This window comes from Fundulus heteroclitus, chromosome 9 (genome assembly GCF_011125445.2).
Source record: "Fundulus heteroclitus isolate FHET01 chromosome 9, MU-UCD_Fhet_4.1, whole genome shotgun sequence".
NCBI lineage: Eukaryota > Metazoa > Chordata > Actinopteri > Cyprinodontiformes > Fundulidae > Fundulus > Fundulus heteroclitus.
In genome coordinates, this window is record NC_046369.1 from 28,625,461 (window position 1) to 28,694,060 (window position 68,600).

Here is a 68,600-nt window from a genome sequence, read left to right on the forward strand (position 1 = left end):
AAATACTAGGTTGAAATGACTATTTTAAATAGGGTTCTTAGTTAGGAGCCTCATGCAAGGGTACATCTGTAAGTGTTGCTCCTAAATGCACAATATCAGGAAACTTGACCATAACGTAACTATTTATATTGTAAATGCTATTAATTTGTAAATATAGCTGCTGTTTTATCTTCCTTTTTACAATAGCACATAGAGAAATACTAAGACAGTAAAACAAGTTACTTATTGCTAAGTGGTCTTCTTGGACATGGAGGTAGTTTGCAATATTCCCATCTTGGAGCTGAAAGACAGTGTTAGTCGTTGTTTTGAAGACTTCAGAAACATTTTCCTCCTGAAATGTGATCTTTGTTTCAACAAAGAATTTTACAAGCATTTTTTGGCTCTTGATTTTGAGAGAGTTATTAATGGCTGCAAACCATTCAAAAGAAAAACAACTTAATTTTCTTCCAAAAACATAATATTTTTGTAAAATTGAAGCATTCTTCGACTGACTTGTACAATCACTTTCCCTCCGGCTTTAGAAGTAAAGTGCAATAGGTTGCATGTTCTACAAGACATCAAATATTTTACTGAAGGCTGTTGCACAACCTGAAAAGTTAAGCAAAGGACTGGTTGGAGGGTATTCTGGTTTTATGTTTTTATGAAACTTCTTTGAAATTGAAAATGACACTCAGGTATTTGCCTCTACAAATGACCTTCTGTTTAAGATTCTGCTGCATCCAATACGTTATTATCTAGAGGAAAACATCAAAACAATTAGACCGTTACATAAAGCATCATAGGTAATTATTCTGCAGGGTAACATCCTGGCTGTAAGAACCCTTCACACGGGACTAGAATCGCTTCATAACATTCAAAGCCCACCTGAACGTGGAACGTCTCTGTGAAGCCTTGAAAAGGGTTCTTAGCCCCTGACTGTTTTTAGTGTGTACAAAACTTCCATGGTGAGCTTGTGGGGCTTGATTGTAATGGTGGCAGCATATCTGGGTCCCTGTTTACACGAGGCTCTGCAGCTGCTTCAACTAATATTAAAATAATCTCACCAACAAGCTGAATCGAAGAATTCACTGTTTCCAAAAATGTTTTTTTTTTTTTTTTTTTAAAAGTAAGAAAACCTGGAATGCTCAGACACTGGTGATTGTATACGTTGGACTTCTAGTGGATATGGCTCCCAGTTGGCAGGGGGTGCAAAACCTGCAAATGATGCGTTGGATTGTTGGAAGACCAGGAGAAGTTGACACCTCCACGGTCTTGTTGTCAAAGAGAAGTCACTTCCTTCTTTTAAGCTTTGAGAATTAAGACGTAAAAGGTGTGAACAGTGGATTTCTTGCAGGCTCCAAAAGCTCAGCTAAGAGTAATGAGTAGAAACACAGACTTTCTTATTTGTTCGCATGATTCAATCTGACCAACAGCGGCACAAGGTTAAAAATACGCCCCGAAATGGCATGCTAGGATGTGTGCTGAATTTGTATAAGACTTGTCATCACAAAGACACTACACTGATTTCTACCAAAGGGATAGGGGAGGTGAGTTTGTTTGTGTTTGCTTGGTTCTGTTTTCTTCAGCTTTGAGAGCAGCACGCACTCATCTATTTGTTGTCTGATAGAACAAAGTCAGAGATTCTGGTTTTGCTTCACACAAATTGTATGTGTACATCCTGAACTTCTTCTGCGGTGGAACTGAAACTCCCACCAGAATTTCACACTGGGGGCTGCTTTGCATGATCAACAACGCTGACATACAAGGTGGGTGTATGAGTAATGCCTTTCTGTCTCCGTTTGTAAGGACGTAGCTGTATGACCTTTTAATGTCAGCAGCCCCTCACTGATCAATCTAGGAATTGCGTGGGAAATGTGTGGGATGCATCTACTGTCAGTCGTTTACACACCACAGGCACTTGGATTTTGTCACATGGGTGCAGAGCGAGTCCAGACTGACAGATGATGTGGAAGTATCTGATCCATGAGATACAAAGCATGCAGATCCCTTATCTGAATGTGGTCCACATGGGAAACAACGACACACGTCTTCAAAAACTTTTGGAATATTTTCAAACTTTATTTACATTGCCTTGCAGGAGTAAGGTCCAACTCCAAGTTTGCATGCTCTCCCTGCTCAGGCGTGGGTTCTCTCCAGGTACTCTGACTTCCTCTCAAAGTTAAAAAACATGACTTAGTCATTGTGAATTGTCAATTGGTCATTCTAAATTACCCTTTGATGTGTGCACAAGTATGATTGTTTGTCCTGTGTATCTAGGCTCCAGCTCTCTGCATTACCTCCAGTTTACCCAGAATCTAGCTGGTTGGCTTTTGATCCGATCCTCCCTTGTTATCACATCCTTGGTGATATGTTAGTTTAGGCCCCCTTTGAGGTAAGTAAAAAAAAATTACTCACTTCTTGATTTAGTTACTTGTATTTATTTCTTTTCAGTGTGGCTACATCAACAGAAGAAGCAAACTGAATCCTTTCCAAATGAGGAAAAAATGTGTTAGCAAATGCAGAGATTGTTGAAGTATGGGAAGGAAAGCAGATTCTGCAAACTGAGTGCACCACCATCATGTAATTGCTATGTGAACTAGAGTTCTGTGATCTTATCATTTACTTAATACCCCCAACAAACGCAGAGGCATTTCATGGAGTGATGAATGCTGAATATTTTGTGTTAAATGAGCTTGTAGCTACCATAAAATCCTTTAAAACAGATCTGAGGAAAGTTAATGACCAATATTGACCAATCTCCACTCTCCCATCTGGTTTGCCCAAATTACTCTGCCATCTTGTGGTTGTAATGAGTAATGCAGATTCTACTGTGGTACATAAACAAGCACTTTAGATGTGCAGCGATTGGCTAGATACTGTAATGGGCTAATTTAGCTTTGTTCGGCTGTGATCTGTGATCACTGGGTCAAAATCTGAAAGCAAAGCTTCAGTGCATAAATGGGAATAATCTTGCAATTCCTCCATTTTCCTAAGGATTCACACTGGCAGACTGCCTCGATCAAATAATCTCAAATAATGTTTTTTCTTTAATGTGTTATGGTCCTTAAAACAAAAAGTCAAAACCAGATTCAGCATTTTCAAAACAAACCAGATAACAGTACCAGCTAGGAAAAGGCCAAATGGTATATCATTTCCAATAACTTGATAGAGATAGAGAATCTCAAAAACTATTCCTTTTGTATAAATTAAAGATTGCTCCCCCTATTCATACCTTATTAATACGGATCAATGATCCAAATCAGACTATTAAAAAACTGTAGAAACACTAGAAGATTGAACCAAAAGTGTTTCCAAAACTTTTAAACAAAAGTAAGTCAAACTGAAAAGCTAATCTGCAGGGGTGAAGGCATTGTCTGATGGGATTTAGAGATTTGAACATCTTCATAAATAAGATGCAACTCAGGTCAGGTACAATTAATGTCAGCTACATTAGCATTAACTTTGTAAGAAAACACAGAAAATCCAAACATGACCCCAGTGGGTCATGACCAAAGCTATGTGCTGGTGGCAGCTTTGTCTCTTCCTGGAAGAGTACAACCACAAATCTATTCAGGTCGGCTTAAACTGTATTTTGCTCTAAGAGGATACTGATTGGGTGTGTGGTCATGTGTCAAAAATGTACATCTCAAAACTAGTTTTGAAGCAGCCTCGCCATTAAATTGCTACTTGCCATGCTTTAGCTCTCTATTCATTTTCTCCAACAGGTGGCGCCTCAGTACCATATAAAACCAAAGAAATGTAATGAGAACCATTATCTCAATTAGGGACGAGGGTAATTGTCTCATTTCAGTTGAAGCCTTTCTACCACATGGCCATATCTTATTATGTCTATATCAGCTTTAATTTGGCTACTATGGTTTGACATCCATCTTTTGCTTCCAGGCATTGTGTAGTACAGTTTTTCAGTCTGGACCTGCATCCATACATTTTGGATATTTTGTGATAATCCCAAATTAGATGACAACCACTTTAGGTGCAGTTGCTCGGCCTTGTTGAAGAGAAAGTACATCCCAAATGAACATTATATAATTGGTGTTATTTTTCTCTTATCCTGCTGATCTGCTAATAGGGTTGAATCTCAGGGACACATCTCAAACGTGAGCCTCTTTATTTTTAAACTACCAAAATTAACCAAAAAACAATGTAGCTTTATTGCTTCATGAACATTGTGAATAAATGTGCAGAGAGAAGCCATGTGTGCTGGAGAACAGTTGGAGGATGTATAGGATGGGATAGTCTATTTTCCATTGAAAGTCATTTGCTTAAAATGTCACAGGAAGATATTTTCCAAAATAGTATTTTTTTTAAATGTGTTTGAGCACCAAATTTAAAATTATTCAGATACCAAAACTAGACAAAGTTAGCTCCTTCTTAGTTACTGTGTTCTGCTCCAACTTGTAAAAGAATGACCAATTCAGAAAAGATATTGCAAAACTAAACGTATACGTCAGCACACAAAAATATCCTAAAGCCCTAAAATCTGTGAATCCAGGAATCCAACATCACAAATGCAGTTTAAATCAAAAGAAACATAATTTCTGTAATTCTAACCCTCCCCCCCACTCGCCCACAAAAAAAAAAAAAAAATTATAACAGCTATATCTATTTATAAGTACATAATTTTAATTTGCTGTATGCAGGCAGAGTTTTAACGAGATACGGCACAGAGGCGATAAGGTTTGGGACAGTGAGTAACTCCCAGTTTGTACTCCAGACTAGGCTGCTCTCCTGGAGGAGGGGAGAACTTAAACCTCTGAAGGAGGGAGGTGAAGAAGAGGAATAACTCCATCCTGGCCAGCTGCTCCCCAAGACACACACGTTTACCTGAGAAAACAGTAACAAAGTTGTAATCAGATATTTTATTATTAGGTGTTAACTTTGATGCTGAATGATTTACTGCATCTTCTAAATAAATGGATATAAAAGAAAAGCACAACCAAAGTTTACTGAATATAATTCTATAATGGAATGCTGAAAAGTTGCTTCAAAGCAGAAATAGGTGAAATTTCATTATTTTAGGTGGAACTAAAAAAGTAGTGATATGAAGAACTAAAGGTAATATTTCAGATGGACTATAGTTTGATGTCCCACGTACAGCTCTGTATGTTTCTCCAGTCTCTTCTTTACATAGACGGGCCGGCTGCGCATGCATGTACGTGCATGTGAACAGCTGCCACTCAGGGCTTAGCCCCTCCCTGCACTAAAATACCACCGAAAGAGCAGAGAAGCGTTGGAGCAACATGGCGGAGAGTGCCCCAGCAGATCAAATTGTTCTCTTGCTAACAGCATTATAAATTTATGAGTTACTTCACATATGATGGGCGATGCTTTTTTGTTGTGTTTTTATCGTTTTCAAATAGGAGCATAGCAGGCGACGAGTGAGAAGGTAAAGGAGGGGCCATCTTGAGAGGTGCAGCATGTCACACATCTTGTTTGCTACGAACAATGCTCAAGCACCACCTAGTGATGAAATATCGCTCATTGCTCCTGTAAGGGCATCAGGGGCTTTAAGTCAATCCATCCATCCATCCATTTTCTAACACGTCTATCCCTTGTGTGAGGGGTGCTGGTGACTATCTCTAGCTGTCAATGGGCGAGAGGCGGGGTACACCCTGGACAGGTCGCCAGTCTATCCAGGGGGGGCTTTAAGACTTTCTTCCTTTTTAACCATGATTACCTCCGAGGTAACACTTGCTGTTCTCATCACTTTGCTTCAACACGACTTCCTGGGTAAAGAGGTGTCTGCTCGTAAGACTGCATCCAAGTTAATCCTTTTATTTGGTCCTGGAGGGTCAGTTTGGTGGAAGGTGGTGATGATTCAATTTAAAGGAGCAATAAGTAACGATGACACCATGTATTTCAAATCACTACAACAGCCTGCCACTGACAACAGTATGATATGTCTCTTAACGGTCTGTTGCTACTGTGTAACTCAACAGATTTTTTTCATACACAGGAAAGGGATATGATGTTGAATTCTGTTCTACTTTTGGTCTGCTACTCTTACTGGCCTCCGTGTTTGCAGGCTGCTCTCATTTACCAAGATACAATATTAAATGCAGCGCTCTGTTTTGGGAACTCTGGGAGCTATCATATGATTGGCTCAGGAAACAGGAAGTAAGCACACTGCACCGAAGTACTCACTGAGCTATATAATACACTGGAGTGCTGATTTTGCCGAAAAACTGAAGTCACTGGCCGCCATCTTGCTCCTCCCTACGCTCACAGAATCCCATAGGATTTGGTTGCAACAACAAGCAGTTTTCTGGCTGAGTGAAAACGTTTCACAGGTAACTTTACAGTCAGTGGATGTACTAACACTATCAACTACTAGAAAATTAGGTGCTGAAATATTTTACATGTTATTCATATTAGATATATATATGTATATATAAGTATGTGTATATGTATATATGTATATATATGTATACACATATGTAAATATATGTTTTTGTATATTGTTATTTATATATTTATAAATGTTAAACATATATATTTAAATGAATAAAATGCAAAATATTTCAGCACATGACTTTCTCAGTACTTGATATTTTTAGAACATAACATAAAACTATATGGCATTTGACATTTTAAAAGTTTTAAGCTCCCCCTGAACATGAGAAAATCCTCGTTATTCGATGCTGTAGCGTACATATTCCTTAGTTACTGGGGGGAAATAGGGAGTACCAATATGGCGGCTGGTGGCTTCAAAGTGACTCGTTCAAACAGACGGTGATTAGCACTCCAGTGTATTATATAGCTCAGTGGAAGTACTGCACCGAAGTAGTTCCAGACCGTACCTCTGGGTTTGAAATAAGAAAAACATCACCAAGACATTGTTGATGGAGAGGATCGATTGTTTACACGGAATGTTACTTTAATTCTGGGTGACAAATGAGAATGATTTTGATAAATTTGACAGAAAATGTCCTATTTATTGGTCATTTAAAGCCTTAGTTTTACATCTGCTTAAAGTTTGCCTTAAATTGGTCTTTGGAGAATCGTTTACTTGCTCTTTACGTTTCCAAAATAGCATCACAGCACTGCCTGATAAAACAGTCTAGGATCCCAACTATGCGCTTGAAAACAAGTAAAACTGGGGTTATAAGACATATTCATTACAGACAAAGGGATGTATTTACAGTGTTTATTTATGTTAAGGGTTACAGCTTTCATCAAGAACTAAACTAAAATATTTTTTCAGTAAATAAGAATATTAAATCAAACTAATTAAAGTCTGCTTTCATCCTGTTTGCAGGTGCATCATTTTCTGACCCACGGTTTCCTTCCATTCAACTTTCTATTGATAAGCTTTAATGCAGCATTCTGGGAATAGCCAGTTTCTTTAACAATGACATTTTTTTAATTACAAACTTCCCAGTGATTGTGTAGGCCATAACAATATTTCTGATGAAAATCCTTCTTATTGGTCTTTTGTAAGATCCTCATCTTCTAAACTTACATAATGCATGAGTTTCACAATTTGAATCAAAGGTTAAGCCCTTTAACAAAATGGTTCTTGGGGTTTGCTTTAGGCTCACCTGGCTGAGGTCTTTTACGTTTTCTCAGACATAAAGGCTTTTTTTTTTAAAAAGCTGACTCTAAAACTAGTTCAACAACAATGTTTAGCAGAATTTGCACAAACAGCTGACCTGCAGAGAAGGGAAGAAAGGCCTCTCTCTTCCTGAATGTGCCGTCCTTTTCCAAAAAGTGCTCCGGATTGAAGGTGTTTGGAGTTTCCCACATGGACTCATCGTGTAGAACTGAGTCCAGTGTAGCAAGAATCATGGTACCCTGAAAAAAAGTTTTTTAACTGTCAGACATATGGCAACAACTACCTTATTTTACTGCTGACAGACAACAAGCTACACTATTATATGTTAATTAAATATGTATTAATTACTGCATTGATTCCAACTGTTAACTTTTTTAACTGTAGTGCCTGGGCTCAGTTAAAATGTGCACATATCTAAAATAAGGTTGCATGTCTTAGTTAACACAGTGCAGTCTGAAAACGTCCTCTCACCCCTCATGCTATTTGATCAAATGTTAGTTTTGGAGCTGGTCATTCAAAAGTGTTTTTTTTTTAAAGCAGCCAGAGAAATGTATTCAAAGTTTGAAATCCAAAAATAAGGGAAAACACTGAAATGGAACAACAAAGCGGCGTGTGGGAATCGGACCTTTGGGATGGTGTATTGATCCACTGTGGTGTCTTTGTTAGCCATGCGAGCCAGGTTGAGGGGGATGATGTTACCCATCCTCTGTATCTCATGGATGACTGCATCAGTGTAGGGCATGTTTTCTCTGTCAACCACAGAGGGCGGCCTGGATGGACCAATCACGGCATCTATTTCAGCCTGGACACGCTCTGCACACAGAGAAAACAGGACATCCTTTGAGTCTTGAGCTGCACTGATGAATGTACATACTGTATATTGTTAAAAAGATGGCTTAGAAATGTTGTGTACTTTTGAGAAGAACAGTGGGGATTTGCTTGTCAGGTGTATTGCTCACACAAACCTTGTATCTGTGGGTTGCAGATCATGTACAGCAGTCCCCAGTGTAAAGTAGTGGTGGTGGTTTCGGTTCCAGCAACAAAAAGGTCCAGAACGCAAAAACACAAATTGTCGAGATCAAATCCAGAATCTTTGTCTTCCTTCTGATCGAGACACATGAGACGGATTAGAACTTTTTTTTTTTGTACTTCACTGGAGACGTAGAAAGCTTCAACACTGCAGGGAGCTCTCACCTCTCCCATCTCTATAAGGAAGGAGTCAATGTAGTCTCTCGGTGATGACGGGTCAAGGTGCTCTTTGTGTTCGTTGATCCTTACTTTAACAAAACTACGTAACTCATTTGTTATGGTAAATATTCTCTGATGAGGTCCAGGCAGCCATCTCATCAGCCAGGGCATTGTGTTGTACATCTAAAAAGAAAGGAGGAGTAACATCAAAACGTGGTCTCTGATACTTCAATCTTCTACTGCATATTCAAGCACCTAATGTGAAGCCCTCTTCTCCTTGCGGTTTTCTTTTTGTTTTGTTTTTTACTGTCCATGAATTGCTTGGACTTGACAATAAACTAGTAAATACAACCTAATTTACTAAAGTACTAAATTTGGAGGCATCGGAAATTGTAACAATGAAAATCCAGATATTTTAGGATAACCATATAAAACCTTACAGCTTGTTATACATGTTCTTTTGATACAAGGCAGGATGGATACATCCTTCATGTTGTTTTAGCTGCTCTTGGCTTTCTGTCATTTCAGCCCAATCTGCCCATTCTTCTCTGAATGCTGACATCTATAGAGCATTATTATCCAGACAACTAGGTATTTTATCTTTTTTCACACCAGTCTTTATAAACCCCATCTGATACCAACAATCAAGCCACATTCCCAGCAATACCAGATGACTGTCTCCTTGCTGCTCAAATGAATCAACTCAACAAGTCTATTGTTTAGTGACCATCAATGTTTGGGAGACGACTACTAACATTTCTGTAGTTGTGCAGTAGCGGTAGATTTCCAAATAACAATTAGGAGATAGGTAAAGACTAACTTTTCCATGTGCCAGACATTATCTTTTATATATATATAAACATTGGTGTGGACTTTATGGGAAACTGACATGTCAGAAATTTATTTCAGGATATTTGTTAAGATGTTTGTTACCCTCCAAAAGAATTAATTTCATCCATACCACAAAAAGAGACCCCTGTTAGACTTTACTGGCCAACATTATTTGAACCAAAGCATTGATTTAAACGACTCTATCCATGTATTCATCCATCCGTCCATCCGTCCTTCCATTCACACAGGGATCCATATTCATGGTACAAAAATTACTTTATATCCATATTTATTTTAACCTATTTTTTTAAAAGAAATTATGCTGTATGAAGTTGCTCATTGACTAACAAGAGATTATCTCTTCATTCAAGCATCCAACATACTGTCCCAGCACCAATGATACAAGTTCACACTAAATACATTTTTTCCTCGCTTGGAAATTGTTCTTTTGTCCTCACCTGTGCCCAAACAGTCCCTTCTAAGTAAAGTGTCTCGTTCAACAGTTGCAGGATGGTCTGGAACTGCTCGTCACTGTATTCAAATCGGTTCCCAAAGACCAAACAGCAGATGATGTTGGATACAGCGTTGTTGATCAGTTCCTGGGCATTAAAGGGCTGACCTGAAACAAAAACCAGCAAACCTATTCTACAACAGATGTACTGTTTATTGTCGTTTAGCAATGTGTTGGTACAGCATTTTGTTTTGCTGTTAAAATTTGTAAGTGTAAATTTTCGTCCACGTATTCCTGTAGAAATGCTAGAGTCTAGAGTTTAGTCAACAAGGCAATCCCATCTGAGTTGTACATAATAATTAGAACATCTTAAAACTTTGTATCATGCAACATAAAAATTTAACTTTTTTTAACTACTTGTATTTCTTAAAAGGTGTGTCTGGGATAGATTGTGTTTCACGAATAATTTTACATATATTAAAAGTCAAAATATATAGTATCTAAAGTGGGAGTCTGTGCAGGCGTAACCGGTGATAGTATCATCAAAAAGTAAGCGGTTCAACCTTATTTGTCTCGGAAAATGTAATCAGTGCAATTTCTTGTGGGTTAATCTTAAACACAGATAACAGTAATGATTCAGTCATTATCTCTGGATGAAATGGGGCATCCATGTGAATCCTGCTGGTGTTCTTTAGCACGAGACTCAAATGGCTAATTTTACTTCCTAATCCTCTATGTTGTGAACACAATAGACACTTATCAGCCATTTTATTAGGAATATCTGGTACCCAAATATCATCAAAGTGAAGACGAATCGTTGAGGTTCAACCCAAGCATTAGAATAGTGAAGAAAAGGGGATTTATTTACTTTGAATGTAACATAATGGTTGAATGACTGGGCTGGGTATTTCAGAAAACTAACTGTCTTCTGGGATTTAGACACACAAACACCTCTCAGTTTTAGAGAAAAATATCCATAGAGTGGCAGTTGACTGGACATAAATAAAATGTTAATGTCAGAGATCAAAGGAGACTGGGTAGACTGAACATAGAAAGAAAACAGTAGCTTGGTGCAATACAGAATATAGTAAGGTAAACTATATTCTAAGGTCTAAGGTATACAGAATACCATCTGTGAACAATCAACACATCGAACCTGGAAGCAGACTGGCTACTGTCACTCCTGACAGGTAGGAGCAGAAAACTAAGGCTACAAACGAACACGTTCACCAAACATTGACAATAGTAGATTGGAAAAAGTGTTGCCTGGTTTGATGAGTCTTGAGCTCAGCTGCAAAATTCAGATGGAAAGATCATAAAATCATGGATTTAGGTTGTGGTATTATTGTGATGGACATTTGGCACATTTTGAGACTCTGATTATCAATTTAGCAATATTTAGACACAACAACATCCCTGAGTATTGTGGCTGACTGTGTCAATCACTTGACAATCACATACTCTTATTGCTAAGTCAGCAGTATAATGCACCCTGACGCAAAGCTTAAATGAGTAGTACTTCAATGACCTCCAAAGTCTCCAGATCTCTAATAGAGCATCTTTGGGATGTGGTGGAGCAGAATATTCACAAGCCAACAGATTTGCAGCAAGTGTGCTATAAAATTATCGACATACCAACCCAAATCTCTGACGAATGTTTCAAACACACCAATTTACACCATAAAGAATTAATATAAACTATTTTAAGCAAAGCTGGTCTTAAACACAAAATAAGTTTTATTTCTTTTGTTACCTTGTTGATCAGCAAAAGCCTCTGTGAGATACTGACACTCCTGCTGGATGGATTGCTCCAAGGTTTTCTTTCCCAGACCAAAGTTTCTGAGTGTGTGAAGAGCAAATCTCCTCTGGTGCTTCCATGGATAACCACTGGAACCTACAAGACCTTTTTAGAAACCAAAAGACAAGGTTATTTATGTTGACAGTTCAGGGAAATTAATGTAACTACCAAAACTATCAGGCTAATATTCCTCATATTTTACACTTGATTGAAAATTCCAGCTTCTGATGCAAAGACAGGCACCTCTATTCCCAAATACGTCTTCAAACAGTGGGATGCTGGGACGATCTGTGAAGTCCTCTCCTCTTTGGACCAGAGCCTCTCTCATGAACTTGTAGCTGTTAATGATGACAATCCTTCCCCCAAACAAACGAAGACTGAAAACGTTCCCATATTTGCCTGCAAACTGAACACAGAGCAGGTTTTTCCTGTCATTCAAAACATGGGAAATAGTAATTTTCTCTTCTTTGGGGAAAAATCAAAACAATAACTTTCTCTTCATGGGCCTTCAACACTGTCGTAGGGCTCAAATATAAAATAGGATGTTTGCTCTCATGCATTTCCTAACGTTTCATATTGTAATAATGTGTACTTGGAAATGTTTTAATACATTAGTTTTTCATCTAAAATCAAGTAACTTATCAGTCCCTACGGCAGTCACAAGAGACCGCTGCATCCTTGTCATGGTCCATGTGTTTTTTTCAGTTTGTACAGTTCCTTGCAAAATTATTCATGCCCCTTGGCTTTTGACTTACTTTTTGACATTTCAATCTGTACATAAAAAGTTTTTAATCTTATTTTATGTGATCAATCTTCACAAAATAGTCCAAACTGGTGAGGTGAAAAGAGAAAAATGTGTATAAATAACCACACCCCCTTTGTTATGCCACTTTGAAGCACAGTGAAACATGGTGGTGGCAGCATCATGCTGTAGGGATGAGTGTCAGCAGCAGGGACTCTGAGGAATAGACAAAACTCCATGTAGCAAGATGTGGCAAGCTCATAGAGACTTAAATGTGAAGCTACTAGCAGGCGTAATGGCTGCAAATAGTGGCTCCACGAAGTGCTGACTTTATGGGAGTGAACAGTGAAGAGAATTCACATACTTGGAGGTTTTTATGTCACTATTTTTCTGACCTTTCAGATTTTTAAAAAACTCTATAAAATTTCTTGTAATTATATTTGCACATACTCATGAAAATAAATACCCATTGAGGAAATCACTAATCTCAGAGAGACTTATTATGCTTTGTAATATTTAATTACTATACTACTCTTCCTGCAAAATTTAGAATATCAACATTGTCATCATATCATCGAATGCAGTGTGTATTGAGGAGTACAGTTTTTTATTAGTGTCTTTCCCAAATAATTTTTTTTAAACAAATGTAAGTATAGTAAAGGTTGAGAAAGGGTCAAGGAAGAAAATATGATGATTTACAGCAAAAAGTATAAAGAATGTTGGAGTGTATTGTTCAATTGTTCCTCTGCTGCTATTGTGAGCATGACTCAATAGCAAAAAGGAACAATAATCTGGGGGTTAATGATAAGCTTTTAGGCAAATGGTCCTCTTTTGCATATGGGCAACCAGTTTTAATTTGAATGGTTAAAGGTGTCGATTCAGTATGTGAGGGCACTGCTTATAAAGCTGGGTTTACCTTTAACTCCTCTGACTGACGAAGTCTCTTGGAGAAGTGACGAAACGTTTCAACACAGAGGAACCTGTCTAGAGAACCAACTTTTTTTTCTACCTGTATTATTGAGATACATCAAGATGTGTAGACATAAAAATTGTTGACTTAATACGGAGCACGTGCCGCTACTGGAGAAAAAGGGGTAGAGTCCATTTTACTCACCTTATCTGCTCTCAAGTTAATCATTTTTTTGTTCCACAAAAACAGTTTCTCTGAACTCTGTTTTTGACTGTTTTTTTAAACATATTTTTACTCAGATTTATTCATTAATATTCTGAACATAAAAAGACAGTAGAAACGGGGCATTTCGGAAGAAAATCGGTCAAACATTGGGCTTATTATCCTGCCCTGTGAACCCGGCATTATTATACAACAGCATTGACTGCATTTTTATCGTTTTCTGTGGTTTCCTACCTCTTTAAACTGCAGGTGAATTTTTGACGGTTTAATGCGAGGAAGGTCTCCAAGTAGAGGAAAAGACCACGGTCCCGGCGGAAAGTTTCTAGGCACTCTGTTCTTCAAAACATCTGCCAGTAGCAGAAAAACACACAGGAATATAAAAATGCTCCTGCTGTCTATCCACCCCAAGCCAAGAACATTCAGGATTGTCTCCATGTCTTCTCCTAGAACTGAAGTTTGGTAAATGAAACAAGTGTCTTACCACCAAATAAAAAAGGAAAGTAGATAAAACACGAGTCAAAGTTCCACCAGTAAACAGTTAGGTGTCAACATAAAACCACTCCCCTTGGTTTAAGCAATGTCCAACCACACACACATTCCCCCCACCTTGAAACATTTCTACAAAAACTACAAAAATACTGTTGAGTGCACAAAGGGAATGGATGGATCAACAGAGCTGTGACTCTGAGTAAGTTTGGCAACTGTACTAAAGAGAAATCTAGGATTATTTTTATTCTCCTCAATTAATGATGAGGAGAATAAATATGCTGCTCTAACTCTGCGAAGGGTCTTTTTATACAACAATAAACTGTCTTTCCAGATTAGGTATGATTCTTCTTGGTGTTTAGAGCGCCATTTTCTTTTCAATATCCTAACATTGTGCTTCAAGGAACACAGTTCTGAATTAAATCAGGGAGCCAGCTTCCTGTGAATAATCACCTTCTTTTTCATGGGAGCTACATTGTCTAATACAGAACAATGAGGAAGTCACACAGTTAACAAAGACATTTATTTGTGAATGGGAAGAAAAAACATTGCTGCCATCTGCAGGGTGTTTCTGCAATACTGATGATATTAAGAGGGGGACAGACTGTTTAAAGTTTGATGCAGCATTATCCGATAAAAATCTACCATAATGGAACCCTCTTATGGGGGTGGAGAACTGAGTTAGATTAAACTCTAATGTTATTAAAAAATTATTAGATAGGACAGGGTTGTAAGGAAGTACTGTTAATTCTTTACAATCAATGCCATATGTCAGCACAAGGTCTAAAGTATGGAGCCAAGAGTGTGTTGGTTTATGCACATTTTGAGCAAAACTAATTTAATCTAGGATAGTTTTAAAGGCTACACTAAAGTTAACACATTCTGTGTCAGCATGAATGTTGAAATCCCCCAATTCAATTCAATTTTATTTATACAGCGCCAATTCATGAAACATGTCATCTCGAGGCACTTTACAAAGTCAAAATCAGTCAGATTATACAGATTGGTCAAAAATGTCCTATATAAGGGAACCAGTTGATTGCTTCAAAGTCCCGACAAGCAGCATTCACTCCTGAAGAAGCGTAGAGCAACAGGAAGAGTCATCTGCATTGTCCATGGCTTTGCAGCAATCTCTCATACTGAGCAAGCATGAAGCGACAGTGGAAAGAAAAACCACCCATTAGCGGGAAGGAAAAACCTCCAGCAGAACCGGGCTCAGTATGAACGGTCATCTGCCTCGACCGACTGGGGTTACAGAAGACAGAGCAGAGACACAACAAGAGAGACAAAAAAGCACAGAAGCACACATTGATCTAGTAATCTGTTCTACATTAGATGGTAATAGTGAGTGAGCCGTCTTCTCTGGATGATGTCACAGTTTAACAGAATGTCAGACCAGGTGTGCCTACTATGAAGAAAAAGAGAGAGAGCAAAAAGTTAAAAGCTGAAATGACGACAGTCATTTCAATGTAATACAATGCAAAACTGGAGAACAGTAGACTGAAGAACAGTAGAAATCAGCAGAGTGAAAAATAGAAATAGGCCCTGATGTCCTCCAGTAGCCTATGCCTATCACAGCACAACTATAGAGGTAGCTCAGGGTAACATGAGCCACTCTAACTATAAGCTTTGTCAAAAAGGAAAGTTTTAATATTAGTCTTAAAAATAGATAGGGTGTCTGCCTCACAGACCAAAACTGGGAGTTGGTTCCACAGTAGAGGAGCCTGACAGCTAAAGGATCTGCCTCCCATTCTACTTTTAGAGACTCTAGGAACCACCAGCAGACCTGCAGTCTGAGAGCGAAGTGCTCTGTTAGGAATATACGGGGTAATCAGAGCTCTGATATATGATGGAGCTTGATTATTAAAGGGGAAGTCCGGTCAACAAGGAAAAATCAGGGTATCATTAGCTATAACTAAAACTAATACGTCTGTGGTTATTTAATGAACTTATCTTTAATCAATAAGAAAATAAAAACATAAATTGTCGTCTGAATCACTGTGTATGGGGGCTGACATTACTGCCCATATTTGGGCAGTAAGGGGCATTTGACATCACATCCTGGGTCGTGGAAAAGCGGAAGCGGCGACAGCATTTCTCTCCGCTTTCCATGCAAAGTCAATAGGAGCCATTCTACATAGCTGCGATCATCAATAATTTTTTCGGATTTCCAGAGGACTTCACCACTGACATTCCCAAGAGCTTTTGCCGAAGCAACAATGCCCACGTGCATGGCTGTTGGATGTTCCAACACAACTGGTAAAAGTAGAAAAAACATTGCTTATTTCAACTTCCCCGATTCATGAGCCACCGGGCTCGTTGCTGGATTGCCAACTTGAAGAGAGCGGATTTGCCATCTAACTTCTGGCCAGAGAGAAAACATGTCATATGCAGCAACCATTTTGAAGAAGAATGTTTTGAACATGACATGAGAGCGAGGATTTTCGGTAAGTTATTTTTTATTTTAGAATTTTTTATTTAGAATTTGCGGGGATGGTCACCGAGCAGAGGGGCGGAGGGATACCACATGTGATGTGGTATCCCTCCGCCCCAGCATGTGCTGGAACGCTTTTATATTTTAATATTTATACAATAATGACCACCTGCCCGATTTACTAGAGGGCAAATATATAACTTAAGTCACTTCAGCGCGATCTCTCCTCCGCTGTGTGTGTGTGTGTGTGTGTGTGTGTGCGCTCCGCCGCAGCGCTGGTAAGGCCGTGCTGCGGCGGAGCGCACGCACACACACACACACACACACACACACACACACACACACACGCGTGTGCTTTTTTTTTTGTTTTTTGTTTTTTGCTCTCCGCCTCTCTGCCTACTCGGACGCTCTTTTCTCTGCTCCCTGCTTGCTTGCATTTTCCTCCCCTTTTTATTTCCTTTTTATCTCTTAACCAAAATTACAGAAAGTTGGATTTAGTTATTTTATTTTATTTATTTTCTGTGATTTATTTTTGATTTTGATTTTTTCCCCGTGTGGACTCTTTTAGTTTTCAGCTAATCCACACAAGATGCCTCTTTACAACAGCCCAGAGGAGGCAGTTCTCAGGAAAAATGCTCTTATGGAAAGACTTCAACATGAAGCGGATATGAAGGAGAACCACCCGATTCAAAGGATGCCTACCTTCACCACAATGGACTTTGACAAGCTTTTACAGAAGATAGCTGTTATGGAACTAAAAATCTGTCGACTCGAAGTGAATTATGATGTAAACGCCACGCATGGAAATGAAACAACCCTGCCTGTGATTCTGAATGGTGACCACCAGCCCAGCGACTCGGCGAACAAACAGTCCCCGGAGGAAAATGAGAATCCCTGGATCACTCTGGGTGCAAGACCAAAGGATAAACGAACCCCGCACCCAGACAAAGAAAACTGGCCGAGACTACAGAGAGATGTCCCAAGACAAATGAAACAACAACGGGCTGTTCTCAAAACAAATGATAGGAGTAAACCTGCTGGAAATGCAGGAATTCCATTACGAAACAGATTCGCTCCGCTCCAAAATGTGACCAGGGAGGATCACGACAACAATCAGAGGTATGTCAACGATTTTCGTTCTAAGACATCACAGAAAAGACATGCCACAGGGCCAAGGACCCTGATATTATGCAATGGATCTGTAAGGGGGATTAAACATTTCTGTAACAAGAAAAACACAGAGGTGTTGATTTATAACCCTTCGAACTTTGGCCTGGTGTCTGAAATATCAGACAACCTTCAGAGGATCTTGAAAGAACGCCCCACCTTGGAAAAACTCATAATACAAGCTGAAGCCCTGGGCGACATCACCCGGATAAGAAAATCAGATTGAAAGAGGATTACATTCGTTTGTTGAACTTAGTTCATGGCCTTAATGTCAAGGTTTTTCTTAGCGGGCCTCACGCACCAGTTAACTGTGGAGACGAGATTTTTTCCAGAATTCTGATGTTAAACAAATGGCTGGAAAAAACATGCAAACAAACAACTGTAACCTTCATAGACAACTTTAACATCTTCTGGGAAAGAAGACATCTATTTAGCAGCAATGGCTTCTCTCTAAATAGGTCAGGTGCAAAACGGCTGATTTCAAACATCTTCTATTCTGTGAACCATACGCCATCAGCTTTGTCCCAAAACAAAGTACATCCAGTGTCTAAACAAAAGATAAGCCCAGTGCAGCCCGAACAAGCCAAGATAAACATGGCCAGAAAGATGACACAGAAAGAGGCTTCGTCAGAGCTACAGGAGGATTCATCCCAGATCTCAGCAGGACAACGAGAGGACCAAGAAAATCCATCGTCACGAACACCGGTCCGGACTATACCCGCCTCGCCTTCCTCTCCACAAAGCCCAGAGGTTCCTTTTCTGGAATTTTCTCCCAACATGAACAAAGTATTTAAGATTGGCCTACAGATGACATCCTCTCCATATAGCCACAGCTCTGTGACTAAACCAGCATCTTCCAAAGGCCGCAGAGCCCCAGATCCTCCTCTACGTATCACGGAACATGCCTGTCCTCAAGACCTTCAGATTACTTTGCTGTGATACACAGCGGGCCCTCGCTGCACGTTTATCAGACAAGACAGTTTCGAGATTCAGCTTGGGTTGTTTCCCGGGAATTACGGAATATCTGTGATGATTCGTGGCAGAAAAAAGAAAAACAAAAGGATAAACAGGAACAAATACTTGAAAGTCATTAACTGTCAGATGCAACCTGCCACAGAGACATCATCAACCACCAAATCATATAAACTAGGTTTATTAAACATTAGATCTCTGTCAGGAAAATCAGAGATCTAATGCGGGTCCGGCGAGTGACGTCACAAAATGGGAGGTGACAGTACTATTCTTGACCAACATGGATTCCTCCACATAAACATGATTAAATGAAAATTATTCATAATTAAAAAAATTTATAATTTTTTGCACAGTATGTAGTAGTTTTATATTTAAAGTTCTTTCAGCAGTTTGAATTCTGATTTTGACCGGACTTCTCCTTTAAGGCTTTATACGTTAGAAGGAGAATTTTAAATTCTATTCTTGATTTACCAGGAAGCCAATGAAGGGAAGCTAAAATTGGAGAAATATGATCCCTCTTGATGATTTTCATCAGAACTCTTGCCACAGCATTTTGGATCAGCTGAAGACTTCGAACTGCATTTTGTGGACTTCCTGATAGTAAAGAATTACAATAGTCCAGCCTTGAAGTAACAAATGCATGGACTAGTTTTTCAGCATCACCCCTGGACAGAATGTTTCTAATTTTGGCGATATTCCTGAGGTGAAAAAAGGAAACTCTGGAAACCTGTTTTATATGGGATTTAAATGACATGTCTTGGTCAAAAACAACACCAAGATTTTTAACTTTATTACCAGAGGCCAAGTTAATGCCATCCAGATTAAGTGATTGATTAAGAACTTTATTTTTTGAAGACTATGGCCCAAAGATTACAACTTCTGTCTTGTCAGAATTTAAATGCAGGAAATTTAAAGTCATCCAGCTTTTGATGTCATCAAGACATGACTGCAGTCAAAGTAACTGATTGGATTCATCAGGATTAATGGATAAATATAGCTGAGTGTCATCAGCATAACAGTGGAAATTAATCCCATGCTGTCTGATAATTTTGCCAATCGGAAGCATATATATAGTAAATAGAATTGGTCCAAGGACTGAACCCTGTGGTATTCCACAAGTGACCCTAGAGTTTGAGGAAGATTTATTATTAACATGAACAAATTGGAATCTGTCTGACAGATAAGATTTAAACCAGCCTAATGCTTTTCCCTTAATCCCTACAGTATGCTCAAGTCTTTGTAGGAGAATATTGTGATCAACTGTATCAAATGCAGCACTGAGATCTAACAGGACAAGTATAGACACAAGTCCATTATCTGAGGCCATGAGAATATCATTAGTGACCTTCACCAGAGCTGTTTTAGTGCTATGATGAGCTCTAAAGCCTGACTGAAACTCCTCAAGTAGGTCATTACTTTGTAAATGTTCACATAGTTGATTAGCAACTACCTTCTCAAGAATTTTAGATAAGAAAAGAAGATTAGATATAGGGCTGTAATTTACTAACTCATCTTGATCAAGAGATGGTTTCTTAAGTAAAGGTTTAATAACAGCTACTTTAAAAGCCTGTGGTACATATCCATTTACCAAGGATAGATTAATCATGTCTAAAATAGGACCACTGATCAGAGGGAATACCTCCTATAATATCCTTGTCAGTGTTTAACACCAAATCAGATAAGAACTCTGACATCTGATCCAAAAACTGAGTGTAAGGGCCTGGTGGAAGATACAAAACAACAAACAGAAGAGGTTTATTGCTTTGCAGTTTGAATGAGGGAAACTGAGGGTTAAATGTTCAAAAGAACTGTAGTTATTAATTGGCCTGGGACTAATTGATAAATCAGACTGAAAGATGGTTGCCATTACTCCTCCTCTTCCCGCAGATCTCGGAATGTGGAAATTTAAATAATTAGAGGGAATTGACTCATTTATACAAACATAGTCCTCTTGTAGCCAGGTTTCTGTGAGACAAAATAAATCAATCTGATTACCAGAAATCAATTCATTAACTAACAAAGTCTTTGGTGGGAGAGACCTTATATTTAATAGACCACATTTAATTGTTTTATTTTTTGGTTCAATCACAATTAAGAGTCTAAATGGCACTTTATGTTTCTACAAATAAAATTATGTGTAATTAAGTTGTTGTTCTGTAAGTTTTCCAAAGTCACAACAGCAAAATCAAATCAGTAAAGACGTTTGTCAGACATCTAAACAATTTAATTAATACACAGTTTCACTGCACTATGTCTTTTCAAAATAAGAACAAACCTTCACCAAAGTCGCCAACTGACTGCATGTGAAACATGCTAACTTTGTGAAAGCAGAATAAAGGAGACTTTTATAGCACTGAGATTAAAGACTAACCTGTAGAAACAGGCATGACGGTGTCTCTCTTCCTAAATTTACCCTCCTGGTCCAGAAAATGCTGAGGGTTGAAGGAGTGTGGAGTCTCCCACATGGACTCATCATGGAGGACAGAATTTAGTGTAGCTAAAATCATGGTGCCCTGTTAACAAAACAGTATATAAATGGCTTTACCCTCTTCCTATGTACACATACAGGTAGAGACAGCAGGCCTTTTCCTGACAATTGATTTTTGTTAAATGTTTAGGGTGAAAAAAAATAACTTCCAGGAAATGATGTGATTATTAAAAATACTGATGTGGATGACCTATTATGGTTGAAGGACCCCTAATAAAAAGGGGGTTTCTATAGAGGCTAAATACTCAGTAAAACACCACATCATCATGTTTGAAGAAGCCAATACAATGCTATATCTAATCATGACAGCTGTTTGATCAGTGTTCCTCGTTGGATCAGAGTCAGTCAGTAATAATTCAAGAGAAATGTCACTCCTCTGTAATAAACTCATAATTCCTTAAATTCCTTAAAAATGTTATCTGCATATGTACCATTGGAATTGTGTATTTATCCAGGGTGGTGTCTCTATTTGCTGTTCGGGGCACATTGAGGGGGATGATGTTACCCATCCTCTGTATCTCATGGATTACCGCATTTGTGTAGGGCATGTTGTCTCTGTCAGCCACAGAGGGCGGCCTGAATGGACCAATCACGGCATCTATCTCAGCCTGGACATGCTCTGCACACGGAGAAAACAACACAAACTCTGAGTTTATGTGCTGCACTCTGTTTGTGAGTGGTGAATTGTCATGATTTGGGGTTTTGTTATTGGTTTGTTTTGTACTTCTTTCTATTTTATTGATTCTGCCTTAGGTTTAGGTTCTGTCTTGATTTTGGTTTATGGAATAGTTTAAGTTTTGTTGTGGTTTTGCTTTTAGTTCAGTTCTGTTCACCTGCCAGCTCACCACCCTGTTTTCTCCCAATCAGTTTGTCACTCCCCTGTCAGCAGTCACCAACCTATCAGTTTGGTTCTGTCAGTCACTTTCCTGCCTCTGATTAGTTCCACCTGTTTTCCTGTAATTAGTTTCTACTCAATTCACCTGCTCACTTCCCTATTTATACTTGCCTCTGTCTCCTGCACTAGGCCAGATCATTGTCTATCAAGCCGTTGGTGAGTTTAGTCCAGCATTTCCCTTTGCCTGTTGATTTAAACCAAGTGCCTGTTTTGACATCTGAGCCAACCTGATTCCTGATCCTGTTTTTTCCTGCCCTGTCTGACTGCTTACCCGTTTTACCGACCCGTATCTGCCTTAGGATTATCCGAGCTTGCCTTATCCCTGTCTGTACTCCTGCCTGTTTTGGACTGCTTTTCATGTACCGATTTTTGGACTGCCATACTGACCATTGAGCCTGCCTACCCCTACATTGTCAAGATTGCCTCCAATAAACCTGTTTTTTTTCACTCATCTGCTTGTCCGGCCTGAATACTGGGTCCTCTGTCCCTGATTCATGACAGTGAATATATAAAGTCTTAGGAAGATGCTTGTCAGAGATGCGGTTAGATTTTTCACACACCTTGTATGTCAGGATAATAGATCATGTACAGAAGACCCCAGTGTAAAGTGGTGGTGGTAGTTTTAGTTCCAGCACCGCACAGGTCCAGGATACAAAAACACAAATTGTTCATGTCAAAACCTGAATCTTTGTCTTCTTTCTGTGTCTTCTATACGGTAAGACACAGTATAGCTCTCACCTCTCCCATCTCTATGAGGAAGGAGTCAATGTAGTCTCTTAGTTATCACGGGTCGAGGTTCTCTCTGTGTTCTTTGATCTTGATTTTTCTAAATTCAATTATCTCTTTTGTTATAACGAATATCCTCTGATGAGGTCCAGGCAACCGCTTCATCAGCCAAGGCATGATGTTGTATAACTAGGAAGCAAGAATACATTTATCAGATCATTTGAAAGCCTGGCATTTTCGGGTAAAACTATATCACCAAACATTTCAGCAGAGGTTCATGGTCTTTTATTTATTTATTTATTTTTATTTAGCCTTTATCTAACCAGGTAAAAAGAAAAAAAACATTAAGACCATGGTTTCTTTTACAAGAGTGACCTGGTCAAAGGGTCAGCCGCACAAACTACAGAAACACTTAAAGGTGCATAGCCACGCTATTTGACTTTTTTTAATTCATCCGTCAGTAGCTCACTCTGGTTGAATACAATATTTTTATGAACGATTATCACATCCTGCTGGCCTATTAGTTGTTATTTTTGGTGAGGAACTTCAAATTACTTCGCTGTGATGCAGATTGGGCCCTGGCCGCACGTTTATCAGACATGACAGTTCCCAGCATCAGCCTGGGCCTTTTGCCGGAGATTATGGAATATCTGTGATAATACGTGGCAGAAATAAGAAAAACAAAAGGATAAACAGGAACAAATACTTAAAAGTCATAAACTGTCAGATGCAACCTGTCACAGAGACATCATCAACCACTAAGTCATATAAACTGGGTTTACTAAACATTAGATCTCTGTCAGGAAAATCCCTTTTAATTAATGACTTCATTATTGACAATAATCTTAATGTTATGTTTTTAACAGAAACATGGTTACATGCATTTAATGAAGCAGCCATTCTGCTGGAGTCAACACCTCCAAACTACAATTTTCTTTGTGAGAGCAGACAGCAAAGGAAAGGTGGAGGAGTGGCAACATTATTTAATGATTCACTAAAGTGTAAATGTAATGATTCTACCTCAGTTTTTGCCTGATCACCTCCTCCCCACTGATCACCGTCACCTGCAACTAATTCCCTGCTCTAATTACTCCTGTCAGCCCATCCCTATATAAGCACTCCTCTTTCAGTTTGTCTTTGCTGGTTTGTCTGATCTCCAAGACTCTGCACTCCCTCAATCACCAGATGTCCAGCTTCCCTTCTGCTCCCCAGCCTGTGCACTCCTCGCCAGCCAGCCTGCTACCTCACGCCATCCCAGGTTAGTGGATCTTGCCTCCCACTCACCTCTTTACTTTGTGTTCCAGTCTTCCCTCCTGTCTCGATCCACCAGCACGTCCTGGCTTTCACCCTGACGCACCACAGCCACAGTCCTCCTTCACATCCTGGTCCCTGTACCGACGCACCACCTGTCCCACTTCGTCAGCACGTTTTGGACCCAGCTCCGGAGCTCATCAGGCTCGTTCTGTCGGTGCTCCAGCGTCCCGTCTGCGGTGGCTCTGAGGACCACCGTACCCGTCTGCCTGCTAAATCTCCACCATCTCCAGTCTTCTTCAGCCCGGTCCTGATATCCTACCTTCTTTGTGGCAATAAAGCTCCTAAATATCCGGCTCTGTGTGTGGTTTGAATTCGGGCTCGGACCCCGGTCATTACAGAACAAACCAGCCACGACAGAGTCCGTCACCCACACAGAGCCGATTCGGGGACCGGAGCGTAATGGCGGATGACGAGGAGCCGCGGAGGGCTCCGCAGGCTGTAGCGGTCCCGTCCAGTCAATTGGATTCGGCCGTCCTGCATGGATCGGCTCGCCGCCGGAGACGAAGACGTCAGCCTGCCTGTCCGGTCTCTCTCACCTCCGTGCAGCCATTAGCCGAGCCAACCCGGCTGCCGTCTGCTGCCGAGCCCCTGTGCCAGTCGGTAGACTCCATTGCTCCTGCTGCCACTTCCTGCCCAGTTCCTTGCTCTGCAGTCCGGAGCCCGCAGACCAACGGAGCCAAGCTCTCCACAGCTCCCCCTTGTGACGCCCCCAGCTCAGAGTACAGAAGATTGGAGGACAAAATAAGAACTTTTGCCCCAACAATCAAGCGTCTGAGGGAGACTTTATTTTCTCAGTACTCTGAGGAGCTGGAGAGAAAATTAAAGGAGTTGGAGGACAACTATAGATCAGCTCTCAGGGCATTCTACAGCCGTTCTGCTCCAGTCACTAAGGGTCCAGCGGACGCTTCGTTCCCAGAGCAAGTTTGTGAAGGTGCACATGCCCCAGTTTGGCACGATGTTACCATGGCCGCACCACATGTTGAGGGTTCTCACCTTTGGGACTTCTTCTATGGGGACAGGGAGGACCTGTTCTCGATAAGGGCTGTTCCGGCCCATGGAGGGGCTGCGCTCACTGCGGCCACCGAAGGCCTCCCTGCTCTGCCATCGTCGGAGGACCGGCCTGCGCCCAAGCCTCAAGTGGAGGTCCCGGAGGACCGGCCTGCGCCCAAGCCTCAAGTGGAGGTCCCGGAGGACCGGCCTGCGCCCAAGCCTCAAGAGGAGGTCCCGGAGGACCGGCCTGCACCCAAGCCTCAAGAGGAGGTCCCGGAGGACCGGCCTGCGCCCAAGCCTCAAGAGGAGGCCCTGGAGGACCGGCCTGCGCCCAAGCCTCAAGAGGAGGCCCTGGAGGACCGGCCTGCGCCCAAGCCTCAAGAGGAGGCCCTGGAGGACCGGCCTGCGCCCAGGCCTCAAGAGGAGGCCCTGGAGGACCGGCCTGCGCCCAGGCCTCAAGAGGAGGCCCTGGAGGACCGGCCTGCGCCCAGGCCTCAAGAGGAGGTCCTGGAGGACCGGCCTGCGCCCAGGCCTCAAGAGGAGGTCCTGGAGGACCGGCCTGCGCCCAGGCCTCAAGAGGAGGTCCTGGAGGACCGGCCTGCGCCCAGGCCTCAAGAGGAGGTCCTGGAGGACCGACCTGCGCCCAAGCCTCCAGGTGAGACCCAGGAGGGTCCGTCGCCGACTTGCGACGCAACGACCCAGGAGGGTCCGTCGTCCACCTGTGAGGTGGGAACCCAGGTGGACGCTTCCTCCTTCGAGCGCTCCGATCCTCGGGAGAGGGCTCAGCACCCAAGATCTCATGGAGGCTTTGCCCCCCTTGGTGTTCTTCTGAAGCCTCAGCCCTTGGTCGCCCTGGTAGACAGCCTGCTCTGGGAGAGACTTTACTGGCTGTCACTGTCTGACATCCTCCAGAGGCTGGTATTGAGACTTTTTGTTGCCAAGGGTTTGTCCTCCACGACAGCCTGTAGTCAGGCTCCCCCTCCAGGCGCCTGTAGTCAGGCTCCCCCTCCAGGCGCCTGTAGTCAGGCTCCCCCTCCAGGCGCCTGTAGTCAGGCTTTCCCTCCAGACGCCTGTAGTCAGGCTTTCCCTCCAGACGCCTGTAGTCAGGCTTTCCCTCCAGACGCCTGTAGTCAGGCTTTCCCTCCAGACGCCTGTAGTCAGGCTTTCCCTCCAGACGCCTGTAGTCAGGCTTTCCCTCCAGACGCCTGTAGTCAGGCTTTCCCTCCAGACGCCTGTAGTCAGGCTTTCCCTCCAGACGCCTGTAGTCAGGCTTTCCCTCCAGACGCCTGTAGTCAGGCTTTCCCTCCAGACGCCTGTAGTCAGGCTTTCCCTCCAGACGCCTGTAGTCAGGCTTTCCCTCCAGACGCCTGTAGTCAGGCTTTCCCTCCAGACGCCTGTAGTCAGGCTTTCCCTCCAGACGCCTGTAGTCAGGCTTTCCCTCCAGACGCCTGTAGTCAGGCTTTCCCTCCAGACGCCTGTAGTCAGGCTTTCCCTCCAGACGCCTGTAGTCAGGCTTTCCCTCCAGACGCCTGTAGTCAGGCTTTCCCTCCAGACGCCTGTAGTCAGGCTTTCCCTCCAGACGCCTGTAGTCAGGCTTTCCCTCCAGACGCCTGTAGTCAGGCTTTCCCTCCAGACGCCTGTAGTCAGGCTTTCCCTCCAGACGCCTGTAGTCAGGCTTTCCCTCCAGACGCCTGTAGTCAGGCTTTCCCTCCAGACGCCTGTAGTCAGGCTTTCCCTCCAGACGCCTGTAGTCAGGCTTTCCCTCCAGACGCCTGTAGTCAGGCTTTCCCTCCAGACGCCTGTAGTCAGGCTTTCCCTCCAGACGCCTGTAGTCAGGCTTTCCCTCCAGACGCCTGTAGTCAGGCTTTCCCTCCAGACGCCTGTAGTCAGGCTTTCCCTCCAGACGCCTGTAGTCAGGCTTTCCCTCCAGACGCCTGTAGTCAGGCTTTCCCCTCCAGACGCCTGTAGTCAGGCTTTCCCTCCAGACGCCTGTAGTCAGGCTTTCCCTCCAGACGCCTGTAGTCAGGCTTTCCCTCCAGACGCCTGTAGTCAGGCTTTCCCTCCAGACGCCTGTAGTCAGGCTTTCCCTCCAGACGCCTGTAGCCAGGCTTTCCCTCCAGACGCCTGTAGCCAGGCTTTCCCTCCAGACGCCTGTAGCCAGGCTTTCCCTCCAGACGCCTGTAGCCAGGCTTTCCCTCCAGACGCCTGTAGCCAGGCTTCGCCGTCTGTCGCCTGTAGCCAGGCGCCCCCCTGCAGACCCAACCTTTCCCCAGAGCCGGGTCCCAACGGACTCGCCCCTGGGCGCCGCTTCCGAGCCAGCGCTGCTCGGCACGCCTCACCAAGTTGGCGCAGCCCAGCACGCCCCCACATATTTGTACGCCCGGTTGGGGTTGTCTTTTGTTCTTTGGTTCCTGGCCCTCCGTCCTATGCCTCCCTCCGCCCACCCTGGGTGGGTAGTTTTTCGTTTTTTGGTCTTTGTCAGGTCTGCCCCTATTATGCCCGGTTTTGGGCGTCTGGAATCCGCCCTTGAGGGGGGGGTTCTGTAATGATTCTACCTCAGTTTTTGCCTGATCACCTCCTCCCCACTGATCACCGTCACCTGCAACTAATTCCCTGCTCTAATTACTCCTGTCAGCCCATCCCTATATAAGCACTCCTCTTTCAGTTTGTCTTTGCTGGTTTGTCTGATCTCCAAGACTCTGCACTCCCTCAATCACCAGATGTCCAGCTTCCCTTCTGCTCCCCAGCCTGTGCACTCCTCGCCAGCCAGCCTGCTACCTCACGCCATCCCAGGTTAGTGGATCTTGCCTCCCACTCACCTCTTTACTTTGTGTTCCAGTCTTCCCTCCTGTCTCGATCCACCAGCACGTCCTGGCTTTCACCCTGACGCACCACAGCCACAGTCCTCCTTCACATCCTGGTCCCTGTACCGACGCACCACCTGTCCCACTTCGTCAGCACGTTTTGGACCCAGCTCCGGAGCTCATCAGGCTCGTTCTGTCGGTGCTCCAGCGTCCCGTCTGCGGTGGCTCTGAGGACCACCGTACCCGTCTGCCTGCTAAATCTCCACCATCTCCAGTCTTCTTCAGCCCGGTCCTGATATCCTACCTTCTTTGTGGCAATAAAGCTCCTAAATATCCGGCTCTGTGTGTGGTTTGAATTCGGGCTCGGACCCCGGTCATTACAGTAAAAAGGTGTTTTTGGGAAAATTCAACTTTTTTTTGAACATTTGGCTCTCCAGGTAAAGGGCCCGGTACGAACTATGTTTCTGAATGTTTACAGGCCTCCTAAGTCCACATCAAACTTTTTAATGGATCTTAGTTTCCTCCTGTCTGTGATATGCGTTGATTATGACTGTTTAATTATTGTGGGAGACTTCAACTTTCACGTTGACAACCCTGAAGACAGAAGTGCAAAAGAACTGTGTGACACACTTAGAAACTTTGGTTTAACTCAACATGTTAAACAGCCAACACACAAACGGGGACATATTTTAGACTTGATCATCACTAAAGGTCTAAAGATTTCTAAACGTCAATGTAACTGATGTTGCCCTATCTGATCACTTTTCTGTTACCTTTGAAAGCATAATTACCAGTGACTCATTTAGCAAAAGGGACATCGTAAGAAAACGCACCTTTAAGGACAATGCCACGGAAACTTTTATCCAAGCTTACTCTGATACTTCAACCTTGGGCTGCAACTCAGCTGATGAACTAGTAGATAACTTTCATTCTAAAGTCTCAGATATCATTGACTGCATTGCTCCAGTTAAAGTGAAAGTTCTTTCCAGGAAGAAAAAATCTCCTTGGAGAAATGCTCTAGCAGTTAGAGGTGAAAAAAGGGAGTGTCGAAAAGCTGAACGCAGGTGGAGAAAGAACAGACTCCAGGTTCACTATGAAATCTATAAAGAGAGACTTTACAGATATAACTCACAACTAATAATAATGTTCGTGTCTTATTTTCCACAGTCGACAGATTAACAAATCCACCAGGGCCTGCAATGAATTTGATAACTTCTTTACTGAGAAAATCCTAAAAATTAGAGGATCAGTTTGTACTTCCATATCAACACCAGAACCAATGCTGTATTCAGCTGGAACTACTTATGACAAAATGTCCCAATTCAGCCAAATAAACTCCAAAAGCTTAGAGCAGATCATTCAGCAGCTAAGTTCCTCCTGCTGCCTTGATGTTCTACCCACAGCTTTCTTTAAAAAAAGTTTTACCTGTCATAGCGTCTGATTTGACCCAGATAATAAACACGTCCCTTCTGTCAGGTGTTTTCCCGCAGTCCCTAAAAACAGCAATTATCAAACCACTGCTGAAAAAGAACAATTTAGACAAACTACTACTCCAGAACTTTATCAGTAAGATTTTTGAAAAAGCTGTGCTTCAACAATTAAACACCTTCTTAACAACGACCAGCCGCTTTGACGTTTTCCAGTCTGGTTTCCTCACCACAGTACAGAGACCGCCCTTATCAAGGTGTTTAATGACATCCATATAAATACAGACTGTGGAAGAACCACCGTGCTGGTTCTATTGGACCTCAGTGCAGCATTTGATACTGTCGATCACTCCATTCTGTTAGAGCGCTTGGAAAACTGGGTCGGCCTCTCTGGTACAGCTCTCCACTGGTTTAAATCCTACTTAAAGAACAGGAACTTTTTTGTATCAGTAGGTAACTTTACATCAGAGATTACAAAAGTCACATGCGGGGTTTCCCAAGGGTCCATCCTGGGTTCCCTCCTATTCAATATCTACATGCTCCCTCTAGCTCAGATCATAAAAAACAACAACATCAGCTAGCATAACTATGCAGATGATACACAGCTCTACATCACCATGCCACCAAGTGACTATGAACCAGTTCAGGCACTCAGTAAATGCCAGGAAGAAATAAATGCCTGGATGTGTCAAAATTTTCTTCAAATGAATAAAAACAAAACTGAAGTAATAATCTTTGGACCAATAGAGGAGAGATCAAAAGTTAACACACAGCTTCAGTCGCTTCAGCTAGGAACCACTGATGAGGCCCGAAATCTGGGTGTAGTGATGGACTCAGACCTGAACCTTCAAAAGCATCTAAAGACAATTACAAGGTCAGCTTTCTATCACCTGAGGAACATTTCCAGGATTAAAGGACTAATGACTCAGAAGAATCTGGAAAAACTAATCCATGCTTTTATATTTAGTAGAATTGATTACTGCAACGGTGGATCAGACAGCTGCAGCTGATCCAGAACGCTGCTGCCCGCGTCCTCACTAAGACTAAGAAAGTAGAGAACATCACCCCAGTTCTAAAGTCCTTACACTGGCTCCCTGTATCTCAGAGAATAGACTTTAAAATACTTCTGTTAGTCTATAAATCCCTGAATGGCTTAGCACCTAAATACATCACAGACTTGTTATCAGTGTATCAACCCTCCAGACCACTAAGGTCTTCTGGCTCCAGTCTACTCCACATACCTAGAACCAGAACTAAACACGGAGAAGCAGCATTTAGTTCCTATGCTCCTCTTATCTGGAACAAACTTCCAGAAAACTGTAAAAGTGCTAAACGCCTGAGTTCTTTTAAATCAAGATTAAAAACACATTTGTTTAAAATTGCCTTTGAATGTTCCAGTTAAACTGTGTTACTGTTTTTAATGTTCTTTGTTGCAAGTAGGGATAGAATGTAGAACATTCTATCCCTACTTGCTTTTGTTCCTATATTTTAATCATGTAAAGCACTTTGCATTGTCTCTGTACTGAATTGTGCTATATAAATACATTTTTCAGCTTCCCCGTCCGTGTTAACTCTTCCCCACAAACTAAATATATATAAATAAATGGAAGCTTGTAGCAAAGTGGACCAAGGAAGTAATTTAAAATGGATTCTTGACTAAGTCATCGGGTAACAACACTGCTTCACAGTGGAGTAGGAGCCTTGTTTGCCTGGGTAATAATAGCAGCCAACATCCAAATGAAAACCTCTGAAGACCTTCAGATGACAATTATCTCTATAAAACTGATTAAATATATGTATTGCAAATAAATATAAAGCAGCACATAGTGCTATACGTACTGGGACTCAGATCATTTGGAAGCACTGAAAGGTGTAATGGAGGAACTAAAATAAAAGAAAGCAGGTGTCCAGTTAGACGCTCGGCACTTACTGTGGGTCAGGCCACGAAGCTGAAGTGTGTGATTGGTTAGTGTTTTTTACTGAAGAATAATGAAGAGTACAACCACAAATCCATTCAGGTTGGCTTATATATTGCTCAATGGGGGTTTTGATTGTGCGTGTGATCATGTGTCAAAAATGCACATCTCAAAACTAGTTTGAAGCTAGCCTCGTGAGACCATCCTGATCTCGCGAGCTTTCAAGGTTTCACTCGCAGATCAGTCTGGATACTCTCCGTTGAAGAAAATTTGGAGCCGTTCACCAAACGAACGTCCAATCAGCGTTGGCTTTGAGGCGGGTTGAGGTGTGACGCAACGGGAAGCGCGACAGTTCAGTCTAAACAACATGGCGGCTTCAGCCGATGAAACTAGCATTAGCGTGGCTACCGAGCAAGTTTTATCGGAATTACAGAGTATTTATTTGCTGAGCTAACGAGCCTTTACCTGCAGCAGCAAGAGTAGCTTGGCTTGTGGTTGTGTTTTCGTCGTCGCTCGTAACAGAGTGACGACGAATCTGATTGGTTCATTTGGCCCGTCTATCACCAACATAGGCCAATCAGCTGACCAGTATTTTCGCCCCTTCCCAAAATTACTTCAACGGAAGGTTTCCAGATGGATATGCGGAGCAAATCTATCTGGCGGAGTCAGGTTAGTTTGAAGCAGCCTCGCCATTAAATTGCTATTTGCCATGCTTTAGCTCTCTATACGTTTTCTCCAACAGGTGGCGCCTCAGTACCATATAAAACCAAAGAAATGTAATCGGAACCATTATCTCAAGTAGGGAGAGGATAATGGTCTCATTTCAGTTAAAGCCTTTCTACCACATGGCCATATGTTATTTCTATATCAGCTTTAATTTGGCTACTGTAGTTTGACTTCCATCTTTTGGTTCCAGACATTATGTAGGTCAGTTTTTCAGTCTTGCATCCATACATTTTGGGTATTTTGTGACAATCCCAAATTAGACGACAACCACTTTAGGTGCAGTTGCTCGGCTTTGTTGAAGTCGAGAAAGTACATCCTGAATGAACATTATATAATTGGTGCTATTTTTCTCTTATTCTGCTGATCTGCTAATAAAGTTGAATCTAAGGGACACATCTCAAAAGTGAGCCTGTTTATTTTTCATCTTATTTTTCAGATCTTTAGGCTGTTGGAGTCATGCTGAACTCTCCCTCATTTATATACAGTTTTTTTTTTTACTTCCAAGGTGATTTTATTTTACTGCAGGACATACTAAAGAAACAACTATGAATACATGTGTAGGGACATTTTAAATCAGTCAGCTTTACTATTTATGTATCAGTTCAGTTCTGAAAATTAACCAAAAAACTATGTAGCTTTGTTGCTTGATGAATATCAAGAATAGATGTGCAGAGAGAACCCATGTGTGCTGGAGAACAGTGGGAGGATGTGGGAGAGTCTATTTTCCATTTGAAGACATTTGATTAAAAAGTCACAGGAAGATACTTTCTAAAATAGTTGTCTTTTTGGACAAAGTTAGCTCCTTCTTAGTTACTGTGTTCTGCTCCAACTTGTAAAATGACAAATCCAGAAAGAAATATTGCAAAACAGAAAATGCATATGTCAGCACACAATAATATCCTGAAGCCCTAAAATCTGTGAATACATCATGTAGGATCCCTTCTTACTAAAGTACTTCATTTTAATTTGCTGTCTGCAGGCAGAGTTTTAACGAGATACGGCGCAGAGGCGATAAGGTTTGGGACAATGAGTAACTCCCAGTTTGAACTCCAGGCTGGGCTGCTCTCCTGCAGGGGCTGTAAATGTAAACCTCTGGAGGAGGGAGGTGAAGAAGAGGAATAACTCCATCCTGGCCAGCTGCTCCCCGAGGCACACACGTTTACCTGAGAATACAGTCACAAAGTTGTAATCAGATATTTTATTTAAGTGCTAACTTTGATGCTGAAGAATTTACTGAATCTTCTAAATAAATGGATATAAAACAAAAGCACAATCAAAGTTTACTGAATAAAATTCTATTATGGAAAGCTGCTGCGATACACTGGCGACCTGTCCAGGGTGTACCCTGCCTCTCGCCCATTGAATGCTGGAGATAGACACCAGCACCCTTCGTGACCCCAGCAGGGATAAGCGTGTCGGAAAATGAATGCATGGATGGAAAGCTGAACAGTTGCTTTAAAGGAGAAATAATTACATAGCCAGGCCGGCTAAGACAGACATGAGTAAACTATGGCTTGCGGGCCATTTACGGCCCATCAAGCTTTTTAATCCGGCCCGGCGAACTTGTCTAATTAAAACAATATTATAAAATCTCATTCATTTAGCATTTTTCCTGCAATGCTCGCGTTTTCCCACTAGATGGCACACTCCAACCACATTGACCTTTGTTGGGGTATTAACCATTATGTCTACGGTATTAACAGTCTTCACACGCATTGGCCTTTGAACTTCTCTGTAAAAATGAGCGGACCAAAGGAACAAGCAAAAAAGTCAACGCAAGAACGGGTGGCTACTGATCAGAGGTTGATGGCTAATTTACAAACTATTTCATCGACAAACTATGATCAAAGAGACAAGTACCAGGGCAAGTTTTTTGCTGGGATTCAACTTAGCAAAGGCTAGCAAGGACTTTTCCGAAGGCGAGTTTTTAAAAGAACGCATGGTCGAGATCGCAGGTGTCTTGTGTCCAGAGAGCAAAGACATGTTTGAAAAAAATCAGTTTATCACGCAGGACAGTGACTCGCCGTGTGGAACTGATTGATGAAGATATAGGCAGTGAGTTAAACAAAAAGGCGGAGTCCTTTAGGTTATATTCACTGGCAACGGATGAAAGCAACAGTATAAAAGCCACTGCTCTGCTCCTCATAACTTTTATACTGTTTGGCTCAACCTACGTGTGTGAGCAGACATTCAGCCTCATGAACATCAACAAAGCCCATCACATATCCAAGTTAATGGACCAACGCCTCAGCTCTAGCCTGACAACTGCCACAACAAAACTAACTCCAGACTTTGCTGCGCTGGAAAAAAGGGAGATAACAGCACTGTTCCTGCTGAAAGCGAATTTGATTTTACTATGTTGTGGGACAAAAACACATTTGGAATATAATTTGTACAATAAGCCTTGCATATTCATGCTTTATTACCTATTAAAGGACAAACTTATTATGTAATAGCTTTTACATGTCATTTTTAGTAGTTTACACAATCGCTTACATACATGTGCTCCTGGCCCGGCACCTCTGTCAAATTTAAGAACCCATTGTGGCCCACGGGTCAAAAAGTTTGCCCACACCTGGTCTAAGATGTTGTATTCTGTTCTATTTCTGGTCCGCTTCTCTTACTGGCTTTCATGTTTCCAAGATAAAATCTCAAATGCTGTGCTCTGTTTTGGGAACCCTGGGAACTCTCATATGATTGGCTCAGGAACCAGAAAGTAAACACAGGCTACACTCTGCACTGAAGTAGTTCCAGACAGTACCTCTAGGTTTGAAATGAGAAAAAAGACAGTGTCGATGGAGAGGAGCGATTGTTTACACGGAATGTTACTTTCATCCTGGGTGACAAATGAAAATGATTTTGATCAATTTTACAGCAAATTTCTTATTTATTGCTCCTTTAAAGCCTCAGTTTTACATCTGCTTAAAGTTTGCCTTGAAATTGGTCTTTGGAGAATCGTTTACTTGCTCTTTACATTTCCAAAAGTGCATCACTGCACTGCCTAATAAAACAGTCTAGGATCCTGACCATGCATTTGAGAAAGATGTGAAACTGGGGTATAAGACAGATTCATTACATACAAAGTGATGTGTTTAAAGTGTTTATTTATGTTGATGTTAATGGTTCCGGCTTTCATCTATAACTAAGATAAAATAAAGTTTTTCAGTAAATAAGAATATGAAATCAAACTAATTAAAGTCTGCTTTCATCCTGCTTGCAGGTGCATCGTTTCCTTCCATTCAACTTTCTGTTGATAAGCTTTAAGGCAGCACTCTGGGAATAGCCAGTTTCTTTAACAATGACATTTAGTAGGACCATTTTTTTTAAAATTACAAACTTCCGAGTGATTGTTTAGACCATGACAATATTTCTATCAAAAATCTTTATTATTGGTCTTTTGTAACATCCTCATTTTCTGAACCTACATTATACATGAGTTTCACAATTTGAATCAAAGGTAAGCCCTTTAACAAAATGGTTCTTGGGGTTTGCTTTAGGCTCACCTGGCTGAGGTCTTTTACGTTTTCTCAGACATAAAGGCTTTATTTTAAGAGCTGTCTCTTAAACTAGTTCAACAACAATGTTTAGCAGAATTTGCAGAAACAGCTGACCTGCAGAGAAGGGAAGAAAGGCCTCTCTCTTCCTGAATGTGCCGTCCTTTTCCAAAAAGTGCTCCGGATTGAAGGTGTTTGGAGTTTCCCACATGGACTCATCGTGTAGAACTGAGTCCAGTGTAGCAAGAATCATGGTACCCTGAAAAAACGTTTTTTAACTGTTAGTCATATAGCAACAATTGTCCTTTTTTACTGCTGACAGACAACAAGCTACACTATTATATGTAAATTAAATATGTATTAATTACTGCATTGATTCCAACTGTTAACTTTTTTAACTGCAGTGCCTGGGCTTAGTTAAAATGCACACATATCTAAAACAAGGTTGCATGTCTCAGTGAACACAGTGCAGTGTGAAAACCTCCTGTCACCCCTGATGTTATTTGATCAAATGTTAGTTTTGTAATTTTTGTCATTCAAAAGTGTCTTTTTTTTAAAAGCAGCTAGAGAAATGTATTCAAAGTTTGAAATCCAAAAATAAAGGAAAACACTGAAATGGAACAACAAAGCGGCGTGTGGGAATCGGACCTTTGGGATGGTGTATTTATCCACTGTGGTGTCTTTGTTAGCCATGCGAGCCACGTTGAGGGGGACGATGTTACCCATCCTCTGTATCTCATGGATAACTGCATCAGTGTAGGGCATGTTGTCTCTGTCAGACATAGAGGGCGGCCTGGATGGACCAATCACGGCATCTATTTCAGCCTGGACACGCTCTGCACACAGAGAAAACAGGACATCGTTTGAGTCTTGAGCTGCACTGATGAATGTACATACTGTATATTGTTAGAAGATGGCTTAGAAATGTTGTATACTTTTGAGAAAAACAGTGGGGATTTGCTTGTCAGAGATAAAGGTGTATTGCTCACACAAACCTTGTATCTGTGGGTTGCAGATCATGTACAGCAGTCCCCAGTGTAAAGTAGTGGTGGTGGTTTCGGTTCCAGCACCAAAAAGGTCCAGAACGCAAAAACACAAATTGTCGAGATCAAATCCAGAATCTTTGTCTTCCTTCTGATTGAGACACATGAGACGGATTAGAACTTTTTTTTTTTTTGTACTTCACTGGAGACGTAGAAAGCTGCAGGGAGCTCTCACCTCTCCCATCTCTATAAGGAAGGAGTCAATGTAGTCTCTCGGTGATGACGGGTCAAGGTGCTCTTTGTGTTCGTTGATCCTTACTTTAATAAAACTAAGTAACTCATTTGTTATGGTAAATATTCTCTGATGAGGTCCAGGCAGCCATCTCATCAGCCAGGGCATTGTGTTGTACATCTAAAAAGAAAGGGGGAGTAACATCAAAATGTGTTCTCTGATACTTCAATCTTCTACTGCATGTTCAAGCACCTAATGTGAAGCCCTCTTCTCCTTATGGGTTTCTTTTTGTTTTTTGACTATCCATGAACTTCTTGGACTTGACAATAAACTAGTAAATACAACCTAATTTACTAAAGTACTAAATTTAGAGGCATCGGGAAACTGTAACAATGAAAATAGTTGCAGATATTCTAGGATAACCATATAAAACCTTACAGCTTGTTATACAATTGGATGTCTATTGCGGTGGTGCCATTATGATACGGGTTTGTACTTTAAAAACTTTATTAAAACTGAAAGAAGTATGCAGAAATCCCCCCCCCCCCCAAAAAAAAAAAAAAAACCCGGTTCTAGATGGTTCAGGACTTGACAATGGGCTAAGCATAAACAGCCAAGTCAATGCAAACACTCACCCACATTTTAATTAGATACACATTTGTAATACTGGGTTGAACCCTGTTTGGTCCTCAGGAACTGATGTGACAGTAATTGCAGCCTCTTGTTACACTCCCTCCAAAAAATTGCAGAATGATGAAGCTATATCATTCAAGAAACCTGTTTTCAGATGAGAGGGTATGGTGTCCTGTAGCCATAAAGTAATGGCTATGCAAGTGGGAGTCCGAAGCCTTTAAAAACTTGAACCGCTCGGTCTGAATGGCAGGGATTTCTCAGAACTTTGGTTCTGTCCTTATCCTCCTCTGTACCTCAAGTTCTGGGGGAATCCCCCTACCTACTGGTTGTCCCACATGCCAGTGATTCTGACGCGCTCACGTAACGCCAGAGTGTGTGCACGTTTTTTGTTAGTTTCCCCCAAACCATCACATCACCATCAACAGACAAAGGCTGGTGGTTCCTTTGATGCAAGGCAGGATGGATACATCCTTCATGTTATTTTAGCTGCTCTTGGCTTTCTGTCATGTCAGCCCAATCTGCCAATTCTTCTCTGAATGCTGACATTTATAGAGCATTATTATCCAGACAACTAGGTATTTTATCTTTTTTCACACCAATCTTTGTAAACCCCATCTAATACCAACAATCAAGCCACATTTTCTTACCAGTTCTGGCGATCAATTTGAACTTGTCAAGGTTTTCTTCACCACCCAGCTGCTGCCGTGTGATTGGCTGACTCACTATTTGTGTAAGCAATCAGGTGAGGAGGTGTACCTAAGTGGTTGCTGTGTGTTTATATAGTAAGTCTTAGAGTAAACTGTGAAACGTTAATGTTACATACATTTATGAAACCTTAGCTTCCTAGCAATACCAGGTGAGTGTCTCCTTGCTGCTCAAATGAATCAACTCAACAAGTCTATTGTTTAGTGCCCATCAATGTTTGGGAGACGACTACTAACGTTTCTGTAGTTGTGCAGTAGCTGCAGATTTCAAAATAACAATTAGGAGATAGGTAAAGACTAACTTTTCCATGTGCCAGACATTATCTTTTTATATATATATAAAAATTGGTGTGGACTTTATGGGAAACTGACATGTCAGAAATTTATTTCAGGATATTTGTTGAGATGTTTGTTACCCTCCAAAGGAATTAATTTCATCCATACCACAAAAAGAGACCCCTGTTAGACTTTACTGGCCAACATTATTTGAACCAAAGTATCGATTTAAACGACTCCATCCATGTATTCATCCATCAGTCCTTCCATTCACACAGGGATCCATATTCATGGTACAAAAATGACTTTATGTCCATATTTATTTTAACCTGTTTATATACAGAAATTATGCTTTATGAAGTTGCTCATTGGCTAACAAGAGATTATCTCTTCATTCAAGCATCCAACATACTGTCCCAGCACCAATGATATAAGTTCACACTAAATACATTTTTTTCCTCGCTTGGAAATTGTTCTTTTGTCCTCACCTGTGCCCACACAGTCCCTTCTAAGTAGACTGACTCGTTGAACAGTTGCAGGATGGTCTGGAACTGCTCGTCACTGTATTCAAATCGGTTCCCAAAGACCAAACAGCAGATGATGTTGGATACAGCGTTGTTGATCAGTTTCTGGGCATTAAAGGGCTGACCTGAAACAAAAACCAGCAAACCTATTCTACAACAGATGTACTGTTTATTGTCGTTTAGCAATGTGTTGTTGGTACAGCAAAACTGAGGCTACAAATGAACACGTTTAGCAAACATTGACAATAGTAGATTGGAAAAAGTGTTGCCTGGTTTGATGAGTCTTGAGTTCAGCTGCAAAATTCAAATGAAAAGATCATAAAATAATGGAATCATCTTGCCTTATGTAAAGGATTTTGGTTGTGGTATTATTGTGATGGACATTTGGCACATTTTGAGACTCTGATTATCAGTTTAGCAATATTTAGACACAACAGCATCCCTGAGTATTGTGGCTGACTGTGACCATCACTTCTCAATCACATTTTACCCATACTCTCATTGCTAAGTCAGCAGTATAATGCACCCTGACGCAAAGCTCAAATGAGCAGTACTTCAATGACCTCCAAAGTCAGCAGATCTCTAATAGAGCATCTTTGGGATGTGGTGGAGCAGAATATTCACAAGCCAACAGATTTGCAGCAAGTGTGCTATAAAATTATCGAACACACCAATTTGCACCATAAAGCATTAATATAAAATATTTTAAGCAAAGCTTGTCCTAAACACAAAATAAGTTTTATTTCTTTTTTTTTTACCTTGTTGATCAGCAAAAGCCTCTGTGAGATACTGACACTCCTGCTGGATGGATCGCTCCAGGGTTTTCTTTCCCAGACCAAAGTTTCTGAGTGTGTGAAGAGCAAATCTTCTCTGCTGCTTCCATGGATAACCACTGGAACCTACAAGACCTTTTTAGAAACCAAAAGACAAGGTTATTTATGTTGACAGTTCAGGGAAATTAATGTAACTACCAAAACTATCAGGCTAATATTCCTCATATTTTACACTTGATTGAAAATTCCAGCTTCTGATGCAAAGACAGGCACCTCTATTCCCAACTGTGTCTTCAAACAGTGGGATGCTGGGACGATCTGTGAAGTCCTCTCCTCTTTGGACCAGAGCCTCTCTCATGAGCTTGTAGCTGTTAATGATGACAATCCTTCCCCCAAACAAACGAAGACTGAAAACGTTCCCATATTTCCCTGCAAACTGAACACAGAGCAGGTTTTTCCTGTCATTCAAAACATGGGAAATAGTAATTTCCTCTCTTTTGGGGAAAAATCAAAAAGATAACTTTCTCTTCATGGGCCTTCAACACTGTCGTAGGGCTCAAATATAAGAAAAAAAAATGTTTGTTCTAACGTTTAATATTGTAATAATATGTAGTTGGAAATGTTTTAAGCAGATTAGTGTTTCATCAAAAATCAAGTAACTTATCAGTCCCTACGGCAGTCACAAGAGACCGCTGCATCCTTGTCATGGTCCATGTGTTTTGTTCAGTTTGTACTGCTCCTTGCGAAACTATTCATGTCCATTGGCTTTTTACTTATATTTTGAAATTTTAATCTGTACAAAAAATGTTTTTTAATCTTATTTTATGTGATCAATCTTCACAAAATAGTCCAAATTGGAGAAAAATGTGTATAAATAACCACACCCCCTTTGTTATGCCACTTTGAAGCACAGTGAAACATGGTGGTGGCAGCATCATGCTGTAGGGATGAGTGTCAGCAGCAGGGACTCTGAGGAATAGACAAAACTCCATGTAGCAAGATGTGGCAAGCTCATAGAGACTACTAGCGGATGTCACATACTTGGAGGTTTTTACGGCACTACTTTTCTGATCTATCAGATTTTTTTAAAAAACTCTATAAAATTACATTTGCACTAACTCATGAAAATAAATACCCATTGAGGAAATCACTAATCTCAGAGAGACTTATTATGCTTTGTATTATTTAATTACTATACTGCTCCTCCTGCAAAATTTAGAATATCAACATTGTCATCATATCACCGAATGCAGTGTTTATTGAGGAGTACAGTTTTTTATTACTGTGTCTTTCCCAAATAAAATGTATTTTTTTTTTAAAACAAATGTAAGTATAGTAAGGGTTGAGAAAGGGTCAAGGAAGAAAATATGATGATTTACAGCAAAAAGTATAAATGTTGGAGTGTATTGTTCAATTGTTCCTCTGCTGCTATTGTGAGCATGACTCAGCCTCCTGGGAAAAAATAAGGAACAATATTCTGAGGGTTAATGATGAGCTGTTAGGCAAATGGTCCTCTTTTGCATATGGGCAACCAGTTTTAATTTGAATGGTTAAAGGTGTTGATTCAGTATGTGAGGACACTGCTTTTAAAGCTGGGTTTACCTTTAACTCCTCTGACTGACGAAGTCTCTTGGAGAAGAGACGAAACGTTTCAACACAGAGGAACCTGTCTAGAGAACCAACTTTTTTTTATTTTTCTACCTGTATTATTGAGCTGCATCAAGACGTGTAGACATAAAAATCGTTGACTTAATACGGAGCACGTGCCGCTACAGGAGAAAAAGGGTTAGAGTTCATTTTACTCACCTTATCTGCTCTCAAGTTAATAATTCTGTGTTCCACAAAAAACAGTTTCTCTGAACTCTGTTTTTTAAACATATTTTTACTCAGATTTATTCATTTACAGTCTGAATATAAAAAAAGGAAGATAGAAACGAGGCATTTTGGAAGAAGGTCGGTCACAAATTGGGCTAATTATCCTGCCCTGTGAACCCGGCATTATTATACAACAGCATTGACTGCGTTTTTATCTGTTGTTTCTTACCTCTTTAAACTGCAGGTGAATTTTTGAAGCTTTAATGCGAGGAAGGTCTCCAACTAGAGGAAAAGACCACGGTCCCGGCGGAAAGTTTCTAGGCACTCTGTTCTTCAAAACATCTGCCAGCAGCAGAAAAACAAACAGGAATATCAAAATGCTCCTGCTGTCTATCCACCCCAAGCCAAGAACATTCAGGATTGTCTCCATGTCTTCTCCTAGAACTGAGGTGTGGTAAATGAAATAAGTGTCTTACCACCAAAGAAAAAAGGGAGGTAGATAACACACACAAGTCAAAGTTCCACCAGTAAACAGTTACCTGTCAGAATAAAACCACTCCCCTTGGTTTAAGCAATGTCTAACCACACCCACATCTCTAACCTTTCTATCTTCCTCTTTTACCTTTTCATTTATGTGTCAATTGAATATGAAATAATCCTAATATCCCAAAAAAAAAAAAAAAAAAAAAAAAGCTTTTTGCACACATATCAAATGGAGCACTATAGCAAAAGCAGTCATGCTCCACGTGTGAAAGTAAATCTCTTGGGTTCTCTTTAGCATTAAGAGACAAAAATTAGGGTAACCCCATCACACTAGCTCCGGGTAACACAACCTTCAGGTCTTTATGTCAGGTACTGCAATGCTTCATCATAGAACCACTGAGTTACAGTTATTGTTTCTTTTAACAAAATAAATAAATATTGGTTTAGTTCCAAACAGACAATGCTGATGAAGTATGTTTAGGAAAGGTAAAGCACCACAGTGGTCAGGCATGCATGATGTGCAATTCAATTTAATAGAGATGACTGATTACAACTTCCCTCCAACGCAAAAATCTTTTTTAAAATCATACTTTCTCTGAACTACTACTGACTGGCCAGTAGATGGCAGTGTACGGAGAGACACACTAGTTCAGGGGTGAGCAACCTTTACAACCCTAGGAACCATTTCTGCCCTCGGTCCATTTAAAAAAAAAATGTGTTTAGAGCTACAAAAGTTAAATATCTCTTTGCAACACAAGCTTGTTTTTAGAGTATACTATATGACATTTGTTTACCTTTTTTTTAAGTAAAGATCAACAGTTTTTATCATTTAACCAACAGTATTTTTATGTTTAACTGGACACTTGATTTGTTTTAGCAAATGGCATCAAATTGATGAAAAAGCAAGTCGTTGAAAAAGCAACCTATTGACAAAAAGATACTTCATTTAGTTATAGTAAAAAATATTCTATACACCATTAGTTTCTTTCTTTCTGGAAATGCATTCTAAAGCTAGCAATTTTAAATTACATTTCAATTTTTTTTAAGAGTCACATGTGGCTCTGGAGCCACAGGTTGCAGAACCCTGCACTAGTCCAATGAAGTGTAACACACCATCAACACCTCCACACCCTACATTGGATATTGGACCGCTCATCACTGTGACCTCCACAGAAGAAAAGGCTAGATAAAAAAACGATAAAAGGGTGAATGCAAATTGTAAATACGAACACTTTTATTATTAATACAGAAATAGGGACTCAAAACAAAATATTTATTTTATTTGATTTACTTTTTATGAGGAGTTTAAACTTAAAATATCAGGCACATGTATTTTTTTTATGATCTCATCTAGAAAATCAAGCTGCAAAAGGAATAGCAGGAAATGACCAGTAGACCGAGCTCTACATTTACAGTAGTTAAAACAAATAGATCGTCTTTGGGTAAAAACAGGACAGCAAAAATGATAATACGAGTTTAACACAAGTGTCAGAAGAATTCACGTAAATGATACCAGAGTAATATAACAGCTACACTGCATAAAGGCAGACTAAAAGTAAGATTTTCTTTAAATGTGTATTTATCCTTGATTTAAGCGGGCAAGTTTAAATTATCTGCCAGTGGAATAAAACCTTTGCGCATGAAATGGGAACAATTCATCTCCATCATCATATTTCAAGTGCTATACATGTAAATATCTTATTTTAGGGGTAAAAATACACATTCCACTGGTGGATAATCTTATTTTACCTGCTCAAATCAAGGACAAATACACTCATTTCAAGAAAGTTTTACTTACTTTTAGTTCACTTTTGCAGTACATTGTTAATGGACCACACTTATTTTTCAGTCAAGAAAAACACAAGCTATCCTTTTAGTAAAAAAATACTTTTTCACCTCAAGAGGCAACATTTACTTCAGTAGATTATTATGTTAGTTGTTGAGACTTAAACAGGAATTAGAGATTATTCATTCTTGTACAACACACTGAAAGCACATATATTGTTTCAGGCTGCTTGTCTATGCAGTGATAGCAGACTTATATAACAATACAGTCAAATGTAATTGTTCTTCTAAACTGTTTTAAAATCAGGTGATTTCATACATTTTCATTTACACAAACTTGCATTATTTTCACTGTTCTGATCACACGACTTCTCCTGTACAAGTAATTTCTTCCCCAAAAGAAAAAACAGGCAGGTTCCACCAGCTTCTTGCCGTTCCTCAATTCTAACACCCAGCTGAACGATTAGGGAACTCTACCAGCAATTGGACATACTTTTGATTCACACTAAGTTTTAGCAGAATAAGTTCATTCACTGCACTCAGTTTTCAAGGTTTAACGTGGTACGGCACAGAGTCGGTAAGGTTTGGGACAGCGAGTGCCCCCCATCCTGAACTCCAGACTGGGCTGCTCTCCTGCAGGAGGCGACAGTCTAAACCTCTGAAGGAGGAAGGTGAAGAAGAGGAACAACTCCATCCTGGCCAGCTGCTCCCCCAGACACACACGCTTTCCTGAAAATACACAGTTCAACACACCGGTAACAGTTACATTTATTTGATGTGCTTGTTCACATGTTTAATGTCTTGAAGCAAAAAGAAAAGGGTGTGAGAGCTGCTCATTTACATAAGAGAAAGCTAGTGTAGGTCTACCTATCAGGGCTGTTTTTTTCTTGAAAAAAAGTAATTTAAGAATGTTTTGAGACATTTTTTTTCCACTTTTTTCTTGACATTTCACTTTTTTCTTGTGGTATATTCTCTTCAAACAAAAATTTAGATTTTTAGCATTGATCTTATCAACGTAAAACATTTTACATTTAAAGAACAGTTTTTTAACAAGCACAGTCCACCCCTTTGTCGATTTTAGTTTCCAATGATTTCTGAGGAATAGTATTGATAATAATCACAATTAAAAGTCTAAAATGGCACTTCATGTTTCTACAAATAAAATCATGTGTAGTTAAGTTGTTGTTTTGTGACTTTTCCAAAGTCACAACAGCAAAATCAAATCAGTAAAGGCATTTGTCAAAGACAACTAAGCATATTTAATTAATACACAGTTGCACTGCACTATGTCTTTTCAAAATAAGAGCAAACCTTCACCAAAGTCGCCAACTGACTGCATGCGAAACATGCTAACTATGTGAAACTGTATCAAGCAGAATAAAGGAGACTTTTATCGGACTGAGATTAAAGACTAACCTGCAGAAAAAGGCATGAAGGCGTCTCTCTTCCTAAATTTACCATCCTGGTCCAGAAAGTGCTGAGGGTTGAAGGAGTGTGGAGTCTCCCACATGGACTCATCATGGAGGACAGAGTCAAGTGTAGCTAAAATCATGGTGCCCTGTTAACAAAACAGTATATAAATGGTTTTCCCCTCTTCCTATGTACACATACAGGTAGAGACAGCAGCCAGGCATTTAACATTTTGTTAAACGTTTAGGTTGAAAAAAATAACCAGGAAATTATGTGGCTATCAAAAATAGTGATGTGGATCGCCTATTATGATTAAAGGACCCCTAATTAGGAGGGGATTTCTATAAAGACTAAATAATCAGTAAAAGACCAAGCCATCATGTTTGAAGAAGCCAAACAAACAAAGCTATTTCTAATCATGACAGCTGATTGATCAGTGTTCCTGGGTGGATCAGAGTCAGCCAGTAATTATTCAAGAGAAATGTCACTCCTCTGTAATAAACTCGTAATTTCTTTAAAAGAGAAAATGTTATCCTTGTATGTACCTTTGGAATTGTGTATTTATCCAGGGTGGTGTCTCTATTTGCTGTTCGGGGCACATTGAGAGGGATGATGTTACCCATCCTCTGTATCTCATGGATTACCGCATTTGTGTAGGGCATGTTGTCTCTGTCAGCCACAGAGGGCGGCCTGGATGGACCAATCACGGCATCGATCTCAGCCTGGACGCGTTCTGCACACGCCGAAAACAACACAACCTCTGAGTTTATGTGCTGCACTCTTTTTGTGAGTGGTGAATATATAAAGTCTTAGGAAGATGCTTGTCAGAGATGCGGTTAGATTTCTCACACACCTTGTATGTCAGGATAATAGATCATGTACAGCAGACCCCAGTGTAAAGTGGTGGTGGTAGTTTCAGTTCCAGCACCGAACAGGTCCAGGATACAAAAACACAAATTGTTCAAATCAAAACCTGAATCTTTGTCTTCTTTCTGTAGGAAAAAAATAGGAGTCAGATGAGAGTGTTTGTTTGCTTCATGAGCGCATCAACACAGTAAGACACAGTATAGCTCTCACCTCTCCCATCTCTATGAGGAAGGAGTCAATGTAGTCTCTTGGTGATGACGGGTCGAGGTTCTCTCTGTGTTCTTTGATCTTGATTTTTATGAATTCCATTATTTCTTTTGTTATAACGAATATCCTCTGATGAGGTCCTGGCAACCGCTTCATCAGCCAAGGCATGATGTTGTATAGCTAGGAAGCAAGAATACATTTATCAGATCATTTGACAGCCTGGCATTATCGAGGTAAAACTATATCACCAAACATTTCAGCAGAGGTTCATGGTCTTTTATTTATTTATTTATTTTTTATTTAACCTTTATCTAACCAGGTAAAAAGAAAGGAAAAAAACAACAACATTAAGACCACGGTTTCTTTTACAAGAGTGACCTGATCAAAAGGTCAGCCGCACACACACTACAGAAACACTTAAAGGTGCATAGCCACGCTATTTGACTTGTCAGTAGCTCACTCTGGTTGCATACAGTGTTTTTATGAACAATTATCACATCCTGCTGGCCTATTAGTTGTTATTTTTGGTGTTTTAAGTTTTGTTTTTGCTCAGTTTGGTAGTAAATAAAGTCTTTTGTGTTTATTTTTAACAACCGAAGTACGTGCAGCAGGGGATAAAACCAGGAACCGGCTTATGGTTTTTAGCGTCTCCCACTGAAATTATGAAGAATGGTCCAAGATCCAGTGGGGAAAAAAACATGCAAAAATAAAATAAAAAAATTCAAGAGGGAAATGGAAAGTTGCTGGGAATACAGTATGAGCGTCGATGTTCACTGAAGCAGACGTTAAATAGCTCAGATGTGACCACAGAGCTGATTGACGTGAATTCAGCCGCTATTCGGAGCTTTCACCCCGGGGAAACTCTGGAAGCTCCCTGAGCTGAAAGGCCCGACATTTGCAAGCTAAACGGCTGCGCCTCTCCACTTTTGTCTCTCTGTCAACACACAGTTAAGCAGATAGAGAGGAACTATGCCTTAAGCACGAGAATAGAAACAACTTCGCTGCCATTAAAATCTTTTTTTTATTAACTTGTCCTCACCTTGGCATGAATGAGACAATAGATCTCATATAAAGATGTAAATATTAATATTTTATCTGTAACAGAAAACAGATAAGAAAGATGGGTCTTATCCTTCTGGGGCTCTCCCTGGCACCTACAGCCGTTGTGAACCCTAGCTCAGTCAGCACTTGCCGCACCCATTGGGGCCAGCTAAGTCAGAAACTGAATAAGGTTTCCAAACATGGCGATGCAAGGCAGGAGAATCCAAAAACAGGCAAAAGATCACAGAGCAGGCTATGCAAACAAGGATGCTGGACAACAACTCACACTATGGCAAATAATGATGTGGTGGAGTCTGGCTGAGAGAGGCAGGAATATATAGGCAGAGTGACAGGTGAAAACCATGTAGGTAGTTAGTTTCAGCACAGGTGTAGCTGCTCCACAAATTAGCAGAACGGAGCAGAGCAGTAATTGGCAAACAGCCAGCCAGCCCAAAATACAGAAACAAAACAGAGCCAAAGCAAAGCAGAAATAATCCCCAAAAAGAAAAGAAATAAAGCAAAATTGTTTAGTTTTTTGTTTCTTAGAAATAATTCTGAATATATAGGGCATGTTTGTTTGTGTTTTAATTATTTATTCTAACAATGGCTCAACTCGGTTCTCTTAATTTAGTGCCCAACAAAGAACCAGTTTATTGCATAAGGCTACCATGGGGGTCAAGGGTTTTTCCCAAGGTACACCTTCAGAAAAACGATAAAAACCTTGTCCTGAAAGCAACAAACATGTTCTATGGTTAAGGAGGTAACCAGATTCACAAATTAAAATTAATTTAAACAAAGAAGAGGACTTACCTGTGCCGAAAAGCTTCCCTGTAAGCGAACAATCTCATTGAAGCCCTGAAGGATAGCCTGCTGCTGCTTGTCAGTGTACTCGAATCTGTTCCCAAAGACCAAACAGCAGATAACATTGGACACAGCGTTGTTTGTCAGTGTCTGGGAATTGAAAGGCTCGCCTGTAAGAGAAAGAGAAATTTCACTAAGACTGTTAGTGCTTACATGAAAAACGTTAAATGCGAAAATTATGTCATGGCTACAACCTTTGCCTTTCCTTCTTTTTTTTGTCTCAAATTCCTCTGTAAGTAGTGATTATTGAGTGTCTCTCATTTATTTTTATTATGCAATCTGGGGCAAAGCTTTTTAATATTTTGTTACTCACTCATTACCAGTTTTATATTCTTACCTTGCTCACCAATTGCCTTTCCCAGAACACCCATCCTTTTGGTGCGTTCCTTTTGCCTCGGAGGTCGGAATTCACAAGTCGCAGATTAAGTCATGTCCGCCTTTTTTGCGTTCAAGTTTCCCTTGTCAGATAGTAGGTAAAAACACGAACCCTTGCAATTTTGCTAAAACAATAACCAAGACTAGGCGGTATTGTGTTCAAATAAACAGAGCTGAAACACCCCGTCTAAACACTGAAAGGTAGTACCTGTACGACTGACTAAACGTTAAACAAATAATAGAAAGCTGCTACAAACAGTGAAAGTATGAGATTTTACTCAATATTGCTGTGAATAGCAGCCATTATGAATATCGATGTCGGGTACCATCCGTAATACCGACTTTAGGAGCTGTTCTAGTAACATTTTCTGACCAGGATGTCGAAAATCCCAACTACCGATGACAAATGGAACGCACAAGAACATAATGGACAAATCGATTTATTTCACTAATTTAATATTTAATTTAATATTAAAAGAGGGAAACTCCTATTATGTAAATTCATCAAAACACAGGGTGATATCGTTACAAGCATTTAGTGCTGTTAATTTTGAATGGACAAAGGCAGATTGAGTAATACATGTTCATGTGTTTGTGTAACCTTATAGTACTGTTTATTTTATTGGTATTATGTGATATTTAAATGTTGTAAGAAATTGGATTTTTACAACAAATGAACAGAAATAAACTTAGGATATATCGCGTTTGCTATGGAATGACTGAAATAAATTACCCTTTTGATACTACTCTAATTTAATGTGTTGCACAAATATATGCCTTTGGTTTAGCTATTTTTGAAAAAAGTGTCTACTGCATTGGGGTCCGTTCATTGCTATCCCTGTCAGGGTTGGTGATCACAATATAAGTTTTTGTCATGTAATGCAACACAACTGAGTGCTGCAATGGAGAAACATGTCCTACTTCTGAATACAAAATATATATCTTTTTGCCTTTCTGATCAGTGAAAGCCTCTGTGAGGTACTGGCACTCCTGCTGGATGGATCGCTCCAGGGTTTTCTTGCCCAGACCAAAGTTTCTCAGTGTTTGAAGAGCAAATCTCCTGTGTACCTTCCATGGATAACCACTGGAACCTACAAGACCTTTTCGAAACAAAAAAAACAAAACAATGTTCCATCAAAGGTAAATAGGAAATATTTTATTAAGCAACATTTATATAATATTTTTTGTGTAAAAATAGAGATTTTTCATCAATAACAAAAAGATTAAATTGCAGCTTCGGACATAAAATTGAATGAGTAGCACCTTTATTCCCAACCAACTCTTCAAACAGTGGGATGCTGGGACGATCCACGAAGTCGTCTCCTTGCTGGACCAGAGCTTCTCTAGACAGCTTGTAGCCATTAATGATGACAATCCTTTCACCAAACAGGCGAAGGCTGAAAATGTTCCCATATTTTTCTGCAAACTGAGGACAAAGAATGGGCCAATCATTTAACACAAAGGAGAAGAAATTCTCCAAACACTGAGGACACTTTTGTTTTGTGCTCTTGGCCAGCATTCTACCCAATTAAATGGGGAGTAGTGTTCCCATGTGTGGTGTTACTAGCCTGCCAAAAGCTTTAGTTCAGAGGTACAGTGCTTTAAACTAGTATACATAGCCATTGAGGTTCTTCCTATTTTGTAATGGTACAACCCCCAAGCTCCAGTCTATTCAGTCAGCTGTTGATGCATCTGTCAAACTGAGAGATACAGACCACAGTTTCAACCTCAAAGTGTAAGATTTTCCACAATGTGGGGGTAGGCCTTAGCTGTAGAGTTGCAGGTCTGCTTGGACAATGTGCTGGGTGTGACTTTTATTCTTTTATGATTAAATAATTTGGCTAAGAAACCCGCTAACTGAACAGTTGGTCTCTAGTCCAAGGGCCTGCTACCTTTACAGTCTAAAGAGCCACTTTGCCTACAGTCCACTTGAATTAAACTCGTTCAGAACCACAAATGTTGCCTGGCCTTTTGAAAAAGTTCTAATTTTTGATAATGATCTACTGTAGGAAATATGTTGTCATTGTTAAAGAAACGCCATTTTATGTCTATTTTGAGGTTTAAAAAATGAGGATGGACGGGATGTTGATATTTGTGGATAATAATTACGCTAGAAATCATAGTTTCTAACATAATGAAAAAATATTGACTTAAAATTAAATATTACTGGCACTTTTAGCATTATTCTGTTGTGAACATTAATTTCACAAAAAATATTGCAAGAACAAATTGCTAAAAACCTGCATTTATTATCATTATTACATTTAAATACCATAATAAAAATATATTTTGTAGCCAAAGTTATTAATAGCCACTTTGGAAGGTCCATAGAGCTACTTGCGGCTCCAGAGCCACAGGTTGCAGACCCCTGGTCTAGTCAAAGTCCAGATCTAAATTAATATGGGAATACGTGGCGTTACTTAAAACTGTTCATCTAGGGAAGCTGGTTGTGCTCAAGGAAACAGCATCAGCTGCTAGAATTGGAGTCAAAAGTGGTTCTACAAAGTATGGAAAATAAATGCACGCCGCACTTTTCAGATAAAGTTTCCTTCTGTCTGACAAACTGGAAGGGAGTTAAACACTCACAGGCATTGTGGCTGCTCAAATTACATCCACGTGTCTAACGTTACACTTATTGTTTTGATTTAAATAAGATGAATCGCAGTTTCATCTTTTACAAAGAAGCATCCAAAAAGGTAAAAGTAAGGATGAAAATGTTTCTGAGCGTCAGACTCCCACTGGTTACCTCAGAAAACTGCAGGTACATCCGGGAAGGGTCAATGCGATGCAGATCTCCAATAACAGGAAGGGACCAGGGGCCGGGGGGAAAGTTTCTCGGCGCTCTGTTCTTCAAAACATCGGCCATCAGCAGAAAAACAACCCCGAATATGAAGAGACCCCTGCAGTCGACCCAGTCCAAGCCGAGAACACGAAAGACTGCCTCCATGTTTTCTCCTCAAACTGCGGCTGTTTAAAAGGGATTTTAGAGTTTTATACTAAGAACTGCAGGGAAAACAAACGCGCTATATGACGTCAGAGTCCCATCGCTATTCAGCTGGCTTTCAAAATAAAAGCATAGTTAAAATGTGATTTGAGAACTTAATTTCTCATAATTTGATCCTTGTAACCAAACAATTTCATTGTTAAAAACTTTGGATGAAAAATAATTTGTTGAGTTGAGCCAGACACTTAAATTGCCTAAATTAATTTTCTTACCAAACTTCTATGGGTTCTTGGTGAATTTTTATTTCATAGGTAAATGTTGTAATGTGAACTGCCAATAGGAAGGCAGAATACACTGCTGTATCTCTGAAACCTGTTTGTGGCTGCAAGATAAGAGAAGATATTTATTTATTTATTTATTTATTTATTTTTGGGGGTGGGGGTGCTTTCAAAATTAAAGCGGAAAGCTCAGTAGCCTGCAAAATGATATAAAGCAGCTATGTTGATCCAAAAAATCTCGTGAGCCTAAAATACCCATTTTGGTGTCATCTATTAAATATCAAATTACAGCACTCGCAGCATTATTCTTTGTACTTTTGTAATGTGGCAAAAAATGTCAAGAGGCAATGTTTTTAATGCCGGTCATTATTGTTCTAGTTGGTTTACTTGGTATGATTATCTGTTGCAACTATTTCTCCCTTTGGATTTTACATTTCACAACGACAAACTTCAGATTTGAATTGACCAAGAGTATATATTGGACAGTTGCTGACTGAAAGGAGTGGATACTGGGTAATACACTAACACCCAGAAATCTAAAAATATGGGGTGAATTATTTGGGATTGGGTCTGAACAAAGTACTCTATGCTTTGAACATTTTGTGAAGCGCTGTTGGATCCATCATATGCTGTAGCCCAGTTGCAGCTACGCCAAGACAAGGCTGCCCTCGTAAGCTATAGCAGACAGGAGGCCCTTGGTAATTCTGGAGCTCCAGAGATGCACAACTCAGGTGGCAGAATCTGTTGACCAGATAGTTATTAGTCATTCAGACCTCAAACCTGGTCTTTGTGGAGGAGTAAGAAGAAAAAAACAAAACAAAACAAAAATGTATGTTGGAGGAATCTGCTGAGATGGTATGATACTGACGGGCATGAGAAGCAGGTGCGACCAATAGGGAAGAAACAGCTGGGGGAGAACTTGAGCAGGATGTAAAAATAAAGAACACAAAGACCCAAGTATCATGAATAAAATATAGTAAAGTTTATTGTTGAAATCTGGCAACATGCAGAAATGTTCAAGGGGTATGAATACTTTTGTATATTTATGATGTGCTCTTTATTTTCATACACTGATTAGAGGACCATCAGTCAACTCTGTCCTGGCTTTACTTTTGCTCCACTGACTTGCTGTTATGAGTGACATTTCTCCCAGTGATAGTTCAGGTTTATCTTATCTCACACTATTTAAATTGCCTCTGAAGCTGAAAACATTCACTGGCTTACACTCTAAATTTCACAACAGCTTTCCTCTTATTTTCTGTATTTTTACATTTACCTTTGTGTGAATCTGCATGCTGTTATTTTGCCTGTCACTTTGTTGCTGGTACCCCTGAATTTCCCCCACTAAGGGAGAATAAAGGATATTTCGTTCCATCTTCAAAGTTTGTCAGAGAAAAAAATGCAGATTTCTTAATACAGAAGTAGAACTGTAGCTTTTCATTTAACAGGACCATACATATTTGTAAATAAAAATGAAACAAAAGTTCAGATTTTATTACATTTAATCATTTCAAAGTTTTCCTTTTCCTGTGTGTTATCTATTATAACTCCTCATTTCAGTGCATCACATGCTTCTTTTATTGTTGAACTCTGGCAACATGCAGAAATGTTTAAGGGGTATGAATACTTTGTATATTTATAATGTAATCTTTATTATCATACACTGATTAGAGTACCATCAGTCAACTCTGTCCTGGCTTTACTTTTGCTCCACTGACTTGCTGTTATCAGTGACATTTCTCCCAGTGAGAGTTCAGGTTTATCTTATCTCACACTATTCAAATTCCCTCTTAACTGCTGTAATAACAACAGGTTAGGCACCCCTCGGATCTTTCAGTTCAGAAACAGCAGAAGGGATGCACAGTGGCGCTGTCAACACTTCTTTTGGTTTAACGTGGCACGGCACAGAGGCGGTAAGGTTTGGGGCAATGAGTGGCTCCCAGTTTGTACTCCAGACTGGGCTGCTCTCCTGGAGGAGGGGAGAATTTAAACCTCTGAAGGAGGGAGGTGAAGAAGAGGAATAACTCCATCCTTGCCAGCTGCTCTCCAAGACACACACGTTTACCTGAGAAACACACATTACAACGCCTTAGTGTTACACTGATTTTTCCCGCCCAAATCTTTAGAGAGGTGACAATAAGGAGATTGTGGTAACAATGTCCGAATTGGTAGTAATGTTTTCAATGCCTTTGATGCTTATAGTCCTTAATAAGATGTCAACTTTTCTCTGTTTTAAAAAATGCCATTTCATATTCAAACAAAACGAGGAAATATACATAAGACATCCTCTGCCTTATTTCTTTTTTGTATTTTTCTTATGTACTTCTTTTTGATCCATGGTATAACGAGGACACACAGTATATATATGATGCACCTTGTCCTACTTGACACCTTCTTCCTATAATTACTGATTACTGAGCCGATGTGACGTGATTTTTCTCCAATGTGAGATCAATAAAGCCTATCTTGTCTTATCTTATCTTAAAAGCGAGCCACTAGAGCCGCGAAAAATCTCCAAAAAAACAAAAAAACAAAAATAAAATCTGGTTTTAGTAGCTCTTCAGCAAAATCCGTAAAATTTCTTCAGCAATTTTTTTATAACAAAAAATAGTGTTTAAACCTCCAACTGATTTTATTTTCCCTTCATTTTCATATTTTCACTGATTGTTCCTTGTTTTTTGAATAAGGACAAGTAGATATTAAGCAATTCAACTAATTATCATTGTATATTGTCTCAAGTAGAAAAAAAAATGGAATTTAAAAGACCAAAACAACCTACTCACCTGCAGAAAAAGGCATAAAGGCGTCTCTTTTCCTAAATTTACCATCCTGGTCCAGAAAGTGCTGAGGGTTGAAGGAGTGTGGAGTCTCCCACATGGACTCATCATGGAGGACAGAGTGAAGTGTTGCTATGATGATGGTGCCCTGAAAACAAAACAGTATATAAATGACTTTACCCATGTTGTTATGATCACAGTCCCATGAGGTTACAAACAAGAAAACAAGAGCTTCAGCAGAATATCCATTATTTTCCCGCTCAGTTTGTTGGTAAATTTTAATCAGTAAAGAAAAAGAAATGAGTACCCGCATATTTACTGGGTACCTATGCAGTAGCCTACTTCTTGGGTATTTTTGGGGAGAGAGATATTTAAAAAGTCATTACAGATGTAAAAATTCTATGTAATGTAAGAAGTTATTATTTTAACGGTTTATTGTCTTCATTGTGTAGGTCAATCAGGAGAAAAAGTTGTACCTGTGTGATCAGTTAAGACAATGTTAAAAACCAATGACACTGCGCTCCAATCAGCGCTCCTAAATTAAATCATGCCCAAAGTAAATAATGTACCTTTGGAATTGAGTATTTATCCAGGGTGGTGTCTTTGCTTGTCATGCGGGCCACATTGAGAGGAAGGATGTTTCCCATCCTTTGTATCTCATGGATGACTGCATCAGTGTAGGGCATGTTTTCCCTGTCAGCCACAGCAGGTTGTCTGGATGAACCAATCACAGCATTGATCTCAGCATGGACACGCTCTGTACAAAATAAAAGTAAGTAAGACAGTAAGTAAAATTTTATTTGTAAAGCACATTTCACATATAAAATCACAAATTGCTTCACAAAACACAAAGGAAATGCACAAAAAAACATGACATCAAATTAAATTAAAAGCCTGTCTATAGAAATTTTTTTAGCTGCATTTTAAAATTGTCAACATAATCCACATGACGTAAAAACAATGGGAGAGAATTCAACAGTAGGCATGCAGCAGCTTGAAAGGAGAACAACTCACTGTGAGTCTGTCCAGTGGGGAAAATGTACACCTTACTCTATTTTACTCCAATTTAAAGTCCACTGAATGTTCCTCACCCACCTTGTATGTCAGGGTAGTAAATCATGTACAGCAGCCCCCAGTGCAAAGTAGTGGTGGTGGTTTCAGTTCCAGCAGCAAACAGGTCCAGAGTGCAAGCTGACAAGTTGAAGAGATCAAAACCAGAATCTTTGTCCTCTTTCTGCCAAAGACATGAGAAACATTGCTGATAAAAAGTTTTACTTGTGTCTAACAAAGTGCAAAAGGTTCCTTAAGGCCTTTTCTGGGGATGGAGGGGTGACACTACTTAACATGAGCCCCTCATAATAACATAGTCAAAATTCAGCAGTGTCATTTGTGACATTTGACAAAACTTGGACTTCCTGCTCATTACTTGACGAAATTACTATATACAGTAAATGTCCATCGTGTGAGCTGAGATTACATCTGAAGACTCCAAGGGGGTCTTCAGATGTAATCTGGGGGGTTTAAGGAGAGGGAGGGTGGATGGGGGCCTCTGGCTTCCTTTACAGGTGGCAGCCCACTTCAATTCAGCATAATCATTCTTCTTATGTGAAATGCAAACAACATTAGTGGTGCATACTGCCACCTACTATACATGAATGTGTAGTGTTATGGAAATATATAATCATTTTTGGGTTAATCATGTATTTTTTTTCTTAAAGCAGTAAACGTTACCTAAATTCTAATCACTAACTGTGGTTTGGACCCTAGATGGGATGGGGGCCTGCAGACACACTCAAAGCAATACATTTATTCAACCTCTTGTAGATACCAGGCACAAAGAAGCACAGGAGGTCTTATGGGGAACCTTTCAAAATGGTATACTGTTTGAAAGCTTTTTTATGGTTCTTAATGTTTATCTTGGTTAATTCCTAAAAAAAACAAAAACACATGGGCTATTAATTAAAAGTTAGTTCCTGAAGTTGACATGGGAGAACGGACCTGCTTTGCCTGTGAGTAGATAAGCGCCTGGAGACTAAGTGTGTGTGTGGGACTTCACCGCTCAGTCTATTAAAATTAGGCTCCTGGGCTGCATCGAGCAGACAATCGCTTACAACAGCGGGGAAGAGACTTGGGGTTATAATACATGAGCTGTATGATACTGTTGTAAGTGTGTGTCTCTCTTTGGGATTCCAATTGTAATAAATACATGTATATTTTAAGTGTTTTGTCTCTGATAATTGTTTTCGTCCTTTGCTGCCAAATCTCTGAACCGGGTGAGACGGGCCGTAGTGAATGAAACAGGAAGAACTAGAGGCCGTCTTATCGGTAAGTACAGCCTTCATCTCATATATTCTATGTATTAGTTTATTACTTTTCTGTAAAAATCAGAACAATGCTTTTATAATCTTGATTTCCTCGGTTCCTAATATTCCTTTTGGACTCCATTCTTTCTGGCTCCTTTTGTTCATCCCCTAGTTGTTAGAGGTTGGCAAAAAAAAAACACACCAGGTGAGCCTTACTGCCACCATCTGGTTGGAGTGTGGTTCTTGATGATTTTATACTTCAAGTGTATATATCGATGGAGGGAAATTTGTCTTTTTATTCAATAAAATGGGTCTCCCAGGGGCAGACCCAGGACACGCTGGAGGGACTATGTCTCTCGGCTGGCCTGGGAACACCTTGAGATTCCCCTGGAGGAGCTGGCCCAAGTGGCCGGGGAGAGGGACGTCTGGACCTCCCTACTGAAGCTGGATAAGCAGAAGACGATGGATGAATGGATGGATGGATTATTCAATCAAACAAAAAGCAATCTCAATCAAAATGTATGCTCAAAATGACAAAAAAACATTTGATCACAATAAATACAAACATTTAAAACAATATTGTATGAAAATTTGAAATATGTGATCAAGATAATTTTCCTCACTATATGTATATACAAATACTAGAAAGATGTAATTCCATTCATCCTTTTTATAATAATTTCTATGTTTGCTCCATAAGTTCATTTACAATGTGCTTACTACATTAAACCTTTACATCCTAAATTCTCTTTCATGTTTATATTTTAGACATACCATTATAACAAATTCTCCTGTTTCATGAAGTATAGTGAGAATCAGGTCCAGTGTCCTTAAATGCTTCCTCTGTTTCCTGCCTTTTTAATCCTACAAAACTAACTTCCTGTTTTTCCACATCTCACCTTTTCTGCAATTTGTTCTTCATTTTTTGATAGATACTTAGCTTATTCTCTAAATTACTTTTATGTACTGTAAAGTTCTTCCTCTAGTTGGTTGGATTGCAGCCATTTGTGTTTAATAGTGCCAACTACATTGTGACATGTTGGGTGTGTGTGTGTGTGTGGGGGGGGGGGGGGGGGGGGGTGACAATCAGATTTCTAGAGGGTCCATTGCCCCCCCCCAGCCCCACCCCTGCATCTACTTAAAAGAATCCAATGCTTACGTCTCCCATTTCTATCAGGAAGGAGTCGATGTAGTCTCTTGGAGATGAGGGGTCAAGGTTCTCTCTGTGTTCTTTGATCCGAATTTCTAAAAAGTCAATTAGCTTCTGTAGATGGATGAATATTGTCTTATGAGGTCCTGGCAGCCACTTCATCACAGAGGGAAACATGTTGTATACCTAAAGATCAGAAAAGATAAAATGTCTTCTTATGGGGAAATAAATTGTTTTGATGGTAATATCCTGTATGCAAACTGGTAGTAAACAAAATGAATATTCATGTGATCTGATCTGACATTCATATGATATTCTCTAATGAAACTTTTACTAACTACAGACATAAATATAGATTAGTGGTATAAACAGCAATGTACGTTTGTAGCTGTGTTAGGATCTTCTGCCATTCTGGGCAATAGAAACTATTTTAGTTGACTGTGTCCATAGTGTAAAATACATGTGTTTAAAAAAAGAAGAATTACCTGAACCCAAAAACTTCCTTGTAATCGAAAAATCTCATTTAAGTTATCAAGAATAGTGAGGTACTCCTTGTCGTCGTACTCAAATCGGTTCCCAAAGACCAAACAGCAGATGATGTTGGACACGGCATTGTTTATCAGTGTCTGACCAGAAAATGGCTTGCCTTTCAAATCAAAACAGATTTCAGACCAAAAGCGGTCAATTTGTCAAAATAAAGAAAGCATTAAAAACCACAGGATAAAAATCAAGACTGTAGAGAGAGAATCGAGGACAGCATGTTCTCAGATCACATTCTTTTGAAAAACAAATCAAATTTGGTTGATGGCTTATTTTGTACCTTGCTGATCAGCAAAACCTTCAGTGAGGTACTGGCACTCCTGCTGGATGTATCTCTCCATGGTCTTCTTTCCCAGACCAAAGTTTCTCAGCGCATGAAGAGCAAACCTCCTCTGTACCTTCCATGGGTAACCGTTGGACATCACAATACCTTTTTAAAACAGGAACATTCATTAACACTGAGGATAGAACAGTCGTCACCAACTTAACATTTACAGCTTTTACAAGCAAAGGTAACTGTAGATTAAACAAATAAAACCTTTGTTCTGGAAAACCTCAGAAAACAATGGAATGGAGGGCCGATCCAGGAAGTCTTCTCCTTTTTCAACAAGAGCCTCTTTCACGTGTTTGTATCCATTAATGACCACAGCTTTTCCTCCAAAGAGATGAAGACTGAAAACATTGCCATATTTCTCTGCAAACTGAACACAGACAACAAATTAACATTTAAGTCAATTCCCAATTGGCGATTATGTTCTGCACTGACATCAAAGCTTGGTGCTGCGTGTGTAAAGTCATCACTTTTCTGAAACATTTAGCAACGTTTTTGTTTTTTCTTCCTTCAACACCATGTTGTAAAAAAAAAAAATTCACATAGAAATTAATATAAAAAATATTTTTGCAATAAATTAGAGCACAATTGAAAAGGAAAAATGTTCTAAAAAATATGTTTGGCCATCATTATACCATTGGCTAGTAACAAAAAAAAAGTTCACACTTGGCCTTTCTCATTATTTATTCACTTATCTAACCATGTCAGAAGCTGCAACTGACTTACAAACATCAAGAAAACTTGTTAAACTCAATACTCGTGAAAACACTTGCTTTTGTGGAAACATTGTCATTTAACAACTTCACAAATGTTCAATAAATAAGGTACAATTATAAAAACTTGGAACAAATTCTAAATGTACCTATTCAAGCATGAGGTCATTATGTAACATACAGAAGGTAAAGTCCAACAATAAATCAGGATATTTTACTGACTCTACTTATGGCAAAGCCCTGTCTTCTTTTTTATTGAAATAGTTTAGTTTCTTTTAATGCACCTACTTATATCTTTTTATTGATGCCTTAGTTGTGTTTTAGTATACCGCTGTGATACCAAAATGTGCCTTTTGAGGGATATTACAACATATGTCATGTTTGCCTTCATTTTACTCTTGAATGCGCATTTTAGGCCAGAAACATTTGAGAACACCTGGATTTTAAAATGTAGAGCTATTCTGATTTGAATTTTAAAACAGAGAAGCTGCCCCGCGTTTTCTGCCAGGCACTCTATTTCACCGGGACCAGTTTATTGTTAATTTATAAAGCTCATAAATGCACAGCATAGACGTTTAATGGAATAGGGTGCCTGGCAGAAAACGCGACAGAGCCGTACCGCAGCGCTCCTGTTGACAGTTGCCTATAAATAATCCCATACATCAGTGATCTGCAGGTGAATTCTCGCAGGGTTGAGTCGATGAAGATCTCCAATAAAGGGAAGAGCCTGCGGTCCAGGAGGAAAGTTTTTTGGTTTTCTGTTCTTCAAAATATCGCTCAGCAGCAAAAACACACAGAAAAATATTAAAACACTCCTGGTGTCTAACCACTCCAAGCCGAGAAGACTGTATAAAGCTTCCATTTCCCCAAGACTGCGCTCCGCTAACACAGCTTCAGTTCAGTCCAGGTGGATTATGAAATACTGAGCTGCTGAGCACAGCCAGTTTTCAAAATAAAAGCATCTCTCCCTCGCTGTGCAGATGTCTTAATCTGCATTGGCATTTATTAAATGTAGGACTAAACCACTTTAAACCTTTTATACCTGTAGGGCAAGCCAGTACAAAACATGTCATACATTTAATGCAGTATTTTTTGCAGATAGGCGTAAGGTTGTTACAATAAAATCTACTGAAAGTGTGACATTTCATCTATGCTTAAGCTTTAAGGCAAATGGTAAAGGCAACATACTGCTTGAGCTACTATGACATTTTTGTTTATATATATTTTATAAGTGTGTTGATTATGATTCATTTCTTCAAGAAATGAATATATTTTGTTTTTCCTTTTTTTTATATGTGTGTTTTCATCGAGAAATGCATATCATTTTTTTTTTGCATATTCCTTATTCAAGCCTTTGTTTTTTTTTTTTTTACATTTCCTTGTCTCCTCTTTTTACTTTACCGTATGCATTTCTGCCTCATTATGCAAAAAAGGAGAGGCGGCCTTAAGGGCACAACTCCTCCCTATTGGTTGGTTAGCATCAGCATTCCATAGCTGGAAACTTCATGCTCCTGCAATTAATGGCTGCTGCTACTAGCCGCTGTTGCAATGGCTACGGGGTTATCAGTGAGCTGAGGCTTTTAGCAACATGATTTGAAAGCAACGCCTTACTTTATTATCTGTCATGTGGACGCTCTAACTGAATGGGTGTTTCAGTCAGCGGCTAACATGTACTCAGGTGTCGGCAGGTGTTGCGGCAGTTCTCCCTACAGAAACTACAGCCCATGCTGGGAGCTCGCATTAGGCTGGACCAGCAGATCCAGTCAGCTCCGTCTCATTTCCAGCCATCAAAGTCGTGGAAATAGGGATGTTTGCTAAAAAAAAAGTGTCAAAAGTGGTGTTACCTCATCGTTCAGTTAGCAGGTTGCGACTGAAAATTACACTTCATTGCTCTCCCGCCTATGTGATTTTTTTGAACATCCTTTGCCTAATAAGAGATGATCACATCTGTTTAAATTTAATAAGCAGCCTGGCGGTCCAGCTTAGTCGGCCAGCTTCATTCATTACACGTACAAGTTTGCAGATGACACGGCTCCATTCGCAGCAGCAGCAGCAGCAGCAGCAGCAGCAGCAGCAGCAGCAGCAGCAGCAGCAGCAGCAGCAGCAGCAGCAGCAGCAGCAGCAGCAGCAGCAGCAGCAGCAGCAGCAGCAGCAGCAGCAGCAGCAGCAGCAGCAGCAGCAGCAGCAGCAGCAGCAGCAGCAGCAGGGCCAAACTTCTGAGACTGCCTGTCTGTAATGTTGTAACTAGAAGTACAATCATGTAAAGGCCCCCACATACTCGGGCATACCTCACTCTGGGGAGGCCCTCGCATACTCAAGGCGGACTCTGCGCGGATTCCGTGCATACCGGTACGTGTGGAACAATTTTTAGGACAGTGTGCATGATGTCTTACTATAAACTTCTCGGAGACAAGAAGTCTTTACAACGAACTGTTTTATATGCGACAACAAGCTTGATACACTGAGCTGCTCCAAGCAGGCGGTCACAAGGACGCGAAGCATCACAGTGCCTCTCTGTTCTCATTACCTTCAGTTCCCCCGCTTCGTCCCACTGGCAGGAAGAGTGGGAACCTAGTGCCGAAATATATACAGTGTATATATATATATATATATATATATATATATATATATATATATATATATATATATATATTTACTCTAATATTAAATATTTTTCACACAAATATTTTCTGAAAAATTACTTCTGCCTGTATTTTTATGTCCAGAGTGTCAGTTTTGCCCCCCCTCTGTCCTGGGCCTGGGACAATTGACCCATCCCCCCCCCCCCCCCCCCCCCCCAGCCCCCTGACCCCCTGTCAGCGGGCGTGCCTGCAGGTATCATTTAGCTAAGAAAATTAGGACTCTCTGCTATTAGATGCTTTACCTAAACCACAAGGTTCATTTAACCTGCTTCACCACTGAACCAGCTTCTTATTCTGTTGGTGCTGATGAACAAGCCCAGGCAAGTCCTGACTTTGTCACAGTCAACCAGTAGGTGGGGTCAAAACACTTGCGTGCATCTCTCTCTCTCTCTCTCTCTCTCTCTCTCGTAACTAAACCAATAAAAGTAAAAGTTATCAAAAAATCTTATACTCGAGAAAAGTATAAAGTACTCCAGAATATACTTAAGTACAGTAGTGAAGTATTTTTACTTCGTTACTATACAACACTGTTCGTTACAGTGTTAGAAACAGGGCAGTGTAGTCAGGGGCGGTTCTAGACAGGGGCCAACAGGGGCCCATGCCCCTGCAGAAATGGCCCTGGCCCTTGTTATGGCCCCTGTACTAAAAGCATGATGTTAAATAAACTTCTCATAACTATTTGCAATGTCAAAGAAACCATAACTTATTGGTCACATTAACCAATATTATTTTTTACCCATACAGCTTTACTCTAAAATTAATTTAAAACTTAAGATGTTTCACGTTTAGCTTTAGCCGTATTGAGCTGGGGGCAAAGTTTTCAACTTCTAGATCAGGGTTCTGAAACCTGCAGTTCCAGAGCCACAAGTGGCTCACTTAATATTATTACACAGTTAAATATTGCCATTTTATTGTTTTTTGTTCTGTGCCCCTGTGAAAAACACTGGCCCCACCTTGGCCCCCCTGGTAAATTTGGTCTAGAACCGCCCCTGAGTGTAGTCCAACTACTCTGTCCTCCCGACAGAGATGGATAGCTCTCCCTCTCAGGAGAGAGCTGTGTACGTGAAGGGGGGTTGTGATATATTATATTTAATGCGCCTTATGGTCCAGTGCGCCTTATGTGCAGACAAAGACGCACAAAGACACATTAATTCACTGTGCGCCATATAATCCACTGTGCCTTATGGTCTGAAAAATACTGAACCTAAAACAATACATGATAGCATAACATAGCCCAGCTGCAACTACACCAAGACAAGGCTGTTCTGGTAAGCTGTCAGGCTAGAGGTCCATGTTAATTCTAGAGAAGCTGCAGAGTTCCACATCTCAGGTGGGACAATCTGTTGACCAGACAGTTATTCGTCATTCAGACCTCTAACCTGGTCTTTGTGGAGGAGTAGTGAGAAGAAAAATAAAACAGAACAGACATGTGAAACATGAGGCGTTATCTTTGCAATGTTTGATATAACGGACACTTTGAAAAAAGTCTAGCAAAGCCACTGGAGCAAAGAGGCATGGATGAAACTGCCAATGTATGTTGGAGGAATCTGCTGAGGTGGTATGATGCTGACGGGCATGAGAAGCGGGTGTGACCGATTAGGAGGAAACAGTAAAGCTGGGGGAGAACTTGAGCAGGATGTAAAAATAAAGCAGAACACAAAGACCCAGGTATCATGAATAAATTATTGTAAAGTTTATTGTTGAAATCTGGCAACATGCAGAAATGTTCAAGGGGTATGAATACTTTTGTATATTTATGATGTGCTCTTTATTTTCATACACTGATTAGAGGACCATCAGTCAACTCTGTCCTGGTTTTACTTTTGCTCCACTGACTTGCTATTATCAGTGACATTTCTCCCAGTGATAGTTCAGGTTTATCTTATCTCACACTATTTAAATTGCCTCTGAAGCTGAAAACATTCACTGGCTTACACTCTGAATTTCACAACAGCTTTCCTCTTATTTTCTGTATTTTTACATTTACCTTTGTGTGAATCTGCATGCTGTTATTTTGCCTGTCACTTTGTTGCTGGTACGGCCTGAATTTCCCCAAATAAGGGACAATAAAGGATATTTCGTTCCATCTTCAAAGTTTGTCAGAGAAAAAAATGCAGATTTTTAATACAGAAGTAGAACTGTAGCTTTTCATTTAACAGGACCATAAATATTTGTAAATCAAAATGAAACAAAAGTTTAGATTGTATTACATTTAATCATTTGAAAGTTTTTTTCCCTGTTTGTTATCTATTATAACTCCTCATTTCAGTGCATTAAATGCTTCTTTTTTTTTTAGGAGGTCAACATTATGCTAAGAACATTTAACAGCAAAATATTAGACAACATCAATCACAGCCAACAGAAATGTATTTGCACAGGTATGATGCTATTTATAACAGGGAATATAAAAAATCGTGAAAGTTTGCAAAAGTACGTTTATCTGCATGTTTTTTTTAATGAAGTTGGTCATATACAAAGTGGGTTTTCAAAGGAATATTTCATTTTTATCTAATTCCCATCAGCAGGTGCAGAAATGATATCAGCAGGTTTGTAATTAAGTCTTACAGAGTTTGCCGCAGATTTAGAAAAAAACATAATTTTCCACAGCAGGATGGCAAGTATTTTAGATTAAAATATGACCATTTGATTTACACTGTTCCTTTCCAGCATAAATTATTTATACAACTATATTTCTACACATTTATCCCAAAAGTCTTTACAGTTATTTCATTTTTGTGATGATCTGGTTTGAAGGTGAACCCGGAATTCAGCCCAAAACACTGCTATGCAGTTAAACTGATTTATTGACAAGTGGAAGCAATTGCTGAGAATGACAGGAGCTGGGGAATTAACCAAAAACCGAGGATAATAATATTACAATTTTGTGTGGTTATAGTCTAACTTTCACCAAAGTATCAGATCAAAGTTTTGATACCTTAACTGCTTTAATACCGACAAGTTAGGCGCCGCTGGGATCAAACACAGCAGAAGGGATGCACAGTGTCGCTGTCAACACTTCTTTTGGTTTAACGTGGTACGGCACAGAGGCGGTAAGGTTTGGGGCAATGAGTGGCTCCCAGTTTGTACTCCAGACTAGGCTGCTCTCCTGGAGGAGGGGAGAATTTAAACCTCTGAAGGAGGGAGGTGAAGAAGAGGAATAACTCCATCCTGGCCAGCTGCTCTCCAAGACACACACGTTTACCTGAAAACACACATTACAACGCCTTAGTGTTACACACATTTTTTTTTTAAATCTTTAGAGGAGTAAATAAATAGATTCCTGTAGCAATGTCCCAATTATAATATAGAGAACACTGTTTACTTTATCCAAAGGCTGCAGTGATACTATTTTTATTAAAATACCATCCCAACCATATAATAATGGGGACTTTTCGGCAAGCTTTAAGGAATTTTCTTGCACCTTCCCTACCAACATCCCCGTTGTGCATGATGGGAGACAAATATAAGTTTGCATTAATCATACTGGTACCAATTGCCAGTTGTGTGAGCTTTCAGTAACAGCTTTGTAAAATCTGGCAAGTTTAGGAAAAAGGGCCAAAGCCAACTCTTTTTCCTGAGGAGACTGAGGTCCTTTAACATCTGTGGGACGTTGCTGAGGATGTTTTATGAGTCTGTTGTTGCCGGCACGCTCTTCTTCGCTGTCACATGCTGCTGGGCAGTGGGCTGTGGGCTGCCGACAACAACAGACTGAACAAACTGATCAGGAGGGCGGGGATGTTGTGGGGGAGGAGCTGGACACTCTGACGGCAGTGGCAGAGAGGAGGATGCTGTCCAGGCTACAGTCCATCTTAGACAATGTCTCACACCCTCTCCATGACACACTGACCCAGCAGATGAGCTCTTTTAGCAGAAGGCTCCTCTTACCCAGATGCTCCACTGAGCGTCACAGGAAATCATTCCTGCCTGTGGCCATCAATCTTTACAACGCCTCCCTCAGTAATTCTAACAACCAACCCCCCCCCCCCCACCCCCCCCCCCCCCCCCCCCCTCTGTAACTGTCTTTTATGCATTCTCTGCACTGTTCTTGCACAAGTCACATCACTTCACTTGGATTTCCAGGGTGAAGTGATATGACTAGTATGTCTGATTCTGATTCTGATTCTGAAAGAAGCTATTTTTCGTAGCAGCATCTAGGTCAACAAATATTTCTCCATTTGAATGAGATATTATCTTGTATTTCTGATTTTAAAGAAATACATCCACAAAGCTGAATATTGTTTCTGCGCAAAAACGTGTAAATGTAAAAATGAAACTGCATGAAGCCAGAAGAGCTGTAATAGCGTTATAATACCTATGCCACACCCAGTGGTGGACACAGCCAACCTGAAAACTAGCTTTGCAAACTCATATTTCACAAACAAAAATATTAGCTTTGCTACCATCAAACCGATGATAAATAAGGAAACTTGAGCAGGACTAACATAGTCTCTAACTGCTAACTGCTATCATTATAAACTTTATAAATGAACAAGCTGACAACAAGAGGACGTGGCAACACTACTGGAAGCCTAGAACACAGTACTGAGCTTTTCTGGAGGTCATATTTCCCCTCTGTTGTCGTTCTTTAACAAATGTGAAATAAATCATGACTTTTTGAGTTACTTTTTGTTGTAACATTAAAAATTATATATTTAGTGTGCGCTATTTATAATTGAAAAAAATCTGTTTCCTCATTGTTGTGTCTAGAAACAACTTTTTCCCATATTACACACGCTGGTTAAATGTCCCTCGAGGATTGCCATTGGGCAGCCAGACAGTAAGCTGCCCAATGTTTTGTTCGAAAGTTTAATAAAAATAAAAGGGTCCTGCTGAGCCATGCAGTGATCCAAAAGCCCCGCTCCGAGTTCAGTCTCCTTCTACCTTATAAAGTGTAAACTAGGCATGGATGACAATACAATAAATTATATATCAATCGATAGACGTGTGGTTCAATAGGAAAAAAAGGGGTCAAGAAAAAGTTTTCATTCCTTTTGCATTCGAGCCTATCATGTAGGTTAACACTACAGTCATTACATCCTCCCGACCACAGACCCAGGTAAGCTCCTTCACCAAGCTTTAAAGAGTTCAGAGAGTATGTATTCTTTTTTTCTTTTTTTAAACCTTACAGTTTTGGTAAAGAGTTGGTTAAATAAAGGGCTGTATTTGAATCCATTTTAAAATAGGTATCATGAAGTTTGTCAGACACAGCCAAATCCGTCTTGGTGTGTATTTCTGTCCACATCATATTTACTCCCGAGATAAATAAGATCCATGGATTATTAATTGCAAGTTTTCTCTTATGAACTTTACAAAGCTTATATGAAAGTATGAATAAAAAAATGCTCCAGTCACATATGTTTAATTGGCATCATCAAGGGTGCCAATAGTTGGAGCAACAAATGTATAAATATACTGAGGCAGGGGAGAGAATGACAGGCAAACCAAATGAGCTAATAAGAGGGAATGAGTTTCAGCAGAGGCAGAGCAATCAGGAGAGGTGGAGCAACTTTACTTAATAATTTGTTGAGGGATTGTGTTACTGCAATTCAAATTTATTAGTTTGTTATTTGAAGGGATTTTGCAGATCTTTACTAGGGTGGCAATAAATAGATTGCTTTAATAATGTCTCATTTGGTTGTAATGTTCACTGCCTTCAGTGCTTATATAGTTCTTAAAAAATGACAACTTTTCTCTGTTTTAAAAATGCCATTTAATATTCAACCAAAACAAGGAACAATCTAGTTTTGGTAGCTCTTCAGCAAAATCTAACTCCAAGTTTTAAACAAAAAATAGTATTTTAACCTCCAACTGATTTCAATTTCCCTTCATTCCCATTTTTTTTCACTGATTACATTGTTCCTTACTTTTTTGAATAAGGACAAGTTAAGCTTATTATCATTGTATATTGTCTCAGGTAGAGCAAAAGTGAAATTTAAAATACCAAGATAACCTACACACCTGCAGAAAAAGGCATAAAGGCGTCTCTTTTCCTAAATTTACCATCCTGGTCCAGAAAGTGCTGGGGGTTGAAGGAGTGTGGAGTCTCCCACATGGACTCATCATGGAGGACAGAGTGAAGTGTTGCTATGATGATGGTGCCCTGAAATTTTAAAACAAATAAGAGCTTCATTAAAATATACAGTATTTTCCTGCTCAGTTTTTAGGTCATATCTAATCAGTACAGGGAGTAAAGAAAAAAAGAACAAAAAAAAAAAATATATATATCCATTGGGGTATTGTGTACCTGTTTATAATAGACCCATTGGGTATTTGATACTTACTGGGTATCTATGCAGTATTTGTTGGGTATTTTTCAGTAGAGAGATATTTAAACATCTAGTCATTACAAATGTAATAACTCTATAGAAAGTTATCAGTTATTATTTTAACATTTTTTTATGTTCCTTATTGTGTAGG

At 40.1% G+C, this 68,600-nt stretch overlaps 5 protein-coding genes across 9 annotated transcripts in view; all 5 read right to left on the bottom strand.

The window, feature by feature from the left end:
• Positions 1-4,577: 4,577 nt before the first annotated feature.
• LOC105928868 (cytochrome P450 2J6-like) lies at positions 4,578-14,265 on the bottom strand. Of its 4 annotated transcripts, XM_036140735.1 has the most exons (10): positions 14,179-14,265; positions 13,932-14,044; positions 12,067-12,229; positions 11,779-11,928; positions 10,033-10,214; positions 8,750-8,926; positions 8,521-8,659; positions 8,181-8,368; positions 7,653-7,794; positions 4,578-4,824 (listed from the first exon to the last, which is right to left on the bottom strand). In XM_036140735.1, the coding sequence occupies exons 3-10, from the start codon at positions 12,149-12,151 to the stop codon at positions 4,649-4,651; spliced, it is 1,239 nt and encodes a 412-aa protein (XP_035996628.1). In that variant the 5' UTR covers positions 12,152-12,229; positions 13,932-14,044; positions 14,179-14,265; the 3' UTR covers positions 4,578-4,648.
• Positions 14,266-32,836: 18,571 nt separating this feature from the next.
• LOC118564186 (cytochrome P450 2J2-like) lies at positions 32,837-41,964 on the bottom strand. Of its 2 annotated transcripts, none has more exons than XM_036141395.1 (9): positions 41,706-41,964; positions 39,935-40,097; positions 39,647-39,796; positions 38,853-39,013; positions 36,755-36,931; positions 36,532-36,667; positions 36,185-36,372; positions 35,654-35,795; positions 32,837-33,205 (listed from the first exon to the last, which is right to left on the bottom strand). In XM_036141395.1, the coding sequence occupies exons 1-9, from the start codon at positions 41,904-41,906 to the stop codon at positions 33,030-33,032; spliced, it is 1,494 nt and encodes a 497-aa protein (XP_035997288.1). In that variant the 5' UTR covers positions 41,907-41,964; the 3' UTR covers positions 32,837-33,029. The 2 variants fall into 2 exon arrangements, with proteins under 2 accessions (XP_035997288.1, XP_035997287.1); XM_036141394.1 differs by having other exon boundaries at positions 36,532-36,670.
• A 1,207-nt stretch (positions 41,965-43,171) lies between these two features.
• LOC105925144 (cytochrome P450 2J2) lies at positions 43,172-51,544 on the bottom strand. The gene is made up of 9 exons (XM_036141396.1): positions 51,252-51,544; positions 49,769-49,931; positions 49,456-49,605; positions 48,080-48,240; positions 46,232-46,408; positions 46,008-46,146; positions 45,700-45,887; positions 45,161-45,302; positions 43,172-44,473 (listed from the first exon to the last, which is right to left on the bottom strand). The coding sequence occupies exons 1-9, from the start codon at positions 51,450-51,452 to the stop codon at positions 44,298-44,300; spliced, it is 1,497 nt and encodes a 498-aa protein (XP_035997289.1). The 5' UTR covers positions 51,453-51,544; the 3' UTR covers positions 43,172-44,297.
• Positions 51,545-52,687: 1,143 nt separating this feature from the next.
• Positions 52,688-60,437, bottom strand: LOC118556470 (cytochrome P450 2J2-like). The gene is made up of 9 exons (XM_036141397.1): positions 60,203-60,437; positions 59,036-59,198; positions 58,778-58,927; positions 58,443-58,603; positions 57,967-58,143; positions 55,600-55,738; positions 55,074-55,261; positions 54,511-54,652; positions 52,688-53,792 (listed from the first exon to the last, which is right to left on the bottom strand). Exons 1-9 carry the CDS (start codon positions 60,401-60,403, stop codon positions 53,617-53,619), a joined length of 1,497 nt encoding a protein of 498 aa, XP_035997290.1. The 5' UTR covers positions 60,404-60,437; the 3' UTR covers positions 52,688-53,616.
• A 4,195-nt stretch (positions 60,438-64,632) lies between these two features.
• Positions 64,633-68,600, bottom strand: part of LOC105928869 (cytochrome P450 2J2) — an 18,325-nt gene continuing 14,357 nt past the window's right edge. The window contains exons 8-9 of the mRNA XM_036141398.1: positions 68,142-68,283; positions 64,633-65,385 (exon numbers count right to left, since the gene is read on the bottom strand). Of these exons, the coding sequence (XP_035997291.1) occupies positions 65,210-65,385; positions 68,142-68,283 (318 nt within the window). The 3' untranslated portion in view covers positions 64,633-65,209. The remainder of the gene's footprint in view (positions 65,386-68,141; positions 68,284-68,600) is intronic.

What these genes read in the sequence shown, in the direction of transcription:
- LOC118564186 (XM_036141394.1), bottom strand. Translation starts at nt 41,906, where the DNA reads ATGGAGACAATCCTGAATGTTCTTGGCTTGGGGTGGATAGACAGCAGG. An exon ending in AAGGGACTGTGTGGGCACAG is followed by an intron (nt 36,932 to 38,852) that starts GTGAGGACAAAA and finishes CTTTCTTTTTAG; the next exon opens with ATGTACAACACAATGCCCTG. An exon ending in ATAAATACACCATCCCAAAG is followed by an intron (nt 35,796 to 36,184) that starts GTCCGATTCCCA and finishes ACGTTTTTTCAG; the next exon opens with GGTACCATGATTCTTGCTAC.
- LOC118556470 (XM_036141397.1), bottom strand. Translation starts at nt 60,403, where the DNA reads ATGGAAGCTTTATACAGTCTTCTCGGCTTGGAGTGGTTAGACACCAGG. An exon ending in TGAGGTTTTCCAGAACAAAG is followed by an intron (nt 58,928 to 59,035) that starts GTTTTATTTGTT and finishes TGTTTTAAAAAG; the next exon opens with GTATTGTGATGTCCAACGGT. An exon ending in TTACTACCCTGACATACAAG is followed by an intron (nt 55,262 to 55,599) that starts GTGGGTGAGGAA and finishes TATTTTGTACAG; the next exon opens with AGCGTGTCCATGCTGAGATC.
- LOC105928868 (XM_036140733.1), bottom strand. Translation starts at nt 14,132, where the DNA reads ATGGAGACAATCCTGAATGTTCTTGGCTTGGGGTGGATAGACAGCAGG. An exon ending in GGCTTTTGCTGATCAACAAG is followed by an intron (nt 10,215 to 11,778) that starts GTAACAAAAGAA and finishes GTTGTAGAATAG; the next exon opens with GTTTGCTGGTTTTTGTTTCA. An exon ending in CTGCAACCCACAGATACAAG is followed by an intron (nt 8,369 to 8,520) that starts GTTTGTGTGAGC and finishes CTCTGTGTGCAG; the next exon opens with AGCGTGTCCAGGCTGAAATA.
- LOC105925144 (XM_036141396.1), bottom strand. Translation starts at nt 51,452, where the DNA reads ATGGAGGCAGTCTTTCGTGTTCTCGGCTTGGACTGGGTCGACTGCAGG. An exon ending in TGTACCTGCAGTTTTCTGAG is followed by an intron (nt 49,932 to 51,251) that starts GTAACCAGTGGG and finishes CTTTGTCCTCAG; the next exon opens with TTTGCAGAAAAATATGGGAA. An exon ending in AGAGTTGGTTGGGAATAAAG is followed by an intron (nt 49,606 to 49,768) that starts GTGCTACTCATT and finishes TGTTTCGAAAAG; the next exon opens with GTCTTGTAGGTTCCAGTGGT.